The sequence below is a fragment of the Cryptomeria japonica genome, chromosome 9 (genome assembly GCF_030272615.1).
Source record: "Cryptomeria japonica chromosome 9, Sugi_1.0, whole genome shotgun sequence".
In the NCBI taxonomy this organism is placed as follows: domain Eukaryota; kingdom Viridiplantae; phylum Streptophyta; class Pinopsida; order Cupressales; family Cupressaceae; genus Cryptomeria; species Cryptomeria japonica.
The window spans coordinates 4,277,586-4,349,674 of NC_081413.1; the positions used below are offsets into that span (position 1 = coordinate 4,277,586).

The following is a 72,089-nucleotide window of genomic DNA, read 5'->3' on the forward strand; positions in this document are numbered from 1 at the left end:
TGTGCTCATAAGAAATGTTGGCATAATTAGTATTATTGTTGGGAATACTCTTGGAATAATTTCCCTTATCATGGTTGAGAAAAATATTCTTAAACACCACATGTTCCTCATTGGATGAATGGACTTCGAATTCAATGGTACCATTGTCAATTAGGACTTGGATAATGTTCTTAAGTTTATTGCACTTCCTAGTCTTATGCCCTTTGTTGTGATGATAGTTGCAATACTTGTTATCATTTCACCATGTTGGTTTAATCCTAAGATCAAAAGATCTCATTTTTGGTAATGTGATAAGCTTGCTTGTGATGAGATTTTGTAGTGCAGATTCCATAGGTTGACCCAAAGGTGTAGATTTCTTTTGTGGTTGAGTGGTAGGTTTGGGTGTTGTCCTTTGAGTGTTAACTTGATTGTTTGAGCTACTAGGCCCTAGAAAAATTATCAAAGGTTGGGTGGCCTTGAACCTATTTACATCTACAACCCCCTCATTAACTATATTTTTCTTCTTTGACTATTAGGGTTTTTCATTGGCACTTGAGCTAGGTACATCCTTAGTGTCCTTATAAATATTAAAGGTTCCTTTCTCAAGAAGAAGTCTCTCAATGGAAAAACCTTTCTCTATGACTTCTTTGAATGTGGTCAAAAATTGTGATCAAAGTTAAAATCCTATCTCATGAATTAAGTTTTCATAAACATTTCGATGATTTTTTTTGCGAGATATGACAAGGACACCTACTAGCTAGGCTTCTCCACCTTTGTAAAAAACATGAAAAAGATTCTCCCATTTGTTGTTTGGTCTTAAACAAGGTGATCATGTTAACCTCATGCTCAAAATTGTAGTGGAAATGTGAGATGAATTGCTCATCTAGGTCACCAAAAGATCTAATCCCAGGGAGTAATCTTGAGAACACTCCATGGCTTGTCCACCTAGACTATGTGGAAAGAGGCACATTAGGTAAGTGTCATTGTGGACCACCTTTATGCAAGTTGTCAAGAATTTCATCATTTGATTTTAGGGTCACCTTTTCCCTTATATTTGTCAAATTTAGGCACGTGAAGTTTGGGGGAAAAGCTGGCATGGCTAAATTCCTATCAAAAGGGTAACAAAAAATGTCCGCAATCATGTACCTCCTAGTAGAAGCCCCTAGTTGCATATTGTCTATTTTTTGTTGTATGAGTTGAACTTGTTGAGTCAAATCCTTGATAAGTTGTAACATGTTTCCTTGAGTCATCCCTATGTTTGGATCGATGGGTGTCCAGGGGGAATATAGTTTTTGTATTGTTGTTCGTAGTTATGTTGCTAATTGGGGATATGGTAAGTTTTTTTGTGGTTTTGGTATTGATGGTTATGAGTGTGACCGGAATTATGAACTTGACCATGGCTATGACCATACTTGTGATTGGTATTATGAGCTTAATTATGTCCTTGACTACCCATATTAAGGTTATTGACATGTTGTTGACCTTGGCCTTGTTGATTATGTGCTTATGTCATTTGAATGGGGATGACTGGCGTTTGCGAAAGGGACGAGGGTGACTCAAGTATGGGGATGGCTCCAAATCCTTGTCCACTATGACTAGCATCACTAAGTTATGTTCTTTTACTTGTGACACATCAAAATCAATGGGTAGTTTGGCACTGTGTTGCACAACCATTACAAAATAATGATGTATATCCCAGTTTAGTATTGCATTGAGCATTTGGTTGAAATAATGATCATTCATATAGTCTTGGATTTCCTCTTGGGAGGGTTATTCATCATCATTGTAATTATATGTGGGCACATGATTCCTAAAGGGTACTTGATTGAAAATGTCATCCTGGTCTGAGTCCATTTGTTGAGATTGTTGAATCAGTCTTTTTAGTTTTTGAGCTCTAGTTTCAACCATACAAAAAAGGTTTGACCAAGGGAACAATGTGGAAAAGGATAATGATGACTAAAATCAAGACTCAAATGAGATGATAACTAAGACTATGACTAGGATGAAGAAAAGTCAAAAAGGTTGTCCTTAGGATCCTAAAATTGTATTCCAATGATGACAAAATTTGATTAAGACTATGATATATAGCCACAAATTGATGACTTAATATGAATATAAATTTATAGGAGATGATTGATTCCAAGCTAAGGTGATCCAACACAAGGAACTAAAATGGTCTCCTACTCAAGGAACTAAAATGGTCTCCTACTCAAGAATATAAATTTCTAGGAGATGTAAGATTGAAGGACAAGGACTAATTTTGACTTGGGAAAATTAATTGGACAAGATATATAATATGATCAAAAAAATGAAAAGGAGACTCTATGGGTGACTTAAATGGAATGAAGAACTGAGATGGACTGAAACTAATTAGTCCAAAACTCTATGGACTTGGATAAAGTGATTGAATGACTCAAAACCTCTTGAATTTTGACTAGGGACAAAACATAGGAACAGAGGTCGGATATGCAATAAGAAGCTACAAAAGTGCAATAAAAAGCCGCAAAAATGTAGCTTCCTCAAGCAAAAATATAGCAAAAAGTGATATAAATGCAAAAGGCTAGAAAACAACATTAATATTCATTTAGATTTCATTTATGTTAATAATAATTAAATTTTACTTTTGTAGTTGAAATTCTTTAATTAAATTCATCATTTTAAGATTTTTATTATAAGTTTTTTTAGAAAAAAAATATTAAAGTGATAAATATTATTCCTTCACTGTGCTTTAGAACAAATTTTAATGGTGTGTGCATTCGAAACACCTTCTCTTATATAATATTGAGATAATAAAAAAATCATATATTCTAAATATTTAAAAATAAAAAAATTAAATAAAAATACTCATAAAAGCCTTCACCTATTTAACATTTATAGGTGAACAAGAGTGGCTTGAATTAGGTTAATCTAGAGTATATTGTCTACAAGCTCCGCAAGCCCAAAAGTAATGCAATTCATCATTTCCCTCATATTAATAATCATTAGTGTATTGTCTACTCAAAAACTTTCTTAATGGAGAAAAAAAGAAAGAGAGTTCAAAAAAAATCTTGAAGATTTGAATTATGTCTAAAGTGATGGATATAATTCAGAACAATCACCATAATATAATGACTATTCATTGATATCTATTCTAATTGGATTAAAAACTATATAAATCAAGTTTCATAAACTAAAAAATAAAAAATCTATAATATGAATAATTAATTAGATGTATTAATTTTTCACAATCTATAATTATTCTTGATATTGTTTCTAATTTTGATTATGTGTAATTTTCAAATTACATACTGATGCTCTACAAAATGGAAGGATTAGAAAAACCTGTTTGATAGCTAAACAGACAAAAGAAAGCACAAGAAATAAGAGTTAGTCATTAGTGTTAGCAAATCAAAGATTAAATACTATCCTAAGCAAGCATATCAAGAAAGACACTACTAAACAAATAGAAAGCTTAATGAATCTACAAAATGTAACTAAACATCTCCATATGCTCTCTACCATGTTGGTAGCTTCTCCTTCCTTGTTTCTCTCCTCTCCAAGTTCCAAATAATTGTAGCTCTCAGTAGCTTTTTGCACTATGGATGTCTTATGGAGGTTCAAGATTGAATATGATTTAATATTATGCAATGCAAGTGTAAACAAAAGCTAATATTAGATGATATGGAATGAAAATAATTTATTTTAATCCAAAATAATAATATATTGATGATTTATGCTAAATGGTCTCTCTAAAAATGACTATAATGTAAATGCATACAAGTTTTCAGGATCTGGATTATGAAGAAATGGGCTTTATTTATAGGAAAAATGGAGCAATGGATGGTTGAGATTGAGTAATCTTAGCAAGGGTCGGGATTGAAAGGTTTGAGATCCATGTGAGGACTTTCAACCCAATCCCAGGATGACAAGTGTCAACATGAGATGGGTTGAGAGGGGAGGGAAGAAGCATTAAATGCTTGACATGACGTGAGAGTTAACTTGGGAGGTAAGGTTAATGTTGAGTTGAATGGATAAATTCTTTATTCAAGGCATAATATTTTTATCCAATTGATAAACTCTTGTGCAAGAGTTAGTGAGGATAACCATGGTCAAAGCAATAAATGCTTGAGGAGACACATGGGTTACATGAGGGTTGAGTTAGGGGTCAAAGTCTCTACCCATGGGTGCAAGTGGATTTAACCATAAATGGTTATGTAAGAGCCTTTAATGGTTTAGAAGACTTTAGAGGTTAACCATTTGAAGACTTAAAGCCTTAAATTTTTTTCAAAGACTGTGGAGTCTTTGAGAAGTGACTCCAAGTTGCTTAGGAATGTGACGATATTTAGGGGATGGATTAGACTAATTAGGAAGGGGTTAGAAGAGTCTAGAAGGGGATTTAGGATTACAAGTGGGTTTGGTGGGTGAGGGAAAATAGAATTTTTATTAAAATAAAATTCGTTTAATTCAATAAATAGGTGCAACTTGCATTTTTAGGAGAATGCAAGTGGGGGGGATTTTAATGATTTAAATAAATATTTTATTTAATTTATTTAAAAGAGGAAAGGGGGATTTAAATGAAATAAATAAGATTTATTCATTTAATTGATTGTGAATTTAGTTTAATGAATTAATTAAAATAAATTGAATAATTTATTTAATTAATAGGAGAATGTTTGAAGATGAATTAAATAAATGTTAATTTAATTAAATGATGGCTAGTGGATTTTCAATCAAATAAATATCAAATATTCGTTTAATTAAACTGGACAGATTTATGTGACTACACATACAATCAAAATTAGAAAGAATAATTAATTGTTATCGCTCTTTATTATTCAAATAAAAATATCTTTTATATAATCTTTAGAATATCAATATTCATCATTACAAAAATATTAGAAACATAGAAAGAAAAAATTGAAATATAACCTTGTAACTTTTTTCTTCATAACAATCTAATCTCTCAGTTCTAAAAGATTTCCACAATCCATCATATAATCAAGAGAGCATTTCTGGATTCGATTGTGTGAAAGATTTTGCATCTAATCTCTTACGTTGAACCAATTTGCATACAAAGGATTTTTGACTCTTTTGTTCAAAGGATTGGGAGGAGTTTAGGTTCCTACATGAATTATAGGTTCCTTCACAACCATAATGTCTCCAAAATTTTAATTTATTTATTACTAAGGTAAAATAATCAATCTAAATTTTTATCATATCATTCATATTGAATTATTGTTTTTTAATTAATCATTTTTTTTGGAAGGATTAACGAGGGGCTCAATACAAGCCTTAAGGAATTGATTGGGAAATATTTACAACATATTTGAAGAATTATATTTTTTTATATTTATCAAATTTATAGAGAACTTTACACTTTTGTCTATGCAACATACAAGATGCACCTTTGATTGTGACTATTAATTAATTAAAAATTAAAATACAATGAATTTTATATTTTTGAGTAATTATTTATCATGGTCAAAGGTGCATCCTATATGTTGCATAAACGTTTATGAACTTTACGTGCATTATAAGAAAGAGAAGATAATAAAAAATTAAACAAAATTTATTTCTAGAAAAAAAATAATAATATGACAATTTTCTTTATATGCAAGTAAAACTAGAAAAGAGCATATTGTCTGACAACAAAAAATCTTACAATTAGCTTCTCCTTGAGCTCTTCATGTCATTATGTGGCCTTTTAAAGAGAGTTCGTGTAATAAAATTCTTTTTAAAGTGATCTAAAATTTCAAGTGTTATAGTCATATTTCTCTAGTTTAGATTCATTGTCTTATGCCTACATCATCATGATTGAGATTCAATATTATCATCATCTATTAATAATGTGTTAAACCTTGTATGTCCAAACTAGAACATAGATATATTGTGGCATTGGTATTGGAATAAATTGTGCAATGGGTAGAATTTGTTGTAAGGAAGTGTTTAACCATAGTTTTTATAACCAATGCAACATCTCAAGGAAACCCCCCTTAGTCTTGTAGAGGCAAAAGAGGAGGTCTACCCCACCTCAACAATTGGTCTTAAGTCATCTAGCCTGAATTTAGGTTTGTTGTAATCTTCCTAAGTTTAACACCCCTAGTTGTTGGGAGGTTGTCAAACCTTAAATTTTTTGGGTCTATAGCTCATATCACCAACACAATCAACTCATAATTGGGAATCTAAAATTCATATGCATTGAAAAAAGAAGAGTTATAGGAACACTTCATCATGGAGCACTAAAACAAACCTAATCTACCTCAATTTCATCAAGGATACGTGCATAGTTGAGTTTATCGTCTTCAATCTTTTTCTATGATATTAAAGTTGGTCTAATAAAAGGGCTTAACCTAGGAGAACAAGATCCTTACAAAATGATTATATTTCTCCAAGGCATTTTTAATATTATTGGTCCTTACATGTCAGCAAGTAATAGCGATAGGAGAAAAACAAGTTGTAGGAGTACAAAAATGGCAAGTTCAATCCCACAAATTCTGAAGCACTAGCATGCATGAAGACAGTTTTGCAAAGGATGAGATCTATCATACACAACACAAATTCAATCTACACAAAATTTTGAACCTGACTCAATTTCTAAATAAGAAATACATCAAAATAATTGCTTTCTTAACATAAACAATCAAATTCTAAACATCAAACTATTATTCTTATCATAATTATTCATTACTAAATACTTATCCTTTTCCATTTAATTTTTAAAATATTTTTTATTATATTTAGCCATTCCTATATATATATATAGGAATTAATCTAAATTAATTTATACTTCTTTGTATACATTCATTTAATTAACCTAAAATAAGTGAAGCGAAATTTTTCCTCTACGACCATAATATCAGCATTGAAAAAGGCGAAAGCAGTCCGTACGCATGGTGGTGTTTGTATATCGAACATTTCAGAGGGGATCTTCAGCGAGAATCTTTATAAATATGGTTTTATTATTTTGAATATATTGTCCTTTTGTATGGACTTTCATCGACAAACCAAAAGAGCATCAAAATGATAATATTAAACTAATTATATCCTAGCCGACCATTATTATTATATTATTTGTTAATAATAATAATAATAATGGTGTAGACAACAAAAGAGCCGGCTGGGGAATACATCTCTACGTTTAGTTTTCACATTGAGAGGGAATTTAGGTATTTAATATTTATATCGGAATTTCCAACTAACTTATGTGATAATATTATAATAATTTATTATTTACAATTAGTTAGACTAGGTAGAAATTTATTTATTATTTATTATTTATTATTTACAATTAGTTAGTCTAGGTAGAAATTTATTTATTATTTATTATTTACAAATAGTTAGCCTAGGTAGAAATTTATGTAGCATGTTGTTATTTCATTAAATAAATTTGTTTGATCTTACAACACCTGACCCTACGATTGATTTTTCTTTTAGATATCATCAATTTTCTTATTTTAGTTTTAGATTGGATTTTAAATTTCATATTAATGGATCTCTTTATGCTATTTAGTGATAGTTACTCTTCTTTGTATCAAAATGTATGAATGGTGTTTCCTCATACAATATCATGTTTTCTTATTGTGTGATGCATATATATTTTAAAAACTTAACTAGGATGAGCTTTATAATGATTTCACATTTACATTCTTTTATTTGTGTGTACATGTTACATTATTTTTTTATGTATAATGATTTATTCTTCATAATCTCATGATATCTTCCTACATATATTTATTCATTATATCATTATGTATGGCCTAGAGCATTGCCCCCTCTTGTACTACACTGACTTATCTTTCTAGTGATGATTCCTTACAAATATTTATAAGACCATCCATGGAGTTTAGTGACACCACACTTTTTTACGCTCCTCCCTCTTCACTTGATGTTCATAATATCTTTGACTCTATATCTAAACCACTTATTTTCAACCACACAACCTACAAGATGTGTTGTTCAGTCCATGAATTCATCCCTTTTCCCTCTTCTAGTGTATGGTACACCTAATTAACTCATAAGTCTAACCCTCGTGATATTATGGCAACACTTACTTTAGAGGGTAATCATTTAGTTGGGCATAATTATCAAATAATATCTAGGAGAGAAAAAGGCTATAATAAATTAGTCAATGTTATCATTTGTTGATCTATTATTACCTCTACCTAAATTGGTAGCAATAGCATGTAAAAAGTTTGATTTAATTTATCAACTTAACAACATTCAAGTAATGATTTCTAGTTTGGACCTCTTTTAACAACATCAATTTTAAATATTATTTAGGAACATCAATTATTATTATCAAATATGAAGAGCATATCATTAGAATGAATTTGGTAAATATTGGTATAGGTTTGAATATTTAAAAATAAGAATTTTGAGATAATATCAATGTCAATAATGATAAATTTATAAAAAATTATCCTATGTTGCCTCTCCTTATTCACCTTCAATGCCTTTTATATCGTAAGTTTGAAGTTTTTGAGATTTCTATATTGCATATTTGACCTGCACCAATTCACATTCCCCCTATTCAATCACCTCTTTCAATCAAATCATATGCAGATGTCTTTTTACATTCTTTCTTCTATTTCATGGGTTGATAATTCCCTTACAATGCAGCCTCTATCTTTTCCTACTCCCATGCAGTCTTTCTCTTGGTTGATTCCATTGCTAATGCTCCGTCTGTCATTTAATCATTGTTTCACTTCTTTCCTTGATGCATTTTCCTCCCTTCACATGGCATAGAAATTGAATGGACTTTGCACTTGCGAATATCATTTGTTTGAATATTTTCAAAAGTGTGGTCAATTTTTTCAAGCACTGACTAGGAACTACTTAACTCACACACACTAAGATTATACTTCTAGGCTTAAAAGTGTTAAATACTTAGAGTTGACTGACATTTTCTAGGCTTAATATGTTGCTTAATGTATATTGTCACACTAAGAATACACTTGTAGACTTAAAAGTGTTAAACACTAAGAGTTGACCAACATCCTCTAAACTAAATGTAGACTAAATATATTGCTTAGTGTGTGTGGTTTAAGATTGGCCCACTTAGTGCCTTGTTTATGCTTCCCTATTTTGTATACATATCAACCAGAGCATTACCTCCTTCTGCTACGCTTTGATGGATGTCCATACTCTATTTCAAGGTTCTCATTTTGGCTAATGTTAGAGAGATGTTGGCAACATTGCGGAGTTTGGTTATGCAATCATTGCATTTCATGAAATGTTATCTCTTTGAGGCATTTGTAACAATTAAGGTACATTGTGTAAAAAAAAAAATTTAAGTTGCTAGATGCCCATGCTCGTTCACTAAAATTTTTATTATAAGTTGATGGATGTTCGTGCTCCTGTTTAACAGACCAACCACTAGAGTGTATGGACTAGAGCTAGATTTTAACTTGCTTATCACGAGCAATAGAACAAAAAGATGTCAAACAAAACCAAAGTAGCAATTAAACCATTGATGCAATCCTAGTTTTTGAGAGAAGAGACATTCAACTTAAAAGACATATCCTTAGAGAGGTGGGTGGGATTGGAGATGGGAAGGTGGTTAGAAAGAGTGATTAGGAGATCTAAAGAAATAAGGCAACCATTATGAGGTAAAATTGGGCAATTAGGAGAGATATAGAAATAGTTCAGATAGCTCACATTCCTCAAGAAACCTTCATGACAACTGTTCCAATTGAGCCAACAAAGCATATGGATGTTAGCTTTATCAAGAATGGGATCATGAATTCTAAGGGTGTTTTGGGTTAAGGTGCAAAATTCAAATTTAGAGTGGGATAGGTGAGAAGTTATTTTAACTACAATCAAATGGGTGTTCAATCATGTTAAAATCATCCCCCAAGATTCAATGAGCATTACGAAGGTGTAGATGAAGCCATTCCCATAATAATATTCTCTCAATGGGAGAATTAGGAGCATAGATGGAACATAATCCAATAAGATTATCATTAATGTTAACTTAGCCCAAACACAATGATTATTGGGATTAATTCAAGTAGGCACAACCTTGTTAGCTAACCCTAAATCCATTTTCTTTTTAGTCAAAGTAACACAACTATCTACTAATATAATTAGAGTAGGGTAGTGCTCAAATTGGAGGGAATTGGAATAAAATCTCGAGATTGAAATATTAGGGATTCAAGTTGGGGTCCCATGTGAGATGCTTCAAGAACTATTTTGAAGGATTGGGGGATCTCATGAAGCAAAAAAAAAGAATGTTGCAAGATTAATTAGAATCTTTCCTTCAATAATAGCAATCTCTACATTTTAGTTTGAAGATTTAAGTGGGTGTATTTGGGGTGGGGCTAGCAATTGCCCAACTAGCTCAAACTTTTTTTTCAACCACTTGTCAATCATATGAAGATTTTAAATTCCTACTAATTAATTTTTTATTATTTTATATTTATTTAATTTGTTGAATAGAATATACAAAATTATAAAACTCATGAGACCACCAGCCCCAATAAATTTAGGAACTTCAAATTTTTTTATATTAGACAAGTCAATGAAATTAAATTACAAGAATGAATCTATAGAACATAACTAAACTATATAGAATAACTAAACCACTCAAAATCGAGTCACAAGAGCAACACATAAGACAAAATTGCATAGACTATATAACAATTTTACAATTTTATAACTCTACCCATAACTTTAAAATTACAAAAACCCTTAAACTACAATACAAAATTCAATACACCATCCACTTTAAAATATTCCAAAAACAAATTCAACAAACATCCATTCAATAATTTATTTATTTCCCCCTAACCTCAATAAGACCGCCCCCTAAGTTCAAAACAAGGGCCGATTTGATAGCCAAACCAATCAAGTTTAGCTGCACTACGATACATCGTTGGTCCGTCCTCAACTTTTCTCTTGTCACGCAGACGCAGACCTGAATTTTATCCTCATCTCCACCCTTCAACGGTATAATTCACTTTGTGATAATTCCATACGCTTTGGCTACAATGGCTTCCGATTTGGTCCCTTCAAGCGGCTACTCCATAGCCACCGGAACCTATTACAGTAAAAGAGATCCCATCACTCTTCCTCCGCCGCATCGGCACTTAGATCTCACCACATATGTCTTCTCCCACCAACACAACACAGAAACAGCCTTCATTGACGCTCAATCCGGTGCGCAGCTCTCCTACAGAACACTACGCCACAACGTCAGAGCCCTGGCCACGGGTCTGCAGCGCCTGGGGATTCGAAAGCGCGACGTGGTGCTCGTTATCTTGCCCAACACCATAGACGTCCCTTGCATATACTTGGCCATAGTCTCCATCGGAGCCATTATAACCACCGCCAATCCACTCAACACAGAGGCCGAGATACGAAAGCAGGTCGCGGATTCGAATCCCGTCCTCGCCTTCGCAGCCCCAGAACTCGCTCACAAGGCCCGTGCGGCCCAATTGCCTGTCATTCTAACACAGAAAACAAGCCCAATCGCAAATGACTCTGAATATGTAGCTACGCTAAATGAGCTCTTTCAGTCTAATGTCGATGACTTCCGGTCAATTGATATTCAACAGGAGGACACCGCCACGCTTTTGTACTCGTCGGGGACAACAGGGAAGAACAAAGGAGTTGTTTCCACTCACAGAAATCACATTGCTATGGTGACGGGGTTTATACAGAGGAGTGATCCAGAAAAGGATATTGCTTTGTGCATTGTGCCATTGTTTCATGTCTATGGATTTTTCTACGCAGTTAGTGCCATTGCCAAGGGTTCGACTCTCATTTTGATGGCCAAATTTGAGTTTGCGCAGATGCTGGCAAACGTGGAGCGCTACAGAATGAATACTCTGGCTATTGCTCCGCCGATTTTTGTGGCCTTGACTAAATCGCCGCTTGTTGCGAAGTATGATTTGTCGTCGCTCAAACGCATAAGCTGTGGCGGAGCCTCGCTGGGAAAGGAGTCTATTGACGAGCTCATTGCATTGTTCCCCGATATGGAGATATCACAGGTAACCCAATTTCAGTCTCTTTATGTTTAGCTTAAGTGCATAAATTTATGTTTGATTTAAGAGCGTAAAAAAAAGACCAGATGGGCTGCCAGGCATAGCATGTACATCTGCGTATTTAAATGCATGTTTGAGGCTGATGAGCTTATGCGCATGAAGATTTTTCATAATTTCAAGGATTAACTGCATAAAATCATTGTTATTTGAGTCATTCCTTATAATTGATGCACACAACTTCTGTTGCTGCAAGTCAGATACTCCGTTCTACTAGTTAATGTGTAAAAACACAATCGATATTAGATTTTGAAAGTGATTCCATGCACACATATCGCATCAATTTCAAACAAGAATGTCAATTATGTAAATTTAGCTTTCTATATTTCGCCATCAATTGAGGCATGATCATTTCTTTAACAATGTTCAACACACCTTCAACAAGGTCCAACGCACCTCTATTCTAAATTGTAAAATAGTAAAGGTTAAATTACACTACATGTAACTACATAGTGTCACATTTGAGACATCAATAAATGTAGTCAACACAACAATCTAGGTTATTCCACCTAGATTGTGTTATGTTGGGTCATCTACCTACACATTATACACCCACATACAAATAGTTCAACACCACAATTGTCAAGAGATGAGAAGTTACACTTAGAAATTGTTCCCCTTTGATAAGGAAATGGTTTGACTTAGCATTATAGTATATAATTAAAAAAGGTACATTGATAAGGAAGTGGTTTGACTTAGCATTATAGCATGTAATATAAATGTACATTGATAAGGAAATCATTATAGCATGTAATTTATAAATGTATATAATTGTAGCATTAGTAAAAGATAAATATAGATGTAGGTAGATAGTGACACCAAATTAGAAAATAACAATCATATATCTTTAATAACAATATATCTTTATCAAGAGTATGGCATGCAAATGCAAACAAAGTAAATAAAATAGATTTACTATTTTAGTTCTATTCTCTAAGCTTTTGTACTATCCCACTTTGACACATTCACTTGACTTCATCTAAATCTTCAACTAAAGCATTGTCCACTAGAATTCAACTTGGGTCATAGATCAACTAATGGACCGCCAATAGTTTGACTTGCTTAAAAGTAATATTTGAAGAACATATTTAATCCAATGACTTGCTTAAAAATTATATTTGGATATAGTGAACTAGTACACACAATTTGATAGTCTCGTCTACTTTACTTTGTTGTGCTTAAATGATTGCAACTTTTGAGTCATCTCCTTTTTCATTTGGAGTTCAATAGATTCAAAGAATGCATCATGATAAAATATCTCATCATCATCGACACACACAAAAGAAGTCAAGTTTTCAATAATGGAAGCATATGAGTGGTCCATCAATATGGAAGTATTATGTCTATGGTTGTGCCTAATAAAAATAGGGACCTTTGAAGCTTCTTTGACATTCAACTTTAAGAAGTAATGGATAAAAATTCAAAATGAAATAATAAATTTAAAATGAATTCATTTTTATTTTTTTTAAATGAAAGAAAAAAAACTCAAAGATAAATTCTAAGTAGTATAAAATAAATTGAAATTCATCAAAATATATGAAAATCAAAATATTTAAATAAAAATTTTATTATTAATTTAAATCTAATCTAACAATCAATTAATAAACAAAATTAGATCAAAAATAATAAAATTAAGATTAATAAATTAAAAAGATATAATAAATCATAAAAACTCATTGATATAAATCAAACCCCTTTATCAATATTAAGCAATGAATACAAAGACTGAGATGTAATAATGCTTTAATGCTTTTGTAAGTGATAAATAACCTAACTATCTAGGTATTGATGTATTTAGAGTAGGATAATGCTCAAATCAGAGGGAAATCGACTAAAAGTTTGAGCTTGGGCTCTCTATTATTATCTTGATTGATGCAAAACATTGTTTAAAAGAATCTCTAATCTGTCTAATTAAAAAACATTTGTATTATTCACTATTGTGGAAACCAGAATTCATTAGGAATAAGTTCAAAATAAGAGCCGACTTGATAGCCAAACAAACCAAGTTTAGCTGTCTGCAATACATTGGTACCTAGTGTAAGACGAACGAGGCCGTCCTCAACTTATCTGTTGGTACGCTGACGTAGACGTAAATTTCATCGCTCATCTCCGCCATTCAACAATATCGTTCACTCCGGGATATTCTACACGCGTTGGGCACAATAATGGCTTCCGATTTAGTACCTTCAAGCGGCTACTCCAGAGCTACCGGAACCTATTACAGTAAAAGAGATCCCGTCCCTCTTCCTCTACCAAATCAGCACTTAGATCTCACCACTTATGTCTTCTCCCACAAACACAACACAGAAACAGCCTTCATTGATGCTGAATCCGGTGCGCAGCTCTCCTACAGAGCACTACGCCACAACATCAGAGCCCTGGCCACGGGCCTGCAGCGGCTGGGGATTCGAAAGCGCGACGTGGTGCTCGTTATTTCGCCCAACACCATACATGTCCCCTGCATATACTTGGCCATAGTCTCCATCGGAGCCATTGTAACCACCGCCAATCCACTCAACACAGAGGCCGAGATACGAAGGCAGGTCGCGGATTCGAATCCCGTCCTGGCCTTCGCAGCTCCAGAATCCGCTCACAAGGCCCGTGCGGCCCAACTGCCTGTCGTTCTCACACAGAAAACGAACCCAATCGCAAATGATTCTGGATATGTGGCTACGCTTCACGAGCTCTTTCAGTCCGATGTCGATGACTTCCAGTCAGTCGACATACAACAGGAGGACAACGCCACGTTTCTGTACTCGTCAGGGACAACAGGGAAGAATAAAGGAGTGATTGCCACTCATAGAAATCACATTGCTATGGTGGCGGGGATTCTACAGAGGACTGAACCAGAAAAGAATGTCGTTTTGTGCATTGTGCCATTGTTTCATGTCTATGGATTTTTCTACTCGATTTGTACCGTTGCCAGGGGTACAACTCTGGTTTTGATGGCCAAATTTGACTTTGCCCAGATGCTTGCTAACGTCGAGCGCTACAGAATAATTAGTCTGGCTGTTGCTCCGCCGATTTTTGTGGCCTTAACGAAATCGCCGATTGTTGCGAAATAGGATTTGTCGTCGCTTAAACGCGTCGGCTCGGGCGGAGCTCCGCTGGGAAAGGAGACTATTGACGAGTTCATGATATTGTTCCCTAATATTGAAGTTTCACAGGTAACCCAATTTCCGCCTCTCTTTACATTTAAGAGCATAAATTTAAAGCTTAAGAAAAAGAGCAGATGGGCTACCGTATATAGTGGGTACATCTTTCAATTAGATGCATGTTTGAGGCTAATAATGATGCACTTATGCGCAAGAAGATTTTTCATAATTTCAGGGATTAAATGCATAAAATATTTGAATTCTTGATACTTTAAGTCATTCATTTAATAATCGATGCAGACAATCTCTGTCTCTGAAATTTAGATGCTCTGTTCTAATGATTAATGGGTTAAAAAAAAAAACAGCCTTTGATAGAACCAGCCAAGATCTTTTCAAGGCTGAAAACTACTCCTAAGTGGAACCAACCATTCAAAACCAAAATATTGATAGAAAAACAAAACATACGAATCGGAAAAATCAGGTAGTCCCTCCATGAGACAGTTGCCCTAATTATTATCCATTAACAGAGACTACTTGTGGTAATTGCATTCATATAGGTTACCTGACAGGATACTTTACCGGACCATTGAGAGTGAAATTTTTATCTGTGTTGAAATTATTGAGGAGTCATCACAAATAATTAATCATAGCTCATCGTTCATGCAGTTAAAAGTTTTAGCAAGAGTCAGTCCGCTTTAAAGCTTCATAAAGTATTGAATCACGTACTGCACATTCAATGATTGGCTTCCTCTTACTGGAGCTAAAAGGTTTTTGTACCTTAAGTTCAACGAACAGCTGTATACATGTTTACACATCTGTATTATTTCAGTGATGAAACAAGCTCTAGAAGAGCACGGAAAAAGAACAGTTGTCTGCATCTGTTCAATACCCTGAACTTTTGAGCCGACTTAATTTAATCTCTTTAATGGAGATTGTTATATGTAGTCCTAAATCTGTGAAACCGCTACCTATCAAAAATTAAAAAACAAACCCGAATATCATGCCTCCGTATGCTATAATAAATGTCGGGAAGCAAAAGGACAATCGAATGTCCAAAAGTGCTCGGGAAGGTATCATAAGTGTTGCATCCTATTTTTACGCCGAAGGCGTTCCCTACATGAGATGAACAAGGTGATCTTTAAAATCTATGGCTGAAAGTTAGCCAAAACGAATGCAAGACCATTGGAGATGTTTCCACCGTTGATTATTATTTTCCCTATTTCGCCGTCTGCGTACGGTGTCGGTGCATGAAAGGACTGCCTTCCTTCCTTTCACACCTTTCACGACTATTTAACCGTTAGCTATGATTTCCGCCGGTCGTTTTTCCCTTCCGTTTGACTGTTTTCTCCCGTCTCCATTTTCCTGCTGCCATTTCCCATCCACCATAATGCTGTTGCCATTTCCCGTTCGCCATAATTCTTTTTGTAAATCGTATCTGTTCTTTTTTCTGCGACTTCATACTTTATCTGTTTATACACTCCCATAGTACCGCTAGGTGCAGGAAATTAAAGTTTTGAGGACACGTTCCCAGGCGCCCTCTACTCCCAACAATCTCTTGCAGTTATTTCCTTCCAAATATTAATGCCCCTTTTACCTATAAAAGCTTACATAATATAAAATAGATTTTTTTTTTAAAAACAATTAGAATATGAAGATCATTAGATGTATTTTAATAATAATGTTAGATCCTTTTTATTATAAAATTATTAGTTTTTACAAATTAAATTTTTTATATAATTTGAATTATTTATTAAACTAATTCATTTAAAAATAAAATATTTATAAAATATTCAATTCTAACATTGAAATATATTCTTATTTTAATTTTTTTTAAATAATTATTAAATTTACATTCATTTTTATTATATTTATTAATTTTTTTATATAATTTGGAAAAAAGTATTATACTAATTTATTTTTAAAAATATTAAAATAAAGTATTTAATTTTAAAATTGAAAAATATTTTTATTTTAATTTTTTTTAAATTATCATTTTTATTAATATTTTGATTTTGATACATTTTGACTTTACATTTAATTTTTCTTCATTTTATTATTTAATTTAGATTCAAGCTTGCAAATAAAACACATGCTTTTAATTATTATACAAAACTTATTATTTTTATTTTGTTAAAATAAATAGTTGAAAATAAATTAAGATAAATAATTAACAAGAAATTTGAAATATGTTTTGAAATCTCTCTCTTCTTTATCTATTTATCTCTATCTCTCCTCTCTCCTTATTGCTCCCTCTTTTTATATTGCGCTACTTCTCTTCTATCCTCTATATTTCTCTCCCACTCTCTCTCCCTCCCTCTCTATCTTCCTATCTCTCCCTCTCCCTTCCAAACCATATCTTATTATCTGTATCTCTCTCTTATTCACTCCATGTCTCCTACTCTCTCTATATCCCTCTCTTTACCTCTGATATTGTCCACTAGGCAAAATAAATTAGTAGAGGGTTAAAAATTTGATAAAAATTTAATGGAGAATAATAGTTATAAAAAAAATGAAATTTAAAAATTTATATATATCTAAACCATCGTTGAGAGAGCCCATTGGATTATTAGACAATTCTTTTATGGCAATAAACATTTTATAAATTTAAAATTTAAAATTTATGTATAAATTATTTAGCTCTTTGGTTTATTGATAGCATGAATTCATGTTTTATGCTTATCATTTAAAGTTATAATAACAATAATAAGTACATGGCCTTAAACACAACTACCTTCCTATACATCCTGGTAAATATTTACAGACAAATCCACTCATTCTTTAATGGGATTGAAGTTTGTTGAACAAGTTTAATAATTCATCATATAGCGATAATTCATTTATGACCAATAGAATGTCATTGAAATGAAGGATATGAAGATTCATATGTTAGAGTTTGTACTATATATAAATCTGAAAAAGGATCAATCGTTAATGGTGTTTCAAACAAGTATGTAGAATATGTACAATATAATAACAAACAATATGGAATTGACCACATGGTTTACATTATCTGTGTTTGAATATAAGAATTTGAAATGTTCTTGGAACCTCTCAACCCAATACAAAATCAACATGTATAGACAAGATCCTAATTTTTTTTGCATATCTTCCCTATTAGGTTTTGGTTCAATTGATTTTTGATCCTTCTAAGAGGATACATAATTGCATAGTTGTTTTCTAACTATAAAGAAGAATAGTGGTCAAAACAATAATTGATACAGTGACATAATGCAAAATTTAACTTTTTGATAAGTTTAACGAGTTTAATATTTAAACCTATAGAGATCATTCATTAATCACCAATATCAATTCCTTGAAATTAAGGATAGGAACCTACTAATCATTATCAAACTCCATTGCCCTACCATGTAATAAATTTCCTGGTACACATTTAATCTTTTAAGAATGTTTAGATGGAAATAAAACTTTATATGGTCTCTACTCCAAAATTCTTGGAAGCATCTTACACCTTTTTAATTAAAATAAAATAAATTTCCTAAAATAAAAATTGATGGTAGGTTTTAGACTACTTTATTTTTTGTAAATATTGGGAAAAGTCTCTGAGATTCTTAATAAATGAGAGTTGTGGTAAAAAAATTATCACAAAGAATTATGTCATAGCCATTTGCTAAATCATCCCCAGTCATTCCTATTGCAAATGTTTATCAAAACAATGCTCCATTTGTAATTGTTTTAATTTTTTTAATTTTTTTTCTTCATTGAAACATTATTTTGTTCTATTAATAAAGGCGTATTAGTGCATTTGATAGTTTAGGTAGCTCTTAAATTAGCTTGCCTCTTAATGATCATTTCCGTGCACATCTAAACTTTTCTCTACAAATGACAAATTTACAATAGAAGATATTTCATCTGACATTGATTATTTTAGTCCCTTTAAATGTTACAATCATAACCAAGAAATTGGGTATGCATTTTTTTAATTGATCAAATAAATTGATTTTTCCTATTTTTTTGAAAAATTATTTTTTTAAATTTATTTCATTTAATATTTTTACAATTAGATCATTAACACAATTGATAAGATACATATTGTACATACTACAAATTCTAACATATAATATTCCTATCCTTGATTTCAAGGACTTGATATTGATGATTAATGAATGTATCCTCTTACAAGGATCAAAAATCAATTGAAGCAAAACCTAATGGGGAAGATATAAAAAAAAATTAGGATCTTGTCTATACATGTTGATTTTGTATTGGGTTGACAGGTTCCAAGAACATTTCAAGTTCTTATATTCAAACATAGGTAATGTAAACCATGTGGTCAATTCCATATTGTTTGTTATTATATTGTACATATTCTACATACTTGTTTGAAACACCATTAACCATTGATCCTTTTTTTCAGATTTATATATAGCACAAATTCTAACATATGAATCTTCATATCCTTCATTTCAATGACATTCTATTGGTCATAAATGAATTATCTTTATATGATGAATTATTAAATTTGTTCAACCTATTTTAAAAAAATGATTTACAATATGTCACTTTATCAATTCTTTTTTTTTACAAATATTCTTCTATTTTTAATGTTTATTGTTTTGATCAATAATCTTGTTTTCGGCGTACCCATTGCACACCAAGGTGCAATTGCTAGTTATTCTTATTTTGTTCGGAAAGAGGATGTCTTATTATTGAGGCGATGGAAGTAAAGTCGTGGGAGAGAATTTTTAAGAATATCTAATGTTATTATGTTGTGTAAAAGTATCTTATGATATTGTAAGATATAAAGTTGTCTAATGGATTTAATGGTGTGAGAAAAAGTAAGAAAAGAGATACAATAAAATTTGGACTAACTTTATGACAATCTTTATGCAAGACATAAAGCATTTTTGAAGAGATAGTGGAGACAAAATGAGGGGTCTAATTTAGGTGGTCAACTACATGACATAGACAAGTTGTAAGAGAATCTTCTAAATATAGTTGAAGATCCATTTTGGACTATAGTATTACAATTTGTATTTTGAGCTTTTAGATGTCATACCTCTTGCACTTTAGTACATGGTTTTCTACATATTAGGGTAAGAAGCATTTACGTACTTTATTTTCATTTCATTTGGTATTAGAGCCTAATCAGCTCAAGTCTTAGGTGGTAGGTAAAAGATTTCCTAGAATAATTTTGTTTAGGTGAGAGCATGCATGGAGGAGATATTGTTTTAGGGAAGATAACAAGCATATCTAGACTAGAGACAAAAAGATGTAATTGCACTAACTTTGAGTTGTGGAAGCTCAAAAGATGAGGTATATGCTAATAGATCGAGACCTATGCACTATAATAATCAAAACCAAACCAATTCCAATGTCATTGAAAGATTATGTCGTGTTGGATTAACGTCAAGAAGCTTTATCAAAGTTTTTTTGGTAGATTCTCTATTACTGAATGTTTTTTCAAGAATCCACTAGAAATCCCCTAGAAGAAGTTGGGGGACTTACAACAAGATGAGTATATAGTTAACAAGACTTGCAAGGAAGAAGTTGTACACCTCGATAATGGATGATATTGATTATGTGGTTGAGCATCTAAATGCATTTTCAACATGATTGTCATCTAGAGTTATAATTAGTTGGTGTGAAAATGCAAAGAAGAAGATTAATCCACAACCCTTCTATGCTCTTTCCTAAACTCATGGGACAACTTGATGATAAATATCAAAAGAACTACTTTAAATCTTGTGCTTGATGAGGTAGTGATTACTTTATTATTAAAGAAGATGGGGTGATTTGGCTTCTAAATCCATTAAGGAAGATTTAACTATTCATGTATTGTTGAAGGAGAAATGCAAGAAGGATAAAAATATAAATCTCAAGAGAGATTTAAGTATTAAATTGGTAAAACAATTGAAGGTGAAATGTTGGAACTATTCCAATATTGGTCATTTTTAAAGAGATTGTAAAGAGAATAAAAACAAAGGTGAATCTAATGATGATTCAAATAAATATTCTCAAGAGGGTGTAGGAGATGCCTTTATTGGAGACTTGGTTATGTATGTGTCTATAAAAATGCATGGACAAGTGATTTGGAGCATCTTTCCACATGACTCGCTATTGAGAGTGACATCCAAACTATGAGATATTTTATGATAGGAAGACATATCTTAGCAAAAACTCTCACTTCAATATTATTGAGTGTAGGATAGTCAAGATTTGATTCTCTAATAAGAAAATCAAAGGTACTTTTGGAATTCTATACATCCCTAGTTTGGCACAAAATCTATTATATATTAGTAAAATTAATGATGCAGGAATGTAAGTTATCTTTTGGCTTCATGCATGCACAAAAAATTTGTGCAATAGTTCATTTGTACTCGTAGAACTTGGATAGAAGTTACAAGTTGCAAAAAGGTCTACAATATCTACATCCTTGGCTTCATAAATTGTAAAGAGGTTGTAGGTTGAACTTGTGAAAATGTTATGGATTGTTGATGATTATGCATTTTGGGTACTTAAGCATGCTCTTACCTCAAAGAGCTAGTTACCCACAAATAAGATAGTGTCATGTCACTAGTTTTCAAGGGACCCATATAGCTAAGAAAGGACTACGAACCTTGAAAAATAAAACCTTGTAAATAAGTTTACTATTTTTTCTCTTGAAATTGATTTTTGTGATCATTGTATATATGGAAAGCATAACTATGTTCAATTTTTATTCCAATTCTCATAAACCTTTTTGGTTATTAGATCTAATTCATTCTAATATATTTGGTTCTATAAATGTTCCTTTTGTTGTTCATTATATTATGTTACTGATAATTATTCTAGAAGGACATGGGTGTGTTTTCTTAAAAAATTCAAAGGTCTTTAATTGATTTAGGGATTTTAAGGCTCTCGTACAAAACTAGACTAGTAGTTATATTAAGATGATGAGGACTAATAATATAGTGGTGGGTTCTATTTTATAAAATTTGAAATATTTTATGAGGAGAATGATAGTGAGTGACATAGGAAATCTATGCATCCCTCAATACAATGGAGTTGTTGAGCATATGAATATGATGATTATGGAGAGATTTAGGAGTATACTTAGTGAGGGTAATGTGGAATAGAAGTTCTTGGCAGAAGTGATTGGTACTACATGTTACCTAATCAATAGATCTCCTATATAAGCTATTGTAGATAGAATCCATGACTATTCATGTAGACAAAATTATCCCGCATCAACATCTTATATTTTGTTGTGAGAGATATGCTCATGTGCCTAGGGCGTACCAAAGTTGGATAATAAGGTAATACAATGTATCTTCATTAACTAGGGTGTAAATGTGAAGGGGTACAAGATTTGGGATCGTGTGGTTGAAATATTTTGTATAGTTAATGTAGCATTGTAAATTGTAACCTTGTACAATTTATACCACTTTTTATGCCCCTGCCTTAGTGGATTCCCTCTTAGCTCTTATCCAAGCATATTTCTAGCCTCAACTTTTTAGCCACCAAAATGTGTGGGTTTTTCCTCAGTATCAATCCTCAACATCCTCTAAACAATGTGGATAGACCCTCTTGATTAGAGAAAAATCTCTTGGCTAGCGCTTGCTTTTTCTCCACCAAGGTTTATTTAAAATCAAGCCTAAGAGGATATTAATGCTAGTGACAATGTTGCTCATAATGGATAAAATACTATAAATGATGAGAAGAATTTGCTAGATGGCAAATAGAATGATGCTAAATGATTATGAAGTACAAGATCCACTCCTAATATTGATGTTACCCTTCCAACTTAATTGTTTGATTTCTATTTTATAATACTATTATCATAATTGATAATTGTTATTTCCTATCAAGGCATGAATACTTATGCATTCATTGCATCCAATTTCTTTCAATAATTTAACCAATCACAAAATATGAAATTATAAAATCTAAACAAAATTCTTATTATATTTAATTATTTATTTTTAATGAATGTAAAAATTTCATTTATTTATATTTCTATTGATTTATATTAGAAATAGTCAAGGGAAAAAACAAAATTTTCTCTTTTTTTTTTAAATGGCATCTTAAAGCATTTAATTCATCCATCAAATGTCAATTGTATTAATGGCTTGAATGACATATCACTATCATATATGTCATATCTTGACTTTATTGTATATTTTTTATTGGTTGATTTTAGAAAGGGTCGTTGCAAACCTAATTTGTCATTAAATTTTTTATTAAAAAGTTGTAATGCTTTAAATTTTGTGCTCAAATTGTTGGCCATGTTAGTTTTTTGAATGATAGTGAATAGTGTTATAGAGATGACATGGTGCAAAATAATTAACTTAAAAGTTATTTCTATCTACAATTTGTAATTATTTTGTTGATTTCAAATCATCCACCTTCTGCATATGAATTTTTTCATTATATTTTTTAATATATTAAATTATTTTTGTTTATTTGTATTCTATTTTTTTTCATATTTATATATCTTTGTTGGTGTATCATCTTTTGAGATTTTGATCCCCAAAAGTCAAAATCTCTGAAAAAGAAATATTTGTTAATCTTTAGACTATTTGAAAAAGGTAGTGATTTCTAACAAATTAGTAAACAAATCCTTCATTGCAGTCTTAAACCAATTCTCTATGTTTCGTTTTAGTACAGTTAAGTGCCTCCCACAAAAAACACAGGGTAGTCCCATAAATATTGCTATAAACCATCTCTAGATCCATATACAGATAGCCCACATTGTGAAGTATAAAAAAATCTTTCTTTATTTTCTTTTCTTTCTTTTGAGACTAACACAAACAATCATTATTGATATAAACTTGACATAATGATCTCTTGTTTGCCTTGTGAAACCATAAACATATTCAATTCATAGTTTTCTTTTCTTTTTAATGCCACATTTGTTTTTGACCCTACTCTACTAGCATTATAATTTGGCAATATAATCTCATGCCACTTGCCTCAAAAAAGAGAGAATTAAATTTACCATTATAATGTGAGACGTATGACTCCGATACCCACCAAATCGTGTACAGCGTTTCAACACTCCTTTTAATATATTATCTTTCCATTAAAAAATCAAAGTCGATTTCAGCCAAATCGCTATCTTGTCAGTAATACAATCGCAAATGAACATGGCCGTCTTTAAATTTTCTGTTAATACAGTGGGGCACACGTAAAATCCGTCCTGTACGCCCTTGCGCAGAATCCTTCCAGTCTGGTATACACCTACGGTCTGCGTACAATGGCTTCCGATTTGAACCCTTCAAGCGGCTTCTCCATGGCCACCGGAATCTATTACAGTAAAAGAGATCCTATCCCTATTCCTCCGCCACATCAGCACTTGGATCTCACCACCTATGTGTTCTCCCACCCACACAACACCGAAATAGCAATCATTGATGCGCAATCTAACGCGCAGCTCTCCTACAGAACGCTACGCCACAATGTCAGAGCCCTGGCCACTGGTTTGCAGCGTCTCGGGATTCGAAAGCGCGACGTGGTGCTCATCATCTTGCCCAACATCATACACGTCCCCAGTATATACCTAGCCATAGTCTCCATAGGAGCCATATTAACCACCGCTAATCCGCTCAACACAGAGATCGAGATACGAAAGCAAGTCGCGGATTCGAATCCCGTCCTGGCCTTCGCAGCCCCAGAATTCGCTCACAAGGCCCGTGCGGCCAAACTGCCTGTCGTTCTCACACAGTCAACGAACCTAACTGCAAATGACTCTGAATATGTTGCTACGCTTCACGAGCTCTTTCAGTCCGATGTTAATAACTTCCAGCCAGTTGACATACAACAGGAGGACACCGCCACGCTTCTCTACTCCTCGGGGACAACAGGAAAGAGCAAAGGAGTGGTTGCGACTCACAGAAATCATATTGCTATGGTGGCGGGGTTTGTAAACAGTATCGATACACAAAACATAATTACTCTATGCACCATGCCATTGTTTCACGTCTATGGGTTTTTCTACTCGGTTAGCTCCGTTGCAACGGGTACGAAGCTGGTTTTGATGGCCAAATTTGACTTTGCCCAGATGCTTGCCAATGTTGAGCGCTATAAAGTAACAAGTCTGCCTGTTGCTCCACCGATTTTTGTGGCCTTAACCAAATCGCCAATTGTTACGAAGTATGATTTGTCTTCGCTTAAACGCATTGGCTCAGGCGGAGCCCCGCTGGGAAAAGAGACTATTGACGAGTTCATGGCATTGTTCCCTAATATTGAAGTTTCACAGGTAATCCAATTTCTGTCTCTTCAAATTCATTTGAAGAGCACAAATTTCTGTTTGGTTTAGGAGCACAAAAAAAAAGAGAAAGATGGGCTGACACAAATCAAGCACATCTTTCTACTTAAATGCGTGTACGAGATAGAGGAGCTAATGCGCATGAAGATTTTCGGCGGTTCAACATTTTTAGGCTTTATAATTTATGAATTCTCGATGCTTAAGTGATACCATTTGATTACGCGTGAGAAATGATCCACGAGAATCTCTCTCTGATGGGCTGGAATGGTACACAGTATATGAATACTGGCAAGAGGTTGGCTTGAGTACCACAGCTTCATAGACTATTGAATCAGGTGCTGCAAATTCAATTTTGAAATTGTCACAGCAATATAATTATTGCAGAATGTAATCCCACGAATGGGGAAAACTCCAGCAAGAGTGAGGTCTAATGGCCTCCTCACCCATTATCTCCATAACTGAAATTACATCTTAGGCCTCATAAGGGGCACGCACCGAGCCTAGATAACAATAGGTTCATTCCCCAAAACCTCTGCTGGCTCCCAAAGACACTCTCTTCTGCTTACTATGGTTTGTACAAAACTGAAAACATATTCAAAAGATCACAACTAAGCATCTCATACAAATGGGCTCTAAAACAGGTTTTTAATGGATCTTCCAGGATTATGGGGCTTCTTGGACCTTCCCAGATCGTTCCTTGGGCTCACATAGGAGTCTCGTCGACCTCTATGATTTTTGGGCCTTCCACAAACCTCTAGTGACCTTGGATGCACAACTATCTTCCTCTAATGCTCGCCCTTGTCTATTTTCTCCTCCTTTATGCTTCATGACATTTGAAACAAATATACAGATTTAAAATAACCCAGAACGAAACTGAATGGTCGAAGGAAATGGTTGAACTTAGGTATTTGAACTGCTAACAATTGTTTTTTGTTGCATGACAAAACTATTTTTTGAAACTCTGATGTCAAATCATACAGTTCAGAGTCAGCTAAAAATAGTGTATTGCCATCTTTCAGCAGTTAAGACTATTCATTCCAGATTTAATGCAGCAACCAAAGAATTATTCTTTAGAAGAATTTATACTCAGTTTTGAAGTGCCAAACTGGAGTCTAATTTAGGAGTTTTAAGTCGGTTTAGGGTTGCTGAGTTTAGAGACTATTTTTAGGTTGTCATGTTGTTTAAGTTTGTTGCTGATTTAAGGAATAAGTAGTCGCTAATTTTTAATGCAGTTTTTTTTATAGTTTACTGTCTGATATTTTTATAAGTCTTTGTCCTGTTTTTGCCTTTTGGTGCTGTCCATTTTTTAGTTTTAAACTTTTTATGGACCAGCTAGGAGTCGAACCTAGGACCTCCCACTTGCAACACCACTGAGTGATTGGCCCTCTTGGTGGCTGGTCCATATTTGGTTCCAGTGTTATTCACTTTCCAACACCCTCCCTTGAGCCACACTACAAGACCTTAAGGATCCTAGCTTAACTTACTTGGCTCTGCTGACCTGGCCTCAATACCATGTTAAATTTTTCATGGACCAGCTAAGAGCTGAACATGGGATCTCCCATTTACTTATGGGGTGCTCTACCATTGAGCTACCGGTCTTTTTGATGACTGGTCGATCTTTGGTTTGCGTGTGGCTCATTTCCAACAGTCAAGACTGCTGCTCCACTCACATGAAACTCCCACTTACTAGGATGAAATTACCCTGGTGGTTGCCAAACTGCCACTGGTGTATGACCTGTTGTTTTGTACAAAAAATGGACTAAGATTTTTCAAGATTTCTCAACTGCCAAGGCTGGTTGAGAGATGTTCCATACCATCTTGACCTCCAACAACCTTAGCCTCAGATTCTGTCAAACAACTTCCTTCACCTAGAATGTCTTCGAAACAATGTTCTCCTTCAGCCACAATAGTTGGGCAACTAGAACTGTTTTTTTGTGGACTCTGTTTTTGGATCATTAGTCTGCTTGGCACTTTAGAGTTGAACAGGCAGCTAGGCAACTCAACACTTAACCCATTCATATTTGTTTGGATAAACTCACTCATGCTAAACTGTTTTTCTTTTCATATTTTCAATGGCTATCTCTTCCATTCTTTCATTCCAATCCACTATTTTCTCATTCTAGAAGTATCTGATACTCAACAATCCAATCAACAATGTGTAGATTTACATTCATTTTGAAGTCCACAAGAGAAATTGGTGCAACTTGCTGAACATCTTTAGCATTACAATCATTTTTTTGTTCTCCAAGGACTTCTTCACCTCCAAGGTAGTAATCTATTCACCTTCAATGTAGTATATAATGCCCTCTACTTATTCTTCTCCCAAAATATTTTTGGCTTCTTAGTATCGAAATACTCTCCTTGGACAAGAGATTCTTTCATCTTTTGCAAGGTCTTCTTGCTCCAAGAAATCTTCTCTCTTCATCCTAGCTATGCATGGTATGATCCTTGCTATTTTTCTCCCCTGCTTTTTTTTTTTTTTTTAAAACCTACGCCTAGTAAAAATTTACGTGACCAATGACGCTGACACAGCACGCCCTCCGGCTCTACGTGAAACGCTTTTGACCCAGAGCTATGAACCGGTGAGGCCACAAATAGGGGACCTCATCCGCAAACTTCACTAGATCAAACCCACGAGCCCAACAGCCCAGCGAAAGCACAAGGCATGCGAGCACAATGGCCCAGCATGGATTTGAACCTTGGTGGCTGCTTCACCAACAAAGTGTCTTAACCGCGACACTACACGTCCAAAGACATTTTTCTCCCTTCCTCATCTATATGATATTGAGGAATTTCTTCCTTATTTGCCTTCATTCAAGTCTTTAATGCTCTCTATAATTTTTCTCCTTAGTTTCTTCATTTTTTTGCTTTTCTATTTCTCTTTCTTCCTTTCCTATGTGTAAAAACCTCCATTTTGAATCTTTCGTTACTTGAAGGTACCTTTTCACCCTTTGATCAATTTCTTGAATCATCTTAATGCACCTTTGTGCAAATTAATGTTTATTCAAGCATACAAATGGTCCTTTGCTTGAACAAATTCTTCATTTTCCCTCAGGTGTATAAATATTCAGCTTTAAAATCACAGATATCAACACTAAAAAAAATATTTGTTTACCTTTACATGCAAGGAGCAACCATAGTTTTACTCAGTAAATTCTGTCAACTAAGTTTGTTCTCACAGCATCTTTGAATGCTCTGATACCAAAAATGATGCAGCAACTCTGATACAAATTGATCCAACAGCTCTGTTGTAGGACCAAGTTTTTGTATAATCTTTGTTTTTCCCAGCACTAGGGCATCTCAAACAATACAACAAAAATGTACTTATCTGTGTGCTACTTTCTGCTCCTTGCCTATGCCCTGCTTTCTTTCTCCTCCGAGATGTGCTCTGGTTGTGATTAGGGATTAGTGATGCTTTTGTTTCATTTTATTCGTTAGCTGGGTGAGTGGGGCTGTTTCCTCTCTTTGAAAGATTACATCAAAACTTATACCAAAAATTGGCTTCTAAAGCCATATAAATAAAATAGATTTATTCTTACTTAAATCTATTTAGCTAGACTCAAAACTAAAAATATAACTGGATATATCACGCTTACTCTTTTCCTTATCCACCAAGAAACCTCCTTTATTTCCCCTTTATTTTACTTCCTCAAAACCTATTTTATGCTTTAATCGTTAAGCATTAAAATTTTAAAAATTCATCTTATAGTTTGTTGAAGTGCTCCTGCATCAATATCTGCAACATAAGTTTGCAATCTTCTTTTTGTCATTTACAAAAAACGAATCTCTGGCCCTCGAGGCAATTCACAGTGGATCTGAAAAGACTCATAGATTTGAAAAAGAATTCACAATTGCACTTCTAGCGAGTACATAAAATGACAAGATACTTTCTTAAGAAGGTATGGTGCTGATTCAGGCCAAATCTAAGAGCAATATGGCTGCTGCACTTGGCCACAGAGCTTTCACAGGCGCCTGATCTGCCATATTCCAGCTCAAAACACACCATTTAATTTGAGCCTTAAAGGATTATTATAGCTTCTGTAAAATTAAAGCCTTATTGTACTTGTCTGAAGAGTCCTTTTGTGACATTTAGGGTTATTTTGTCATAACTAATGTATTCTGAATTATCACTGTATAATTGATGGCAGCTGACTGCATAACTTATGACTCGCCTGAAACCGATGTTTAAACAAATGATTGCATCAAGATAAGACCAAACTATCCTAGGGGTCTGCACAATTTATTGATTCCTATGCATCTCTGTCAATTTTCTATACAACTAAAAGATTCATGCGTAGCTGATTTGCCCCACCACAACTACATAGGAATACTAATGTTCAACTCTAGGTTATATCTTTCAGAGTTCATATCAGAGATTAGGTATCCAAATATTACACTGTGATAAGAATACTCTACACAGTGGTGGTATGCTATGATATAGTACAAATTTTCCCCTAGAGTCTCCACCAAAGTCTAAGGCTATCTATTATGCCAAAGTCTTTTTTAACTTGCATACTGTCTCATCCCTCTCTCATACACGTAAAACCTTCTGATCCAAGATGCTCCACTGAACTTGCCAACAGAACAACACTGCTTTGTTGCTCGGTTTCCATTATTGGCTTTTCTCTCTTCATTTATGAATCACAAATTAATAAATGAAGATTTTTTAATAAAAAATTTAACCTGGTTTTGGACTTATTGCTTGAACAAAAGGCTGATTGAATATTCTGGATACTGTATAGGGTTATGGATTGACAGAGTCTAGTGGAGCAGTAACGTTCACATCAACTGGTGAAGAAAAGAAAAAGTATGGGACAGCAGGGTTGCTGGCAGCAAATGTGGAAGCCAAGATAGTGGACGTTGTTAGTAAAAAAGCTTTGCCTCCGAATCAACGAGGTGAACTCTGGTTGAGAGGGCCTACAATTATGAAAGGTATTCCTACCACCTATCAGCATTAGACTGTATGTTGAATTAATTTCTTTCCTTTGTGATCTATGCTGAAAATCAATTTCAATCATGGTTCCAATACTGTTTTGAAGTGGCCCAATACGTACATGTTTTCTTTGATTGGTAAGTTCCCCTTGCAGATAGATCCTACGAGTAAGAGGTATGTTCATGTGATTATATTACTGATTGTGTGTTTTCATGTTTTTCATTGTATAAGAGAAGCGTATGTATGTATAGGCAAAATGTCTTACAATGTCATTTAGTCTTCCTACCTGTTTACTTTTATTTGGTGTTAGCTATGATTTACTCAATTAGTTTTTGCTTTTATCTTTCCATATACCTTTAAATTGATTGCTATCTACTCTATAGTTGCATTTCTCCAGATCAAGTTAGACTCAGAAAACCAAAAGCATAAATGAAATGCAATTTTTTGGGACTTAATTGAGAAAAACTCAGTAAACTAAGAAGTGCTGAATAATTCATTAAAAAAGGGAAATCATGCTGGTTTTTGTTATTTCAAGCCAACCAAAGGGAATAAAATGCTATTTTTGTTATTTCTAGCCAAATAAAGGGAAAAAATGCTGCTAGGAACACTAAATAACATTGTGAGATTTTATACATATATGCACAGTATGTGCTTCTCTTATGCAATGAAAACAATAACATGTAGAAACACATTCAACAATATGGCCATGTTGTATCTTGTCCATCAAATTCACCCAGGGCTTGCACTTGGATTCATTTGTTTGGGTTTCTCACACCCATAATTAGATGTATCTGATTCAACATTCAACATTTGTATGCATGAGCATGGAATATGTCTCTTGGTGATTTTAACATGATACTCCACAACAGAAATTAGGATGATTTACTGCTTGAGCTCGTCTTATTTAACCCAATATCTACATGTTTTAGCACTTTGTACTCTTGGTGAAAAGGGACAGATTCAACTCCTTAAATAGTTATTAACAAGTCTCAGTAATTTTAAAATAATCAACAAAATTGGCTCTTGCAAGAAACATGTACTTTCTTAGATGTTACAGTTCTCTTCTTTCTCAAGTCTTTTGACAAAATCATCACATGCCAGTCACAAAACGTGCCTCGGTTATGTGGTTTGAATCAGCATTGAGGCAACTTAAGTTATTGTGGAGGTTTTGGACTAACTATAATTTGACATCAAAGGTAATAATGAGTTTTCAATATTTTGTAAGTGGTTTGAATTTGATTATTTGACTCAGCCTTAAAATCGACTCATGTTGAGTTACTTATTTCCATTTCAAAAGTGACCAAATGACAAAATGGGATGGCCTATGGTATTTCATTCAACCTTGCTTAGGACTATTTCATCAAACTTGTGTTTTCAAGAGAATGCTAATGCAAGGGAACAAGATATTTTAAACGAATTGTTCACTTGGTCTCTGGTTTTACTTGTTTACAGTTATATGGATTTTTTACTCAATCCTCTATATATTATTGACATACAATAAACACTAATAGATTAGGCTTTCCGATTCATTTATACTCTGCTGGGACTTTAAATGAAATGATTCCTTTCCATACTGATTCATACCAAAAGTTTATAGTTCACTCATGCTAACATATTGTTTTGGATGCATTTAAGGGAAAAGCTTAAAGAGTCGGTGTGTTGTAATCAACACAGCCTATTTAAATGGGAGTATGGGTCTCTTTTGGAATGATAAACTTTATTCATCACAATCCTGTGTGTCTACTCAAAAAGACGGGTCTGTATTTATTTTTCTTTTTGTTGAGGATCTTTGGGTCTCTAAATAAATGTATAAAAGTATCTAGAAACTTTCTTTACATTTTCAGATATGCCTAATGTTTCGAAACATTTCTGATATGCTTAGGGGGCATTTCCATTTCAGAAGTGAAAAAACAAAAAAAGGGCCAGCCTATGGTACTTCATTCAACTTTTCTGAGGACTGTTTGATCAAACTTGTGTTTTTAGAAGAATTCTAATGCCAGGGAACATAGTCTTTAAACAACTTGTTCACTTGGTATCTGTTTTACTCGTTTACAGTTACATAATTTCTAGCATCATCCTCTATATTGACATGCAATCAGAAATGATGGATTAGGCTTTCCAATTCATTGATACTCTGCCTGGATTTGAATGAGTTAATTCCTTTCCATACTGATTCGTCCCAAAAGTTTCTAGTTCAGCAATGCAAACATATTGTTTTGGGTGCATTTAAGGGAGTAGCTTAACATGCCTGTGTGTTGTAATCAACTTACTGCCCATTTAAATGAGAACCTGGGTCTCTATGGAACCATTAATATTCATCGCAACTCCTATGCGTCTACTAATAGAGAATGTCTCTGTATGTATTTTTCCTTATTTTAAGGATCATTGGATCTTTAAATAAAATAGAGAATATAGAGAGTGCTCTTCAAGTTTAACAATTGATATTAGAGCAAGGTTGTAGCATTGATTGTAGACATCATTGTTAAAATCTAAAAGGCTGTGAGAATTTCATTTTTTACAATAGATTTGTATTGTAGTAAGTAGCATGAAGAAATTTGTAATTCTGAATAAAAAGAGGTCTTGGATTAAAATATAAGTCTTTGGTATTAATAAATATTAAAGCAAGGAGCTACAAAAAAAGGCAAGAAATCTTGTGAATTATTTTGATTGTAACTAGGTAGAATGCGGATTCCAATTGCCTTAAGGCAACATTGGAATCCGCCAAGGGCTGGGCCCTTCTCCTCTCACATGCTTCTCTTAGGGCTGGGCCCTTCTCATCCCACACGCCACTCTTAGGGCTGGGCCCTATACATCATGCACTCCTTAACACCACGCTACTCCTCAATACCACGCTACATGCAAGATAACATGCTTACATGAATAGGGCCGACCCTATCTAATAAAGGGTTTCGGTTAAAGTGATGCAAATAAATTAAAGGTTATTAATTCATCATAAGCCGACTTGATTAGGAGTGGTTGCTCTCCTATAAATAAGACATATACCTCTCACAATATTATTAATGCAGTTTCAAGTAAATGCGAAATATATCCTTCTTGGGTAGCGAACTCCTTTGCAAGCAGCAGATCACAGCGAACTTCATTCATAGGCAGCAGATTATCAGTTAGGTCACAGCGAACTCCATGTATGTGCTGATCTAATTGGTGATCACAGCGAGCTCCATGTCGTGCAGATCTAATTGGTGATCACAGAGAACTCCATGTATGTGCAGATCTAATTGGTGATCACAGTGAACTCCATGTATGTGCAGCAGATCTAATTGGTGATCACAAGTTATCATCAAAGACAAGGATCTCCATTGAAGGCTCAAGCAAAGGACTGTGAACTAGTTAAAAGGTGCATGCACAGCAAGACAAGTTAGAAGGACTGTAAATCATGATCACTGTCAACAAACTAGCTGTGTAATCTTCTATATCATCTTCCTTGTGACTGCAACTTCTATACTCCAGATAAGTGTGTAATTGTCAATTGAATCTAAAACCATAATCAGATCTGAGGATCTTTTCTGGCTGGGTTTTTCCTCCTAGGAGGTTTTCCCAGGGTAACTTTGTCTTGTCTCTTCTGCATTCATTTCTTACTATGCTTAAATCTGAAAACCAATAAATCTAATTAACCTAGTTAGAAACAAATTCTGATTTTCTGAGTTTCATCTAATCTGAAAGTACTAAAATCAACAAATTAAACACATTGATGGATACTTATTAAAATAGTGCCTTCTTGCTAAAACTAAAGGCATCGCCATATTAAAACAGATGGGAGCTCATATTATATATAATTGGGAATAATTTTTGATGTGCTAGCAATTTTTTAGAATTTTTCTAGAATAAAAAATCATACATTGGGTGCCATCTCCATAAAGTTAGTCGATGTTTACAACTTTGGAGAATGGCATCAACAAATGAAAAGCTTTTAGCTGTTGTCAAACTTTACCTCCATCGTTGATTATACTAGAACAAGACTATAATGTCCTCTTTTTGTGATTACCCTAGAATTTGCCTTAGAATCACAAATTCCATTCAAATAAGAGATATAAGATAGTTAGGGTTATAACTTTATCTTTAGAAATGTCTTTTAACAGGATAAACCCTGCTTTGAGTCCTACAACCTGTTGACGTGTATTTTATACACAATCATACACAGAATAAAATACCAATAGGTATCTTATCCTCTCTTGAGAAAATAGTCTCTAACTGCTGAAGATCTGCAAAAAGGATCAGTTAGATGGACTCCAAGGTTCCTTTAGTGGGGTCTCCACGTGTGGACAAGCTCCAGTGGTATGATGTGATTTGCTGGAATCACAAGGGGACTTACATTGAACTTCCGATCTGCTTTGCTGGACACAGGCTCTGACTAACTTAGATTAAAAAAAAAAAAATGGAAAAAGGATAAGGGCGAAGAGAGGATCTAATCCTAATACTAAGAATGTAGGAGCAATGATTAATTTTTGATGAAACTCTAACTAGGTCTTGTTTTGACATCAATGGAACATCTACACAAGACTAGTGCGATCTTCTATGGGAAGCTTTATGATGTTCAAATCATCACCGCAGGCATAGATACCATCCAAGTTGATGCATATCAATGAAGAGGCGACAAATTGAAATTGAGCTTAGGCTGAACGATTCCAGTTGACTACGCAAGGCAAGTCTGCAATCAACAAACTGCTAGTAGTATGGATATACGAATTTCACCATCAATCAAGCACATTTCCTCCATTCATCTAATTATCTACCATCTAAGATTGAAGACTCAACAAGAAACCATGCAAATTGCAAGAAAACGACATATTTCACCATTACTTCAATGAAAATGGAGTTTGTTTACAATCAATGGCAACAATTTCTTGCCTTGTCCTCCTATTCTACTCTAATTGCTATTCTATCAACTATATTCTAACTCTTCCAACTATTTACAACTCTCTCTAATCATCCTTTACAAATGAAATGTTTGGGCTTATATAGTGCCCACAATACAATTTGATGGCTTAGATCAATTCAAGATCAATGGCCAAGATTTTACAATGAAAACCCTAATTAGGGTTTGTTACAACCATTACATAACATTCAATGTTTGACCAATGATAAAATTGTATTGCTTGGACACATGTCCCTTCTAGAAAAATCGACCAATGGACCGCCAGGGTAGGTACATCGGAGTTTGTGCCACCTTCCATGAGTTAAGTACATTGAATCTGGTCATGCTGAGGTGGAACACACTGACTGGAGAAATGATGACTAGGACGCCACCTCATCTAACACTTGTAACTTGGTAGATATTCATCTTGATGTTGTTGAGAAACTTGCTTTAATTAATTCCTCTGGATCTATTTTGCTTCTTCAACGAGCCCTTGTTCTAACTCCTTGCGTCCTTGATGTGCAGGAAGATGATGTACCTCGCCTTGGAACGCTGGATTGAAAGAGGTCGCCCATGTCCTGGCTAAGACCGTCCCGACGAAGACCGTCCTGGCTAAGACCGTCCTGGATCCGGCTTGATTTTCCTTGATGAGACCTCCATTTGATGCCTACACAACATTTCAAAATTAGTACCATGATTTTGCAATACATAACATAAATTAGAGAGCAATTTTTTAGGAAACTTAATGATAAGTCCTTTATTAATCATTTCCTAAAAACGACTCTTGAGCTAGGAATTCAAAATTTCAAAATTTCAAAATCTAAGCTATGACGATCAACAATCAAAATCAAAACAATAAATCCATATCGCCATACCTCACTAGAGAGCTAACTCTAGAATGCAAAATGAGGAATTTGCCTAGGCAAAATTTGAAATAAGATGGTCTTGATGTGATCTTCAAAAGAACGTTCCTCTTATCAACTTCGCCACCCTTGGAATCTTTGATGTGTTCTTCAATGTCCTTGGCAAGTTCGCCTAACTTGAAACTTCAAGTTCGCCTCTCCTTTGGATAGTAGTTTCGCACCACCTTTGATTGAATTCGCTCCTCTTCTTGAATGATAATTTCGCCCTTCCTTTGTATGAAATTCGCTCCTCTTTTGCCTTCTCCAAGTTGCATATGAGAGATGATAAATGATGATGTGAAAATGAAATAAACACCTTCCTTTATAGGCGCTCACCTTCATATTGACCTTAGGCCGACTTTTTGCAAAATATAGCAATTAAAACGATTTTTAAATAAATAATAAAGGCCGACCTTGACAAAATAAACCCAAGCGCTCCCTTTTGATTTTTATTAAATTAATAATTAATTATTAAATGCCTTTATTTTTAATTAATAAATTTTGATTTTTTACAAAGGCAAAAAATAATTAATAAATACATACCATGCGCTATTTAAATGCTTTTAATTAAATATCGATTTTTTTCTAGCATTTAAATAAATTTAAAAAATGTGTTTTAAGCGCCAAAATGAAAAAGTGAGAAGATACGTACCTCATCGCCCTGGTCCCTGACTGAGGGACAGGAGCGATCCATCAATTTGGTCATGATTCTTGCAATTTTTACGTCCAAGGTCTTCATCCTTACGTCCAAATCGCCATTTTAGCTGGGTCCTTTGAGTTAGATTGACTTGCATGTGTGAATGAGTGCCTTTGGATGTAATATCGCCCTGGTCCCTTCCTGAGGGACAGGAGCGATCCTAGTGTCCTGGCTCAAATTTGCAAACTTTTGATCTTTGTTCTTCATTCATTGTCTTCCAAAGGACGTCCTTGACCATGCCTATCTTTGCCTTGTCTTGGTTTTGACGGAACATGAGTGTTTTAGTAAAAATCGCTTTGGTCCTTGTCCAAAGGACAGGAGCGATATAGGCTCTTTGTGCAAATTGGTAGCATTTTAACGTTCAACACTTTGGTATATCACCTTCAAAAGACGCCTTAGACCTTTTACCATCTTGCAAAACCTTGGCTTGACGTAAATTTTGAGAGACTTGGCCAATATAATCAATATCGCTCTGGTCCCTTCCTGAGGGACAGGAGCGAACTTCAAGTTTTTAAGCTTGTCCTTGCGTTCTTCAACTTGCCATTACCTTCAATGCGTGAAATGACGTCCCTTGATTCCTCTTGGTGGCTTGATACTTGTTAAACTTTCAAAATCTTGGTCTTTATGGAAATTTCGCTCTGGTCCCTTCCTGAGGGACAGGAGCGAATTAGGATATTTTAGAGCAAATCCCTCAATGTGGCGATCCTTGTAACTTTGTGCTTGATGGAGATGTTTCGAAACGTCCTTGGTACCTTGTTCTTCGCCTTGGAGTGTCCTGATCTTGGAGGGACGGCAATATAATCATCATATCGCCCTGGTCCCTTGGAGAGGGACAGGAGCGATTTTGCTCTTGTGGGCCTCATTTCACTTCATCACCTTCGAAAATTATATTCAACGGATTCGCAATGCCTCCTTTCATTCATTCATGCCTTGAGATCGGTTGAAATTTGGCGAGAAAATCATCTACAACAAAAATCGCTCTGGTCCCTTCCTGAGGGACAGGAGCGAACTTAAGCATTTTATTGTTTTGATCAAGTCTGGATGCTCTATCATGCTCATTTCGTCCTTCACCATGCCTTTGATGTCTCGATTCGTCCAAACAAGGTCAGGAATGGCTCAACTAAGCATTTTCGCTCTGGTCCCTTGGTGAGGGACACGAGCGCAATTTGACATTTCGCACTCTCGATCAGGACAATTTTAATGGAATATAACATTTAAGTATAAGAAAGAAGAAACATATTCTTATACTTTAAGTTATATTCCATATATACTTTCAGGATGTTTGAGAGTGGTTTCAGACCTCCAGGAGTTATATTGCAAAATCTAGTTTTTGGAGGTTTTTTCAGTTTCTAGACTTAGTCAAATTTCAGGATCAGGGCATTCCAAACTTAGCCAAATTTCAAGATCAGGACCTCACTCAAGCCGGACTTGGTTATCCATGTGATCTCCCCGACAGCACTTCAAGTTATATTCATTTGATAAAATGTACCTCTTTGGACCTTTTCACATCGTCAAGACGTTAAAATCTTGCAAGGACAAAGCAAAATTGGATTTGTAGCTCCGGTCCTTCACTGAGGGACAGGAGCGATTTTTCCCCTGGAGGCATTTCTGTGCTCATGAAAATCTTCAATTTATATTCAATGGAAAGATCTCGCCTTTCTCCATCACTTCCAATTCGTAATTCATCTTGACCCTGCAGGAATAGTAAAATATTTGAAAACGAGCTCCCGTCCTTCACTGAGGGACAGGAGCGATTTTGCTCCTACAGGCCAAAATAACATGATTTTACACATTTTAACACTTCACAAGGCGAAAACAAATCATTTGAGATGCCTAGGATCAAAATTCAAAAAAGTCAAAATTTGGTCAAAAATATTCAATTGGACAAAAATTCACATTTCATCTTCAACACTTAGACAAATTTAAGCTCTGCATCAACATTCCAATTGAAAATTAGACCATTCTGGCAAATTCATTGCATTCAAAATTTGCATTCCAGAAAAGGAAGCTCAAAAGCTCTCAAAAAACGACTGGATTTTGGCTTGAAAAGGCAAAATTTAAAACCCTAAGGCTTGGCCCTAAATCCAGACAACTAACAAACTAACAAAACCCTAGAAAAAAGCAAAGCGAAAACGAGCAAAACGAGCAAAAAAACAGGGGTCCCCATTTGCAATGGGGCGATGTGTGAAAACGTCACAACACAACCCTATTAAACAATAGAAAATATATAATTCATAAATCTCAATTATTTCCATTAGGGTTAGTAATCACAAATATAAGTATAAACACATATAACTATCATAATTCATTAGAGAGGTCTAATCATGATAGAGCTTTGAATGAAGGAACATGATAGGATCGGCCCGAAGCAATCTTCACACTAAGCCCAAGAGCGGACACTCACCCTCTTGGCTCCAAGTGGTAGGCACATTGGACATTCAGCATGGAGTGGTCTACCTAGTGGAATGCTTGTATCTGCACCCCTATCCATTTTTCCTTATGCATTCTCTTATGATCAAGAGCGTGAGGGATTCAATAATACTTTCCCTGACAAACCATCCTCATTATGGAGCCCCTTGGGAGATCATACAAGGTGCCTCGAGCCATTCCCAAGAGCATAGAATGACACCTGCCATTTGGCCTCCCAGCCCCATTGGGGTGTCTCTACCTGAATGGATCCCTAGCTACTTGCATCCCTCATATGTACCTTCTCCCCTCCATAATGGGATAGTTTGTTTTTTTAAGTATTAAATAATCACACATTTATATACTCTATTATGCATATCATAATGGCAAGGATAGGATTATATAAATATATATTAATAATATGTTCATTACATTCATTCCTACATGGAAGACAATATAACAAATCAATCAAATCATAGTCTATGCCTTATGCATCATAACCAATATTTGTAAATATATCTGAACTTGCCAATTATTATTATTAAATCTAAAGCATGTGCTTCTTCTTGCTCGATTGCTCTTCTTATTGTCTGCTGTTCCATTCCTTCATTTGCAATCTCCATATATATGTCTTTACATCAAAGAGTCATACCCTTTGAATAGATGTTTCATTGAGGAGACATAACTTCTTATTTCACCCCTTTACTTATATTTTTTTCTCTAAACTGCACCTTATTAAGAAGCATTATTAATTATGGTCAAATCGCAGCTTTGATAAATATTAGTCAAAGCAATAAAATCACACCTTTTGCTTAATAACATTGCACTTTAACATTCCTTTGTAAATTGCTGTTTTGTTCTAATTAGAGTAGCCAGAAACTCCTGTGTCCCTCCTTGGGCGTGTGTATCCCTGTATCCGAAACAGATATGTATCCGATACAGCCCGGATACACGTCAGATTCTGTACTTACGCATACCCAAAAAACCTTGATTTTCAACCAAACCAAATACTATGTTATGCTATTTTTGCATACTGTAAATTGTTAAATCAACTTATAACTATTTCTGTAGCAATTATGTGTCTATATTGCTTTTGAAGTAACAAAAATCCTCCTCTAACAACTTAGAAAATTGTGTTAAATATATGTGTATGTGTTTTTTATGAATGTCATATCCAGCAGTATCCATATTGGGGGTCTTAAAAAATGGCTGTATCCATATCTGATACCGTATCCGTATTTGTATCCATATCCGTGTCCATGCAACTTTGGTTCTAATCAACCAGTTGTAATCAGATCACATCATTTGGTAAACATAATGAAATCACTCCAACTTAGTAAGATGGCACCTCTTCTTAATAGTCAAATGCTGTATTATAATCGCTGCAAGACTAATAAGGTGATGCACCAAATTGATTTCAGGACCTATAATGTTGTTCATTAGCACACAATATGTTTAATCAGCAAGCTATAAGCAAAACTTGGGTTTTCTTTCCATATTCACGCATAAGTGTCCAATAAGAAGGTTGGAACTCAAACAACATTATGAAGGAAATCAGATGTTCTCACAACAAAAGGGCTGTTTGAACCAATGACATAACTCATAAGCTACACAAAATATGTATATTTCTATATGGAGGTGCCAGAGAATGAGACATGAATTTCAAGGACATATAACATCTTAAAAACCATATCTATCATTCATATTTGCACACAAACTACAGATTAGAGAAGACAAAACTACTACTATATTGATAAAAAGTGATTGCAAACTGCATACAAGTCTAAAAATGCTTGTTTCTCAATCTGCAACTGAGTTACAATACATAATTAGACAAATAAAAACCTTGTTTCAGGTTACAATGTTCAGTCTAGACAGCAAGAACTGACCGAAAATCTGCCCTTAGGCCTCCTAATATGCTGTCTAAAAGCTTGCTAAACAATAGGAACGTGTCATTGAGAAAAGATGACAACTGCTACATTAGTTTTGCCGGGTCAAACCTTCATAGGCATCATTCTGAGTTGTCCCTTCAGATACTTAAAGTGCTCCATGATGCTGGTTGAATGAAGAAATCTCACCTGCTTTGACCCTTTCATTAATGATACCCCATTGGAGACTCTTAGATGCTCTTAACAGGTTCAAACTGGGTCAAAACTGCCTCCTTAATCCTCTCAATCTGTTGGACAAGTCATCAAATTGTCCTAAATTCTCTCCACTTGCCCACAACTGTCTTTTACTTCTTCAAACTGTTGTCAGCTCCTTTCCACATGCTTTTAGGCATTTGAGAAAACAAGTTTAATGTGATTGAAAGCCCTCCTAGGCGTGGGAGAAGTTCTAGGACGGTTTTTGTCATGTGTCATACATGAATACCTTCTATATTCCATGTTTTCTCCATCCCCTTTTCTCAGCAACAGCAATAGGTAAGTTAGAATAGGTGACCTTTAAAGGAATCAGCCCGCTCTGGAGGTTGATCTCAATGTACCAAAGCCCACACTCTAAGAGATCATACCATGTTTAAGGGGGTTACCAAGTTGTTATTCAATAAGGGTGAAATATCAAGGTGAGACTAAAACAGGTTTCAAGAAAATTATAAAAAATTATCATAAAGCAAGTTTGGACAAAAAAGTGAGAAAGATGGAGAGGAAAATGATAGGTGGGTACCATAGGAAGGAAATGGAAAAAAAATAGAGTACAGACCTTTTAAATGGGGTAGAAAAGAAAAGAACTAAAAATATAATAAACAAAGGCCTATATTTTCTTTTTATATGACTCCTCCATAATGTGATTAAAATTAATAATACTCAAACTCCTCTTTACTATATCATATGACAGTTAAGGGAGCGGTATATTAAAATTTATTATGATAAAATCCCTCCCTTTTTACCTATACAACAACCTTGGGACAAAATAATGGAAAGAGGGTCGGAAATCTAAGTTACCGGTTTGGGTTCGGATTCGGGTACGGATTCGCGGATTCGGCAAAAAAAAAAAAATCTTGGGTACGGGTACGGGTTCGTCTGTACATATATATATATATATATATATTTTTTAATTATATATATATATACCCATATACTATATATATGATCAATATATACAATCCATACAAAAATAATTTATACAATGTGACTTTCCATACATAAATCATAAATCCATAATTATTAATTGCCAATGCCAATAAATATTCATATATCGCAAATGTAATCAGTAAACTAATAACTAAAGTCTAATATCATATTCATAATTTGCAAAAAAGATAATATTCAAGTTTCAAGTCTTTTTTAAAAAGTCATAAAGGGGCGAATTAGAGTTTTATTATAAAAAAACTATTTTTTAAAGTCTTTTTTTATTGTTTTTTATTGTTTTTTTGACCCGTGGGCCCCGTTTTTTAGAAACCACAGGCCTGGGTTCATGCGGGTCCTCCTGGGTTCACCCGGGTCCTCCTGGGTTCGACCTGGGTTCCACCCGGGTCCTTCCCAGGTGGCCGGGTTCCCTGTGGGTCCTACAGGGAACCCGGCCACCTCGGAAGGACCCGGGAGGAACCCAAGGAGAACCCGGGGAGAACCAGGACAGGGCAAGAACCAGAACTGGAACCCAAGCCAAAAGGGGAAGAACCGGTAACTTAGTCGGAAATTAAAAATAATGACAATCAATTTCCTCTCTCATCTCGTATGGCCACCTATTGAGGGAAAAATTTTAAGGCAAAAAGAATTGAAATATTATAAAGTTTCCACTGTACAACTGTTGACAAAGACTCCATTGACAGAATTTTAGAATGCAACATATTAAAAATGACATATTATATTTAACCATAAAACGATTGATTATTATCCTGGCTCAAAACTAGTTTCATTTGTATAGTCATTGTTTGCTGCTAATGATGTCTGGTCTATTCTTTTTCATCTTCCTAGTGATGGTGTATGATTTTCTCAAGGAAATTGTATTGTACAATTTCCCATGGACAACCTCAATATTACTGTCTACAACACTCATCCTACTCGTCTTTTTTTGTCAAAATGCTCAAGAATCAATTATATGATCTAATCAATCTATAGTTGTACAACTTTTGTGCTTGCCGCTCACTCTACTGTATGGTTCAGTGATTTCTTGCCATTTTCTCGTGTTGGTTTTGTACAACCATTGATTGCTTCTTCTTTTGTTATACAACCTTTAAGGAATGTTGAAACAATAGAATCTGTGCCTTCCCCTTTTGCTGCATATTCTGGCACCGCTGCTACTATCTAGTCCTTGTCTATGTATCCTATTTAAGTAGCTAGTGATTCTTTTGCTGCATTTGGTTCTTTCTCAAACTCTAGAATTGGTAGGAAAAGGAATGATTCCTACAGGTTGGTGAATTGGGAGAAAGTAAATTCATGGGATATGGGAATATTGAATAAAGTTTTTTTGATGAGAATATCTCTATAGTGCCTATGGTACTAGCTGGGTTCAAAGATCAATTGGGTAAAGCATTTTCAAACTCGTTTATAGTTATAAACTGGCTTCCTTGCTTGTTTGGTCCTTTGCCACAGTACATTGAATTATATGGCAGTTGGCGAATGCTTTCTTGCTGCATTGGCATGCATTTTGGATATGTTGGTTTTACAAATGCTCTTTGTATACTTTGAGATTTCCTCCATCAATTCTCCTTTCTACTGCCAGCTACCATAGTCACTCCATATCTTCATATTTTGTCATGGAATGATCACTAGTTGTGAAACAAGTGGGCTGTTTTAGTTTCCAGTGGGAACTGTCAACCCAAAAGTTCTCTTTCCTCTATAGTGTCGTTGCAAGATTGGAAAACCTTACTAGATGTTACTTGATTACTTGTTTTCTTTGTTGTCCAAAAGACAACTTTTATTTTTTGGGGGGCTGATGTAGCAACATACAATGCCCTTATTATGTTTTGTCAATATGGTTGTATTTGACCATGTATTAATTGTTTGTTGGCTTTTATGCAATTATAGGACTCAGTTGATAGACAGTTGTGTTTTGTTTGGCAACCGTCCGACTCTTTAAATAAAATTTCGTAGTCAAGGAAAGGAGTCTGATCCTTGATCATCTTTGGTCTACTTATGTAAGAACTTCATGTGTTCAAATAAAAATATATTTTACTACTATATCTATTCATTATTTCAAGTGTTAGTTTTAGTAGAAAGAAGAGTAAACAACGAACACTTGGAAAAATGTTCCTCTTAAATGAAGTACATCAAAGAAATTTCCACATAGTTAATAATGCAATATTCAAATCTTCACCAACACCAATGGAGAATGGAACCAAGATGACTGAAGACCTAGACAGTAAAGTAGTCAATGAAAAATCTTATAGGAGTTTGGTATAAAATTTGATCTACTTGACTACGACTCATCCAAACATCTTGTGCAGTTAGAATCTTGTCCCGATTTACAACCCATCCAAATTAGTCATTGGTTAGCTGCAAAGCGAATTTTAAGATATCTTCTAGAAACACAAAGCTTTGATTGGAATATTCAAAGAATGAAGATTTCAAACTTGTTGGGCTTTCAAATTCAGATTGGGCAAGCTGCAAAGACTAAGAATTCAACTTTTGGTTGCTACTCAAGTCTTGGATTAGCTATTGTTTCATGGAGTTCTAAGAAGCAAACTAAAGTTGCATTATCAGCCATTAAAGTAGAGTACAAGGGAGTTGTTGCAACATGTGAAGCAATATGCTAAGACATCTTCTTGAGGATCTTTGAGACCTAGAAGTTGATCCCACAGTTATGCATTGTGATAATCGAAGTGTGTTGAAGATATCCAAGAATCTAGTGTTCCATGCTTGCACAAAGCATATTGAAGTACATCATCACTTCATTCACGAGTGTGTCCCCAACAAGGAAATTGAATTTATATACAAATCCATTGAACAGCTTGCAGATGTCTTGACTAAGCCTTTGAGCAGAGATTAATTTTGTATACTTTCAAGAAGGCATTGGTGTTAAATGTTTTTCATTTGTACAGGAGTAGATAACAAGCCTATTTGTTATAGGTGCCCCTCATCATATAGTTGTTTTGTGTAATGAAATAAAGTTAATGAGCGAGTGTCGAATCATGAACTTTATTCATCACCATCCGTGTGTCTATGCATAGAGACATGTCTATGTATATTTTCTATTTAAAAGATCCTTGGATCTCCAAATAAAATAGAGGAAATATAAAGATTGCTCTCCAATTTCAAGACTATAACACGCCAGCTGTTTCCGGCTATCAGTATTTAAGTATGTTCCATAATTTAGCACTCAAGCTAGTGAATAAGAGATTTTAAAGGGCTTGTCCACTCGATGTCTGTTATTAGTAACTACTTGTTTATGTGATAATTTTGTAGTCCTATTCTTGAACTGGCACTCCTTCAGCAGTAATGGATTGGGCTTTCTGATTCTTCACTGTTAGAATGAAAGATGGTGTGCCTAAAATTTTAAGTTTTCATATATTTAATGAAGATTTTCCATCTCACTGCTGTCATGCAGGTTATTTTTCTAATGACGAGGCAACTGCAACAACCTTGGACTCAGAAGGGTGGCTTAAAACAGGAGATCTGTGTTACTTTGATGAAGAAGGGTTCCTTTTTGTTGTGGACAGAATAAAGGAATTGATCAAATATAAAGGATATCAGGTATTTTGTTATTAATTTTCCTAATTTGAGTTATACTTAGAATTCTATCTTCTCAATAAAATATCAACTATTTTCTATGGCAGGTTGCTCCAGCAGAGTTAGAGGAACTCCTCCTCTCAAATCCAGAGATATCAGATGCTGCAGTTATCCCGTGAGTAGATTTATCACTTCTCTTTTAGAGCTTTCCATCTTTAAAGAAATAGCTGATAGATAGGATCAAAGGTGCATCCTAGGTACTAGACATTTTGATAGATTAGGGCTATGCTAGACATTTTGATAGATTAGGGCTACCCATTATACCAAAGTGGCTGCTTTCCCTGTTCTTGCATACATTAATTGGCCCTGTTTTTGTGTCTCAATTCATATATTGACAGGTATCCTGATAAGGAAGCCGGTCAAATACCAATGTCATTTATTGTTAGAAAGGCTGGTAGCAAACTAAACGAAGAAGATGTTAAAAGTTTTGTGTCAAAACAGGTACTAAGTAACACAAAATTTCGAATGCTCTATCTTATGCCTTCCTAAACCTAAATATGTAAACCCTTCTGATGAAGAAATTAAGACCATTCATATCTGAGAGAGAAATTACTTGTTATGACTGATTGCAGGTTGCACCTTACAAAAAGATACGCCGAGTGGCATTTGTGACATCAATTCCCAAGTCTGCATCCGGCAAAATTTTAAGAAAGGATTTGATCCAGCAGACCGTCACCTCCTCCAACTTGTGATTGTCATCTAATGAGCGCGTGGAAGAATATTCAAACTTCTATTTATTTATCATGTATAATATATATTTTTAAGAAAAATCAGAACAGCTTTGTTTTAAGGGGGTTAGCGAGCACCTTGTAAATATCTACAGGTCTGTGCAAAAATGTGTACATGCTGCTCCATTTATTTTAATTCTGAAGAAGAACTTGCCGGAAAGAATATCAATATGAAATCCCAAGCCTCTAAAATGTACAAAAGCTCTAAATCTTAAAATTTATAATTTATTAGTTACGAAAAAAAATTTAAATTGTATATAGATATGCATCTATTATTTTATTTTATTTATATTATTGACTTTATTTTTATTTAAATAACAATTATATTTTTATTTCTTTTATTTTCATTTACTTTATAATTATTTTTTATTTTACTTTAATGTACAATTTTTGTTAACATATTCAACCTAAAAAACTTTCAAGGACATGACAATAATTCAAAATGTTATTTTAACTAGAATTTATATTATGAAGAAGTTTTTTATTTAGTTAAAATTGTTTGTATTTTTCTAATTTATTATTTGAATCATGATAATTAATTTCAAGATGGTTAATTTGTGTGAAAATTTAACAATAATATTTTTTTAAATGATTTTATATATTTTAAAATTATAATGATTTTAGATATCTTAAATATGTAGATTTATTGAATTTATTTTTACTATCTAATTAAATAATCTCAAGAGCTCATATCTTCGTGTGCATGTAGTAGTTAAGATTTTTATGTTGGTATGCTTTATTTATTTTTTATATTTTTTGTTTTATTTTAATGAAAAATGATATATATACTATATATTAATTGTTTACTCTTTTGAAATACATAAAATATGTTCAAAATATCTAAAATTTTACTTATTATTTCATTTTTATTTAAATCATAAATTATTTAGTGTTTTTTAAAAAAAAAAGTGGATAAAAATGTGCCCTGACCATTTCGTGTTTGTTTCTACATTATATGCAACAAAATGTGTCTTAAATGCTCTCTTTAAATGAGTTTGTTGCAGACTAAGGAGCAGGACAAATTGGTTCTAACGGGTACACTCAAACCCTGTAAGTCAAATGTCTTAGTTATAAAGCAAGGCACAAAAGAACATAAAGGGTCTAGCAAGCAAGATAAGAAACAAAAGAACCAAGGAAAGAAGAAGGAGGATCAAAATTTTGCTACTTCAAAAGCGGATAACCAGACCTCTTCATCAAAAGGTGAACAACCTAAGAAGGATAAGGTCAAGTGTTCTTATTGCAATAGGCTTGGCCATGATGAACATAAGTGTTTAAAGAAACAAATTGATCACCTTTCGCATCTTTTAGAAAAGAACAATATCAAAGTGTATGATTCAATCAAACAAAGTTCATTAGAAGGATCTTCTAAAAACATAGATAAGAGTAAGGGGAAAGGAAAGGGTAAGGCCCTAATTGTTGTTGCTTCACAACCAAATTCTTGGATCATTGACTCGGGTGCTTCGCACCACATGGTTTCTTCAAAAGATGATTTCATCTCTTTAGAGCCATGTTCTATGCCTACCATACTAATGGGTGATGACACTCTCATTGAAGTGCACAAGAGAGGGTTTGTTGATGTGGGTGAAGGAACATTTGAGGATGTTATTTTTGTTTCATCTTTATCAACTAATCTCTTGTTTGTTTATCAAATCACTTATACTGATTTTGGATTTAATCAAGTTGAGTTCACGCCAAATACAGTGGTAATCAGTAAAATGCATAATGGGTCTATTGTTGTTCTGAGAAAAGAAGATCATCAATCCAAATTGTATCATTTTTTTTCACTTTGTTCCTAACTCTCCTTTTACAATCTTACTCACTCATGTGGATGTGGTGAGTTATTTGTGGCATTAATAGTTTAGCCACTTGAACTGTCATTAGTTACTACAACTTAGTCAACAAAACATGGTTTTAAGGTTGCCTTCTATTCGATTTTCTGATGGAGTTTTTCAAGGATGCATTCTTAGTAAGCATACTAAGGAGAAGTATGATAAAGGAAAATTGTGGAGAGCCACACTACTATTGGAGTTGGTACATAGTGACTTGGCATGACCATTTCCAAAACCAACTTTTAGCAAGGCTTGATATGTATTGACATTCATTGATGACTTCTACAGATATACATGGGTTTACTTTCTCAAACAAAAGTCTGAAGTCTGAGTATTATCTAAATTTCAAATCTTTTGTAGAAAAACGATCTGGGAAATTCATCAAGATTTTGCAAATAGATAATAGAGTTGATTATGTTTTAATAATCAGTTTGAATAGTTTTGTGCTTTAGAAGGTATCAACGTGTAGCACACAGTTTCATATAGTCTTCAACAGAATGGTGACGCAGATTCAAGAAGGCATCATTGATCTTAAGAATTGTTCTACATTAGAGTAGACTGTGAACATCATTACCTAACCCTTCACCAAAAGAAACCTCCTTCATTTGCGAGATTTTATTGGGATACAACAAGTGTCTACTTCAAGAGGGACTTATTAGTCCTTCATTCTCTCTCTACTCTAGCGGGCTTTTTCCTTTGTATATTTGGGGGGCTACTCCTCTTATGGGGGCTCCTTCTTTTGGGGGGGATCTCTATGTACATGGGTACCTAATATGGTCTCATTTGTCAAGACCCATCTTTCCACTCACCTAAGCTACGCTTAAGGGGGTGCACGTTAGTGTAGGTCTTTATTTTTCCTTATGTTATGGGGTATTTATTTTTCTTACGCATATTATTTAAGCTTGCTTAGATTTTAGGAGTGGTTAATATGAGAACACGTGTCTAGATACTTCGGCTATATGTGTAACTCTCTCCCTCACATGAGTAGTTGAGTTACATACCCTCTTTTGGCTTGTTGTGCCACCTCACATAACCAATATTTTATCATTTTCTAAGCGAGTTATGGGGTAGTTGGGATTCTCATCCTCTTTTGGTTTTATGTGCCACCTTCCATAACTCCTTGACTTAATGTAAGAGGTTGTGCCATATGTTTGGCATTTTACTAGTAGGTAAAACCTCTCACTTTTTATGGGGAGTAGCAGTTAATGCACCTCTTGGATGTACATTCCATTATTGTTCTATATAATCATCACTTTCCTCTCACCTTCACTTGTTTAGTGATAGCTTGGTGAGAGTATTGAAAGTCTTCTCAAAATTCACTTTCTTTGTCTTTATTTTTTTCTCATTTCATATTTATCTTCATTCAACTATTTTGTTCTTTGATCATTTATTGCTTGGAGTTGCATGCATCTACAACCGACATCAGATGCTAGCTTGCTTCTCACTTCTCGCAGAATCTAACAAAGACTTGTTGTTTAGTTTTCTTACACGGATAAGAAAGCTCGTTGCCATTATAGAGTTATTCCAATGGTGTAAGTAAACTAAATATTAACAAGGTGTATTCCATTGTCGATGATCATCCAAACAAAGCATAATTTAGATTTTTTGCATTTAATGTTTGGGTTGTAAATAATTTTATCTAAGTAAATTTAGTACTTAGATAAAAAAAAGTCACGACAAATTCAATGGAATAAAAAAATCACTTTATCAATTCAAAAATACCACCCCAGTGAGGTTTGAACCTTGATGGTATAAATAACAAAACCACAATTTAACCATCACTATATCAAGTTATCAACATATTTCCAAAATTTTGACTTGCCAATACAAAGTTATCACAATTGTCTTTTTGTTATCTAGATTCAACTTCGTAATATAATTTTTAGAAAGCATTCAAACTAAATTTGGAGGAAAAAAAAGAAAGGGCGTTGAGTTTAATCCCTCACTAGTAGGAATCACGTGTTTAAGTGCAAATACTTTGAGCATTTACATGTTGAATGAAAAATTTCATATGCCTACTGTATACGGGAGAATGTGGTGATCAAAATGAATAAATCGAGATCAAATGACCTACATACCAATGAGACTCTTAGTGCATGTATAAACTAATTTAAACTAGTTTAACCTCCCAAGGGGTGTCCCATTGTTCTCTATCTCACAGGATCCCTAAAGCCAATGTTTTGCTCTGAAATCATTGAGCAAATGACTTAGGAATGACAACTCCAAGAATGAGTGATATTGTGATCTATATGCATGAATGCATTCTAAGATCTATATGATATGTTAAAAGCTATGATGATTAAGCTTAAAATGAAGATAGTGATACAATAAAGATATTGCTAAATTATCCTAACATGATATACTAGCATGGACATATTATTGATATGAAAATGCTTCTAAATGCTATGATGATATTCTAAAAAAGAGAGGCTAAAATGCTTAATACAATTAGACTATAATGTAGATGCATGAAACTTTAATATAGAGAATGAGGAATGAGAGCTCTATTTATAGGGAAAATAGGGTAATGGAGGGTTAAGATTGAATAATCTTAACAATGGTTAGGATTGAAAGTTACTCAATCCATGTTTACAATTTTCACCAATGAAATGGTGACAATTGTCAACAAGAGGTGGCTTGAGAGGAGATGCCAGAGGCATTAAATGTCTGAGAAGACATGAAGGTTACCTTAGGAGGTAAGGTTATTGTTAGGTTAGGGTCATCCATTGGATAAAGCTTTTACCCAAGGGGTAAACTCTTGTGCAAGGGTTAATAGGATAACCAAGGTTAAAGCCATGGGTGCTTGATAAGACCCTTGGGTTAGATGAGGGTTAAGTTAGAGAGAAAGTCTCTAACCATGAGGGGAAGGTTGAGTTAACCATTAATGGTTTAGAAGACTTTGGGGACAAATTTGTAAGAGTCCTTCCAAATTTGGGGAACTCAACAAGTTAACTTGTTAAAGAAATATAGCCTTAAATGCATTTAGAAGACTTTCCTCCATATTTGAGAAGTGACCTCCTCAAACTTAGGGAAATGACAAGATTAGAGGGATTAAAGCTAATTGATTAGGATTAGATGGGTTCTAGAAGAATGATTAGGATACAAGTGGGAAATGTAGGAGAGGGCAAGTGGGAGAAAAAGAATTTTACTTAAAATAAAATGTTTTATTTCAACTAAAATAGATGCAACTTGCATAAATACAAGTGGGGGTTTTTTATAAATAAATCAGATTTATTTATATGCAAAGGTCAATTTAATTTATTGTAAATTTAATTAAAAAGAAGAAAGGGGAATTAATTAAATAAAGTGATTTATTTAATTAAAGGCTAGAAAAGGTTTAGATGAATTTAATTAAATAAATTGAGTAATTCATTTAATCAAATAGATGAAAACGAAGAAATTAATTAAATAAGATTTAATTAATAGGGGGGATGGGGTTTAAATAAATATTAAATATTTATTTAATAAGGTGGTCAGAGTTATACGTCTACATTTTGCCCCTCTTTGAAGTGACGTGTGTGCACATGTTAATTCAAAGAAAATCATTGGATATGCTTGACAAAATGTTCGATATGATGCACCAGATGTAGATTTGATGAACGATGTTGATGATGCCCCCTCGGGAGATAAACCAAGGGTTTGGGTGAAAATTTGTAAAATTTGTCAATTTTGTGATCGTTTTGAATTGATTGCGATATGAGAATATTGACTGCGTTGGATACACATTATTGATTCATCTCCCGAAAACAGATGTTGATAGGATTAATAATGAAAAAGTGGGAGTAAAATACATGCCCCACTTATTAGCCCTTTGATTTACCCTATGAAAAGGTAAAAAGTGATTTTGAACAATCATTTGCACAATTGTCTTCTTGTGATTGTGACATTTGGAGCTCTGCCCATGATGTCGATTTCGTACTCATCGATTCGATTCGAGCGCGTCAGGCGATACTGGAGACCCTCCACATATGGCCCACCAGTAAGTGGCCAAAATCCCTGTCTTTTTTTTTTATTAATGATTTTGTCACGTTTTTAGTTTTTTGGATCGAATTTGTTGTTTTAGCGTGTAGGGTCGATCGCCTAGCGCATACGAAATGAATTCTAGTGCGTAGAAACCCCTAGGTTAGGTTTAGCATTTGGGTGCCAAATGTTAGCGCTTCTAGGGGTTAGAATAGTGTGTCAGCTTGTTTTAGTGCATAGGGTAGGCTAGATAGTGTGTAGGATAGGTTTAGCACATAGGGTGGCCAGTCTAGCGCATAGAAGCTCCGTTTTAGCGCGTGATGAGAAAACAATGTGTAGAGATTGTTTTGTAGTGCATAAGTTACAGTTTAGCGCTTTGAAGCTCTATTTTAGCACGTAGGTCAAAAAAGTTGGAAAAAATTGTGTTTGAAAATGTGTCATGAGTCCAATGGATTAGATAGCTTGTGTAGATGTCGATATGGGTCTGTCGGTTGTCTGATATGGGTCATGATTCGATGTGAGTCATGTTTTCGTTATGATGCCCGATTCTGATATGTTGCTAATTTTTTATATGATTTTGTGTTCAATATGAGTCATTTGTTGATATGGGTCAAGTTTTGCGATATGGGTCAAGTTGTCGATATGAGTCGCTTCAATATGAGTCGTTTGTCGATATGAGTCTTGTTTTCTCTATGAGTCGCTTGCCGATATGAGTCCTATTTTTTATATGAGTCGCTTGTCGATATGGGTCTAATTGTGTTATGATGCTTGATGTCGGTATGCTTCTGTATTCCAATGTGATTATCGATTAATTGAATGATCTTTGATATGATACTGATATGGAATTCTGCGATATGGCACTTTGATTGATTTTGTTGATATAATATTGTGTTTTGATATGGTTCTTGATGCCCTAATATGGTTCATTGATTGATTGATGAGTCCTAATATGATGCACTGATATGGTTCATAGATATTTTGTTGATATGATACTTGCTGATAAGATTCACATTTGAATTGATTTGGTTTTGATAAATTTGATTAATCAAGAACTGATGATGGATATGTTTTTTATTTGCAAGCAGATCTTGGTGTGTTATAGTCTTGGGAGAGATTCCCGAAGCCGTGGACACTTATCTTGCGCTTATCACAGGCTAATCAAGATGTGTTTGAGAGAGGTGGTTTATCATCCTTACTAGACATGCCCCGGTATACCATTAACCGGGTCAGTTGACAGCATTGGCAGAGAAGTGGCATAGTGATACGAACACCTTTCATTTGGCGACCGGTGAGATGACAGTTACACCAGAGGACTGTTATCGGATTTTGCGGATTCCTATGGTAGGAGATTTTCTACCATATGAGCATACCAAGGAGGGTGGCACAGAATATCTTCAATGGGTATTGCATGATGATCAGATCAGTGGCTATGAGATCCCTTGGCAGGAGTTTTTGGATTTGGGTTACGCTCCTCTACCGTCAGTACTAGTAGCTTTCATCGGTGGTTTCCTTTGTCCTGACCGTAGGTTGAAGGGGTTGGTCGTTGGATGGGGATCGGTCCTAGAGGAGATGGTGACACAGGGACGTAGGTTTGCATGGGGGTCTTGCATGTTGGCCCACCTATACAAAGAGCTCCACCAGGTAGTATATCTGGGATACACTTGTCTATCACTCGGGGTGACTTTATTACAGGTGTGGGCCTGGGAGCATATTCTAGTGTCGAGACCGCTTGCGGACAAAGATAGGCCAGTTTGTCATGCATATGCATATGGTTATACAGGTGTAGTTGTCTAGCGTAAGCTGGGCAAACTAGAGCACTGGCACAGGGATTTAGATGACATTGATACGGTCATCTGGAGACCATATATAGATTGTGAGGTGTGGGCTAAGGATAGGCTAGAGATGCCCTATGTATATATGTCTAGGTACCTGATTGGGTGGACGTCCTTTATCATCGAGATATTCTTGCATAGTCACATTCATCGACAATACAGTAGACAGCAGGGGATGCCACAAGGAGCCTGTTTGTATGCTCGTCAACAATAGGATGTGCTAGAGTGGGGACCTACCCTAGATAGTGCAGCAGTCATGGATGAGTACATGACCCTGGCAAGAGAGATCTAGGATTATGGGGACAGGGTAGTGGATGTTGGGATGACAAAGGATTTCTCAGCTTACTTCGTGGCACATGCAGTTGCTCATATATCTGATCTGGCAGAGCTATTGCCAGCTTTTGATGATGATGAAGAGGAGTGGCCACAAAGGCGAAGGGGTCCTAGGTGGAGAGAGGAGGATGAGGGAGAGGAGGGGGGAGATGGAGGTGGAGGGGGTGGTGGAGGTGGTAGCGGTAGAGGTGGTGGCAACAGAGCTGGTCTCATGCTTGGTGCGAGTGGGGGTGTGGGGATGGGTGTGGTGTTAGATATTGTGGGAGGGATGGAGGGTGATACGGAGGGTGGCAAGCGGCCCACTCAGAGGAGGAGATCTGGCTTTCTGCCTCCACCAGCGCCTCGGATAGGGACATGTGTAGCTAGGACTACAACACAAGTACCTATTCAGATTAGGGTGTTGACCCACCAGTAGGATGCTCATATTAGGGTGCCACAGGTCTCGGTTCAGCAACTACAGGCATAGGTGCTAGCACAACAACGACATATTGCGCAGCTGGAGGCAAAGAGGGACACGACAGTAGAGCGTTAGGGCCAAGCAGAGGGCCTTGCTGATAGGTTAGATAGAGCCACTGCAGGTGCTCCGCTCTGGGACACATTGAGGGAGATACAGGACTCGACCAAGGAGCTCGAGTATTACAGGCGTTTGTACGAGGATATGGTCCCTTGAGAGCATAGAGCTCCTAGCTACATTGTAGTGGCGTCCACCTGATCTGGACGTAGTCATTCAAGGATGGAGAGTAGAGGAGTTATGGGGCCGACACAACGTGATCCATCTGGTGGAGATCCAAGAGCTGTGACATCTGTCGCCAGACCCTCTGCCTCAGGAGATAGTCACACCTGAGAGACCTGCTCTATTGTATTGATCACCTTTGTTGTACTGATATAGACATGATACTCATTTGTACATTTTGACAGTTTTGTGAGATATATATGATATATGGCATTGATTGTCTTTGATCCACATGTGATGTGTTATTGATGATGATTGATTTATGATGCACATGATTTGATATGATGATACTATGAGGATGATTAGATGCTTAGATAATAATGATGTTTTTGATCTTTTAATGTTCATTATTACATGATGATGTGAATGCATGGTTCATGATGGAATGGTTGATAATGTGATGATGCATTGCTATGTTATTGATATGTATGGTGTTTACTTTGATATGAGGTGATGTTATCTGAATGGTATGATGTGAGATGTATCTTGAAAATGAGATGTATAAATGCAGCTAAATGAATGCAACTGATTATGAAATGCCACTAATAATCATTGTAATCTTGTCATTGTCATTCACGCTAGTTACTTGTTTGTTCTCTTTTTGTCATCATTGAGCTTTTGATATGTTGTAAGTTAATACAAGCATCGTAGTATAATTAAACCATGATGACCTGAGTATAACTTACATGATTTTTTATATTGCAAGATGATACAAGCGTCGAGGTATAATTGAACCAAGACAACCTAAGTGTTGCTTGCGTAAAACAGACAAGAGTTAACCATTTTTATGTGCAAAATGGAAAATGTCTTCAATGATATGTTTCCAATCATGTCTCGAGACAAATTTGCATCATACAAATGATCGCCTCACAGACAGAAAACCAAAGAAAATATCAAATTCCTTCGTTGCTTCTCTAGCTCAATGCATCCTTGAGTAGCTCAGGAGATCTAATGATTCAGAAATCAAGATACAAATAGTCAAAACTTTATGCTAAATGTAAACAAATCATAATTCAGAATATATCATCCATCGTGTGTGTGTTACAGTTGTAGTTGGACAATGATCATGTTTTCTATACCGATGAGTAGTTTTGACATGGGCTTCCTTAGTATGTTGTGATCCTTGTTTGTTGTCTGAATGTTAATGCGAGATGAGTGTTGCCCCTAGTTATGGACACTTGTCGATGTGGAATATACATTGATCACCAAGCCATGGTGGGATATGATATGGATAACTCTTTAGATAATCAAGGATAGTGACTACGCTAAGTATGTCTAGAATAATGTTGTGTGTATAAGTGTTCTGCGATGGCTATGGGCTTAGATCATATGGATTAAAGATATGATGTGAGTTCTAATAGATAGAGGAGTTGTTCTCTCAGAAATAGCATTTGTTGCCAGGTTTTCACCACTTGTTTTTATTGCACTTTTTGATTTGTTTCTCATTTTTTTGTATTTTTCTGATTTTTTAATTTTTTTGTGTCACAAGGTGCCTGTTTGCCAGGTTTTCACCATAGTGACGATTTTTTATACTTTTTTTCGCTTTTTTTGCTTGATTCGTGCATTGGACGACTCAAGTGTAGAATTTATTCAGATGGATATTATTGGTTGGTTCATCGATAACGTCCCCTTCTGAATTGGACAACTGATATGCTCATGATCCGTAGGCTGATATGATGACAAAGGGTCCCGACCAATTACGTTCAAATTTCCCCTTCTTTTCCCAAGCTTGTTGATTTACGGGATTTTCTTTTAGAACCAGATCACCAATTTTGAAAGCCCTTGGGATGACCTTATGATTATAGCTTCTGCACATTCTTTGTTGATATGCCTTGAGATGATCGAAGGCATGTTGGCGATGTTCATCAAGCAACTCTAGCTCTTGTAACCTGTTGACTCGATATTCCTCATCTAGAATGAGGCCTTTCAAGGATACTCGGAGTGACGGAATCTCTACCTCAATAGGTAAAATAGCTTTTGTTCCATACACCAATGAATATGGTGTAGCTCCTCTAGGTGTGCGGATACTTGTTCTGTAGGCCCAAAGTGCAGGATTGAGTTGTACATGCCAATCTTTGCTAGCATTCACGGTTTTCTTGAGGATTTTCAAAATTGTTTTGTTTGAGACCTCTACTTGACCATTCCCTTGCGGATATAATAAGGTGTCGAAAAGTGATGTTGGATATGGAATTGCTCACAAAGCTCTTGGACATCTTGATTTTTAAAGGGTCTTCCTTTATCTATGATAATGGAGCTAGGGATGACGTACCGATAGATGAGGTTATTCAAAATAAAGGAAGCAATTTGTTTGCAAGTCACTGTAGTCAGTGAAACTACTTCAATCCATTTGGTGAAGTACTCAGTGATCGTGATGATGAACTTGTGCCCATTCGATGAGGAAGGATGGATTTTTCCCACTAGATCAAGTCTCCATTGACAGAAAGGCCATGATATGGGGAATGGTTGCAACTCTTGCGTTGGTGCATGTATGAGGTTGCCATGAATTTGGCACTTAGGACATTTCCTAGAAAACTAATAAGACTCTCTCTCCATTTTCATCCAGCAATATCCCATCCTTAGGAGTTTCTTAGCAAGAGTAGGACCACTTGAATGTGTACCACAAATACCTTCGTGAAGCTCATGTAAGGCGGAGTCAAATTCGTTACAATTGATCCATCGAAGAAGAGTACCATCAAGACCTCAACGATAAAGTGTGTCATCGGTTAAGGTGTAGCGGGCTGCTTGTCGGATAAAGATTCTTTTTTTAGTTGCGAGATAAGCTGGGTGGGAGAGTATTGTCTTTGAGATAGTCATGTCTTTTTTTGTATAAAGGGGAATCATAACCAATCAGGGCACATATAACTTGGGATTCTGAATTGTCATAGGCTGGGGAAAATAATTGTTCCACTAGGAATTCATAACGATTCTTTTTATCTGGAAGTTGTAGGAATGAGGCAATAGTGGCCATTGCATCAGCTTCTCTATTATCCAACGTTGGAATCTGCTTGAAGGTGGCATTCACAAAATACTTCTTGAAATCATCCACCATGCTTTTGTAGGGCATCAACTTGTCATCCTTTGTTTGATATCATTGTTGACCTGATTGATGACTAATTGAGAATCTCCATAGACTTTCGATTATGTGATTCTCCATTCCACAACTATTTTGATACCATTGACCAAGGCTTCATACTCGGCAATGTTATTGGTGCAAGAGAACATTAATTTGTAGGATCTTAGAAGTGTGTGTCCCTTCGAAGTGATGAACAAGATGTTGGCACCTGATCCATGTTGGGTATAGGATCCATCAAATTATAGGGTCCATTGTTTGGGTGTGATAGTGAGCACATCTGTATCTGGAAATTCCACCTGTAGTGGATTTTTGTCTGGTAAAGGTGCTTTTGTCAGTTGATTTGCAATCACTTGTCCTTTGATGGCTCGTCATTATGTGTATTGAATATAAAACTCACTTAGGATCATAACCCATTTAGCTAACCTCCCTGTGAGAGCGGCTTTGCTAAGTAGATACTTTAGTGGGTCAATCTTTGCTACTAGCTTGATTGTATGGGCTAGCATGTAGTGGAGAAACTTTTGAGAGGCAAACACCACAGATAAACAAGCTTTTTCAATGAATGTATAGTTGAGTTCATATCCATTAAAAGTCCTACTAATGTAGTAGATAGCCCTTTCCTTTCTTGTTGGATCTTCTTGTGATAATAGTGCCCCCAATGACACTTTTGTTGTTGATATATAGAGGATGAGTGGTTTTCCTGCTATTGGTGGTACCAAAATTGGTGGATTCATTAGATATTGTTTGAGCTAGTGGAATGATTCTGCACATTTGTCTTCCCATCTGAAATGTACATTCTTATGAAGCAGATGGTTGAATGGAAGACATTTATCTGCTAACTGAGCAATGAATCGTCAGATGGATTCTAGCCATCCCTGTAGAGATCTCAATTGACAAATATTTTTAGGAGGTGGCATTTCCATGATAGCTTGAACCTTTGTTGGATCCACCTCAATGCCCTTTTCTGATACTATGTACCCCAAAAGTTTGTCGGATGTTACCTTGAAGATGCGCTTCTTAGGGTTCAATCTGACATTGAATTGTTCCAATCTTTGAAAGATTTTATCCAAGATGTCCAAGTGTTCTGATCTTGTGAATGATTTGACTAGCAAATCATCCACGTAATCTTCCATAAAAGTGTGCATCATGTCGTGGAAGATTGTTCTCATGGCCCTTTGATAAGTTTCCCCAGCATTTTTCAAGCCAAAAGGCATGACATTCTAGCAGTATGTACCCCACGGACACGTGAATGTAGTTTTATCTTGATCTTCAGGAGCTATCTTGATTTGGTTATAGCCAGAGAAGCCATCCATTAGGGATAACATAGCATGTCCCGTTGTTAGATTGACAATGGTGTCGATGCTTGGCAAAGGAAAGTCATCCTTTGGACAAGCTTTGTTGAGATCTCTAGAGTTTGTACAGATTGTAATGCCCCGCCAGGAAACCTCGAAGGGATAAGCCAAAACACAAGAATAGAGTGCAATAATTTTATTTTTTTTAGTTACACCACATTAAGATACAACAAGATATCAAAGATTCAGATTACATAGCGGAAGACATCAACTAACACCTAAAGAGTTTCCCAACAAGATTACTTAAATTTCACAATTCGCTTAACTCACACAATTAATCCAATAAGCTGATTATCTTAATAACGAGATAATTCTTAATCAGGATAATTTCTTTCAGAAGATGGAAATATAAATCACAAGCAAAGATTCATCCATTAAGATCTATTTATAATCTTCATTCAAGCTTTTCATTAAAATACAAGCCATACATCTAATATTCTAACACACTAGAATTTCATCATAAACATATGAGATCTTTTCAAGCATACTTAATTTCCTTAACAACAACTAAATATATTCCATTACTCTAAGTTACATTCTTTCATATTCCAATTTATTGCATTTTAAAAGACGATAGCATACATGCATCTACGATAATTCTCATCTAAACCACTTATGCATTTGATCAAAATGGCATTCAAGAAAGGACTTCATATAAGCATCTAAAGTTAATTCCATCTTATCCACTTACACATTCTAACATAAGTTGTTCATACATGATAAAGTTGAATAAGGGAAACATAAGAGAATAACATCACATAACACCAAGATGATCTCGGAGTTCACCCCTAAAGGGCTACATCTCTGGGTCTGCTCAACTGCAAGACCCCTCTGATAATTAATAAAGTTAGGAATACAAGAGGTTACACCATTACAATCCAGCCATCAAGGCGAAACATAAACAATATACAAACGGCCACATCGGTCAATTAATACAAAAACGATCCCTGAAAAGAAAAGGATCCAGCTGAACATAATCAAAGCTAATACAAAGGTCCATCGGAGCATCCACAAAACTGAGTCATCACTACCCAAGGTCTAACCTGAAATCAAGTACTTACAAGGGCATAAACAAAAGGACGACCCACAACGGTACTCCTAACAGGACAAAACGACAACACACTAGTGAACGTAGGGACAAGTGTCATCACACAACCTGGTATGGTTACCATGGCAGGTCTTCATAGGTCCCGGCCCCATACACTGGGTTACCATGGCAACCTAATCTGAGCCTCCGGCCCATCCAAGCCTCATGTGGACCCACACATCCTCTCATGAAGACAAGGATGATGGTTTGCCATTTTAGGCCTTCTCACAGCATGTCGGGTCTATGTTAGCACTTGTCCCATGTGTGAGGCACATTTATCTTACTTAGAGATTACATCCTAATCTACTGTTAGGTTATCACTTATTAGACTCACTTTCGATGGGTTACCCAGCAACCACTTTGGGCGCAACCCCCAATCGAAAGCCACTTTCCCATACGACACTAGACTAAACTCGGACGAACTCAAAAACCAAGGAATACACATGGTCAGACGAACGGGGTTCAAAATAGAGAAATCCACCATTTGGTCAAACATGACTTCATACGAGGTGCACTGACAGACAGTACTCTAACTAGAGACCTGACCGACTAAGGTCAACCATGAATCATCATTCGACACCCACACAAAGGATATGACCAACTACGACACCACCACAATACAACAGTCAACTCGGAACCGAGGACTGATACAGGTACCCCAAATCAATCCATACGACAGGGTCCTATCAAACAAAGCATGACTTGCCATTACATAAGCAAAAGAGAATACATAAATTAAACTCGCATAGATAATATTCAGTAGATACAATCTTTTCCGAATTGATCTAAACATTAAAAGTCGATCAAGTTTTCTACATGATCTATAATCGATTGCAGTTATCTACCTCATTTAGATATAGGTTGTCCTTGGTTTTCTAACTCTCTAAGGTTCATTGCATCGAACATACAAAAATACGCCATAACGAGTTCTTTAACCAATTTCACAAGAATATAATTTAAACAACCATTAACCAATTAATTAAGATATTTAATCTTCAATTAACATCATCATTGACGTACTGGTTCAAAATAAATCCTACACATTTGTCTTTTCCAGAACCAATTTACACTATATAGATCAAGGAAATATACATATTTAGGGAGGCCAAATAAAGAAAATCCATTCCCAGATTAACAGATAGTTTCCTTGAGCATAAAAGAAAATTACTCAAATAATTATTAATCAAAGTATATATTTATTAATCCAAGATTAATCAAAATATAACCAATTAATATTTAATTGCGAAATTAGCGATTCTAGAATTTAATTAGAAAAAGTGCGTTAATCATAAAATAAAATTGAATATTAATTAACGTATATATTCCATTATACGATTAATTAATATCAAATTTATCGTGAATTAAAAATTTATGCAACTTTAATCATAATTAAAAACTTAATTAAAATTTACCATTAAATAATATTAAAATATTATATGTATTTTTTTTTTGAATAATAAAAAAAAAATACATTAAAAAAAACATTTTTAAAAACTAACAAAAAAAAACATATTTAATTGGGGGCGGTGAAGGCCGGGCCCACCTCCCAACATGGGGGATTGGGCGACCCAAACCCTAGCCGCAGGGAAACCCACGCGGGCGGCGCCACTGTAATGTACGCAGGTTCTGTGGTGCCTTGCGGCCACCACGGCCCCTGCGGCCATCGCAGTGAGCCTGCGGCCACCGCGAGCTGCAACAATGCGCGGGGGAGGGGAGGAGGAGGTGGGTGGAGCTCTGCTCCCCGCCCTCCAACCCCAAACACAAATTTCTTGTTTAAAAATTTTGATTTAAATAAAAATTCGAAATGAACAAAAACTCTGTGTTTTTTTTTTTTAAAACCAAAAACTCTATTTTCCTTAAATTATAGGAATGGGTTTTTATAACTTTCTTTCTAAACAACAAAACCCCCCCCCCCATAATAAAAAAACATAGTCTCATAAAGAGACTTACAATATAATTTCTAGAATGATAAGGTTTCACAACCCCAAACCATATTCCAACAAAGATTCATAATGGGCTAAAAAGAACCATTTTAACACAATGATTCAACTATGTTTGCAAGAACACCAGTCATAAGCATAGTTCTAAACCCACAAATCCAAAATTAAATCTAAAATCAATTTTAAAAGATTGGATTTTTAACACAAACATTTTTCAATCAACCAACAAAACATTTCCAAGGCAACAAGGAGGACAAATAAGGTAATTCCTACCTCCATACGCATTCTTGGAAGAGCTTGAAGGAGAGCCCAACCTGCAAGATCCAGAAGAACTTCTTCCTCCCAAAACCCCCAAAACTCCTCTAAAAATATTTTTCCAACAAAACATTTTTCCAAAAATATCCCTCCTCCAAAATTTTCCAAAAGTCTAGGTTATAAGGAAGAGTTGACCAAAATTTCATTTTTTTTTTTTTTGGAATTAAAATTTTTATTTAAAATAATTCTCAAAAATAATTCTTTTCCAACTATATCAATAAATTGAATTGTTTTTCCCATTTAAAATTGATTTTCTCACTCAACTGAAATTTAACCTTTCTATTTCAAAAATGCCAAAAGATTAAATTAATTCTATTGCAATTAAATTTAAATCTTTCTTTTTTCAACAGCATATACAAAATGCATTTAATATTCAAAATCAACCATTTAATTGAACTTACTCCCAATTTAAGACGAGCAATCCAATATCAACGATAATCGCATAACGAAATCCTGATTAATTTAGTCCATTAATCTTTAATGCACAAACACATATATAATCAAATTAATTACTAAGGACTAATTAGCCAATTTAACCATACACACCAAGCATGCAAACCAAGAAAGTCAATCAGACAGACGACTCGCAAACCCAACCAAAAGGGAATACCGACGACGACTGACGATGCTCACTTGAGCACGACTATGGTCAACTAGGGTCCTACGACCACCTAATCCAACTCTGAGGATAAAAGAGGTACACTCAAACCTGCAAATCCAGGTGAAGATGAACCTCGCACTCATGCGGCATTGTACCTGAAATCTCCTGCAACCAAGAGTCATACATGCATACATATATAAACTTAATGAAAGCGTTAGCCCGATATTAATACCACGAAATAGGAACACTAAACAACTTGCATACAACTAGTGTGAAAACCACATCAACAACTATGCATTAAATCAAACATCTGACTATAACATTATATTAAGATAAACTGACCAAGATTAAACCGAGATTAGAAATTGATTAGGGCAGGGGTACTATGCAGATTCTGATGCTTTTGTCCGATTTAGACACTAGTACGATGTTAGAAATTCATTATGCATAATCAATGGGTCAGATGAATCCTACATCGAGTAATTTCTTTAGCTCTGCTTTTACCAAGATGGCCACATGCGGGTTCATCTTTCTCAATTTCTATTTTACAGGTATATCTCCAAGAGAAATGGACAAGTGATGCATGATAAGGTTTGGATCTACCCCTGGCATGTCTGCATAAGACCAAGCAAAATATATTTGCTTCTCCTTGAAGAACTGGATGTCGTTCAATCTTTCTCATTCTGTGAGTGATTTTGCCAAATGTATGATTTTGGTTGTTGCTTTAGTGTTGATGTTTATTGATTGAATTGGTTTGATCAAGATTGGTGAATGCTCTTGGTAATGTTCAGGAAGAGTGTCAAGCCGCCCATCCTCAGGTGCCTCAAAGAGGTTTTCACCATTATATGCATCCTTTATTTTTTATTTTTTTGCGATCTAATACTACCATTAAATGGTTTTCACCATTAGATTGATTTTTAATTTTGTTCCTTTGGCAACTGAGAGACTTGGCACTCCCTTGATTGCAGATATCATCACGTGGTTCGTTGGTGGATCAATTTTCCAGATTAACAGAGCAGAATTATTGAACAATGGCCTCATCAATTTGGAATATGGGTAAATTATGTTCAAGTTCCTCCCACTCTATGAGGTCAGGATATATGAGCGGTAGGGAGTCATTTGGTGGGTCAAGATCAGCCGTTGTGAGGGTCACGATAGAGACATTGTCATAGTTGTCTTTAGCAGGGTTAAGATCTATAACAATCTCAAGGTTTTCGATGGTACTCTCCTCGACATTGCCTCTTTCGTATCGAAGTTGTTCGTTCTCACTAGCCTCATAGATATGTTGCAGTCCAAATTCAAATGGTCTAGAGCTCGATTCTTGTTCCCCACAAGGAATGGGTGTGTATGTGTGGATTGTATCCACCTCAATATCCTTTGTAACATCAAAATAGGTGTCCCACTCATACTCATTGGAATCTATTTCAGAATGGCTATCCCAGGTGGCTTCACTAAATCTGACAGGTATGTTGTATGGTGAGAAAAGATCACTGATAATTGACACAAGTTTGGTAGCTTGTTCTGATTCAGGATCGATGCTTTCTTGTACTCTTTGAATTTGTTCATACACTGTTTCCTTTCTTTGAGTAGCAATTTCTTTAGGTCGTGGCTCGGACTCGGCTTGATCAGGTTCTTGTACATGATGTAATTTTTTATAAGAAGCTTCCTCCCTTTGGATAGCGAGTTCCTCTTGTTGCTTCTCTTTCTCTTCATGCTCTTGGTCTTTTCTTGTCTTTGTATCTGCTTCATGTAGTGCTTCTTGTCAAGAATCTTCATTATCTTTTATCTTTTCTTTTCATTGAGGTTTTTTATGGTGATCTCGCTTTTGCACAGGCGGAACATGTTGGCTATACCCAAGTCCTGTTTTGTCTTTTGCAAATTGTTAATGGGGTTGTATGGGTTCTACGATGCCTTCTTGACGCTTTCGAATGGGACCTTTCCTTTGTACCCCATGCGTTGCATGATTATGAACCCACTGCCATACTGTTATGTTGGAATGACCACTTCTAGGGCAGCAACTCTGATTTCTTCCTTGTCTTTGTATAGCCAACTAAGGATGTCTCTGTTTTCTGACTCTTCTGCTAGTGTGCCTATTTGTATAAATTTACCATCAAACTTCTTGATGGGTTGTGTCGCCCGATGTCTTGATGTAGAAGGTTGTCCATGAGACCTTGGTGAAGTTGGTAACTTAGATAGACATAGGGGTTCAAAAGAGTACTCCCCCATGCCTTGGTCTTTTATTTTCATCTTTTGCTCAAATTTTATGGACAATGATTTGAGTTTTTCTTGATCTTGAGATGATGAGGAAGCTTGGGCCTCCCTATTGTGTGGAACTAGGCTATCTTGATCTGCCCCCATAGCATTGCAGTATTGAAAAGGGTTAGTATCTGCAGATATTGAAATTGCATGAATCCATGGACGACCCAATAGTATGTTATTTGTCAAGTCTATGTCCAAGACTTGGCATAGTGTTTCTGTTTGCACAGGCCCTACCTGAATGGGTAGTACCACTGTTCCTTCAAATGACCTTTCTTCATCATCATAGGATTTGATGGTGATATTCTTTTTGGGATCAATAGCTTGCTCGAAGAAGCCCAATGCACAGATAAGCTTTAGGGTACATATATTGAGACAAGCTCCTCCATCTATGAGTACTCTTTTCACCCAACGTTTGTAGACTAGGACTTTGATATGGAGCAGGGTGTTATGTTGATGACTCAAAGAGACATCATCATGTTCAGAAAAGGATATGTTATGTGGCACCGTCATATGGACAACCATGGCTTGGAATAAATTGACATCCAGATCATCTGGAACGGTTGTTTCGACAAGAGCTTGCTCCAAAATACCTTTGTGTTTTGGTGAGAGTTTGAGAAACTCAAGTATTGATATCTGAGCGAGTGTTCTCCATAGTTGGTCTACTAAATTATATTGAGTCTTGGGAAGAGTTGTTGTTGATATGTTCCCCTTCAAGACATATTTATGATCCCTTGTTGTCACATTTATCAACGCATGTTATTGTTTATCTTTGATCTTTATGACATTTATTTGATTGTCATATACTGATATGTGATTGATGGTATTTTCGTATATGTGATTGATACGAGCTCCTTTGTTGTTGTTTGAAGTTGATACTCCTCCCTTGTCGTAATTAGGAGGAAGATTTTTGAAAGCTTCATGACCATCATTGGTTTTATGGCCATCTATCGTTATGTCACCATTATCGATTAGATCTTGAACCAAGTTCTTTAATCTTAGGCAATCATTTGTGTGATGCCCTTTGTTTCTATGATAATCACAATAGTGTGTATCGTTCCACCATGATGGTTTGATTTAAGGTTCAAAATCTCTTGCATTTGGTAATGTAATGAACTTATTTGCCAATAGCTCTTGAAACGCAAATTCAAGGGTTTGTCCCAAAGGTGTGAACTTTCATCGATATGGTGTTGGTTTCAGATTATCGTTATTGTTATTCCCTTGGTTGATATTGCCTTGATTGTTTGTTCCTGCATTGTTGGTTCTTTGTTTATTGTTTTGAGGATTTGTTGGTGAAGTAATGCCAGATAGGTTTAACATTGGTAGTTTTGTTTTAACGTTGTCTACCACACCATCATTAACAATGTTTTTATTCCTTGTCCAAAATTTGGACTTGTTTGAGTTGTTTTTGTTATTTTGGTTGTTGTGGGTGTTATTATTTGACGAACTAACACCTTCCTTGAAGAACTTCAAGGTCTCTTTCTTGATGGAGGATTCCTCTACTTGGATGACATTTTCGATCAACTTTGCAAAAGTAGGAAGACATTGTAGTTTGAGTTGATAACTCATTTCACTATTTAAGTTGTCTATGAAGATCTCCATCTTTTCTTTTTCAGGTATGTCGCATGGGTACCTTGAGACCACATGTCTCCATTGTTGCAAGAAGACCATAAACATTCCATTGTTCTATTGCTTTGTGTTGCAAATGTCAAGCATGGTGATTTCATGTTGGATGTTGTACGAGTATTGTGTAATGAATTTGTTTACCAACTCATCAAATGATCTGATGGGAGGTGTGAGTTTTGACAACAACTCCATTGTTTGCCCAACCAAACTTCTTGGGAATAGCCTCATCATGTATGTATCATTGTGAGAAAACTCCAAGCTCATAGTACAAAATTCCCTAACGTGACCACGAGGATCACTTTTACCATTATATTTATCAAACTTTGGTATATTTGAATTTGGTGGGAAATGTATCATGTTCGGCCTCTTGTCAAAAGGGTAAGGACAAATATCCTTCACAGAATACTTCGTTGTAGACCCTTCTCTCATATCTTGCATTTGTCGTTGGAGTGTTTGAAGTTGTTGTGTAAGAAGAGCCAGGGCCATGTTTCCTTCCCTAGACCTTCGGTGAGGAACATCCCCTTGTTCACTAAGGTTGTCATGATCATGGGTATTGTCTTGGTTGTGTGTATTGTCTTGATCATGTGTGTCTTCCTCTCTCAAATGCTCTTGATTTTGGGTATTGTACATGTTTATGATAAAAATAGAAACAACAATATTGAAAGACTAAATGAATTCAACCACAAAACCCTAGCCTAACAACAACAAAGATCCACCATAACGTATGAAGATTACCTTAGACAATCCAAATCAAATAAAATCACAAAGATTATACCATCACATGTCTAATAGGGTTTGGATCTCCATTCCTCCTATCTCCATTGATCTTGCTTGATATATTTTCTCTCAGATTTTATGTGTGCACAAGAGCTCAACAAAGAATGGAAATGTGGTTGCAAGTAGGCTTGATCGCATGTGAAAATTTGAAAGCATAGTTGGGGTTGTTAATGAAGGAAGCATCTCCTTATATAGAAGACACTATAATAAATGGAGGGATAAGATTGAGAGGTGTAAAAGATAATTGGTCGGCTAGGATTAGAGGGTAGGTAGAGGAAATAAGAAAATAATGAGAGGGTGGGTAGTGTAAGAATTAAGAGATGAATCACATGTGTCATAGGTAGAAAAGGCTAATGAATTAATTAAATAAATAAAGATTCATTTAATTAATAGAAGTGGGATCGATTAAATAAATAAAATATTTATTTAATTTAGGAAAAAGGATAATTTAAATAAATAAATGTATTTATTTAATTGAGAAATAAGGCTAGAAGAGGATAAATGAATTAATTAAATAAATAAAGATTTATTTAATTAATAGAAGAATTAGGCTAAAATAATTAAATAAATAAAATATTTATTTAATTCGACAGGACAATTTTAGGTGTCTACATTTTTCCCCTCTTCGAGACAATGCAGCTTGTCAGGTTGTTTCAAAGAAGATAAGATGAACTGATGCAAAGTTGCCCCAAGATGGGAATGATATGCCCCCTCGAGAGATTGGATGAAAATGTCTAAAAAGATCGCAGACAATCTCTCGATAACAAAGAAAGGCTAGAAAGGACTGACAAGATAGGATAGAGTGATAGAGTCACATGATAAAGAAGACTGACTCGAGAAACGAGGGCTAGGGTAGTCTATAAGATAGACTACGAGGGAAAACATCCTCATTGTCATCCACACACCTTAGAGATCAGAGTGCAGAGAGAGCAGAGAGCTATCAGCAGTCAACAACGATGGCATTGGTGCATAGATTCGATCGCGTTCACCGATATCAGAGGCCAGCAGACGCAGGAGAGCCGATAAGTACCACAAAACCTCCTTGTACCTTTGTTGCATTAATTGTTGTCATAAATGCACACCAAGTAGTGTAATAAATGTGCTTTAGAAAATGTCAAGCGGAGGGAAAAACACTAAGGCGCGTCTGTGTTGGTTCCAGGCGCGTCTGGGTAGGATAGGCACGTCTGTGTTGGTGCTAGGCGCGTCTAAGATTTTAAGCGTCTATGTCCAATGCGAGCACATCTGTGTATTTTAGATATGTTTATGCCAGACAGGCGCGTCTGTGCCGAACAGAGGCACGTCTGTGTGATTCAGGCATGCCTGTGTAGGGCAGGCGCATTTAGGAAGTATGCAAGAGCATTTGTGTCATGAATGCGCATTTATGTCTTCAAGGTCGAATCGACAGTTATGTGATACTCATACGCTGTCGATTGGATAAGCTGCTGATAGCATACACTCAAACAGGTCCTCTAGGGAAGACTAGGATAACCGATAGGGATAGGATTGACAATTTTGTGATAGAACATACATTGCCAATTAGGAAACTACTCAAGAGGATACACTCAAGCAGAGACCCTCGGATAGGATATAGCGAGGCACTTTTTGATAAACAGGGAGTACCAAAGAATTGACAATTTTGTGATAGAACATATGCTGCCAATTGGATTTGGCTGAAATTGAGAATTCTATGATAGAAAATATGTTGTCAATTGGATAAGCTACTCAAGAGGATACACTCAAGTAGGTGCCCTAAAAGATAAAAGAAACACTTTATGATAAACAAGGAATGCTACAAGGATAGAGTGTCATATGATAGATATAAGCACTAGGATAAAAAAAGCAGCACTTTATGATGAACAGAGAGTACTACTAGGATTGACATAGTTGATTTGCTTGACTGCAAGAGGACCTACCGATGTTGGAGTCACGAAAGAGATTCTCTTCGACTCAATGTTTGCGAGTAGAGCTGACATTCGAGGATAGAGAAGCAGTTGAGGCTATGGGCTTGTGATACATTATGTATGTGCCTAAGTTTCAGGCGAACATGGGATTGGTGACTGCTTTAGCTGAGAGATGGCACTCAGAGACATGCATGTTTCATTTGTCGATTGGTGAGATGACAGTCACCTTAGAGGATGTATATAGGATACTGAGTATACCGATCGATGGGGAGTTGGTTCCTTATAATCGATATGGAGATAGGTACAGGGACGGGGATAGGAGCAACCACAGGAGCAGCTATACAGAGGCTGAGACAACATCGAGGGCAGGAAGGTAGGCAACATAGGACACAGGGGCTGGATACGCCTATGTTTTGTGGGAAGGGGAGGAGATAGCCTACTAGAGAGACCTGTACTATGGAGTGGTGCCACTAGATCAGCGGGCGAGGAGCTTCCGAAGACCATCGTAGACTACGACGACCACTGGAGGGAGAGACATGAGACAGGCGTCTAGTGGTGGGATCATTGGTCCTCCACCACCACCAGATAGAGGGGGCAGGAGAGATGATCCTGGGGTGGGTCCTCCCAGGGCTCAGACTCAGTCGAGGCCAACTGGCTTTGAGGGAGGGAGTTCATCATAGCCTTAGAGGGCTCCCTATGTATCAGTTTTGTACCATTTTGTATGATGAAACATTCGGTTGATTGTAGCCATATGTATTTTGACATCATTGTATCATGACACTTATGATTTTTTGATATATATATATGAAATGATTCATCTTTGTGGTAGCTATATGCATGTGTACCTATGTGATGCTTCTAGATGTTTTATGTTGCATGTTTTTATATGATGCTTATGATATAAATGCAAATATGTACATGATGAAATGCAATATTTTTGTTCTTTTATGTTTTTTAATGTTATGCATATGTGAATGTATGAAATGCAGATGAGTATGATAATGCAAATGACTATTTACATGATGAGAATGTAAAATGTGCTAACATGTGTAGTGTGCAGGATGTGATGCAATTGTGATATCTATATGTATGTATGAAATGTTAATCATGTGATAATGCAGGTGCAAACTACATGAAATGCAAATGTTTTTGGCATATTATTATACTCAGTCATGTGATAGCGGGCTATGCAGACTCAAGAAGGATGATGGAGGTCAATCAAGAAAGGGGGATGGAAGGTAGAAGATATGGAAGTGAAAGAGCTTCTTATGCTATTATCATCATTGAGATTTATTATGGCAAATAGGTTATGACAATCCAGGTATATGTTCGACCCAGAAAGTCATTGTACCTGTTTGCATGGAGATCAGACAGTTGTAAACAAGGAATGCCCCTATTCATACTAGACTCACAGTGTTCTCATATCCTTGGACAAGTCATAGCATTACTAAGAGACAATCCACAAACGACAAAGAAAATAGGTGATGATACCCCATTCCCTTTCTAGTCAAAGACATCCCGGAGATAAAATCTCTAGTCAGAGACATCCTGGAAAAGCTAAAAGACATGTCACCAAAAGATAAAATCAAAAGAAAACCAAGACTCAACACCAAAATCTACTATAGTGCTCAAGTTTAGTGTCCTGTCACTTGTATAAGTCTATTTGATTGTGGTCACAATGTTTTCATTCACAAAAGGATAAATAGCAGTGAACCATAATGTTGTCTGAGTCTGTTGAAAGATTTGATTTGTTGAAGCCCATTGTTGTTGTTGTGTCTCATCTAAAACTGACTAAATCCATGAAACTAATACTTTATTGTGGAGAAGATAGAACTTTATTACAGATTGTGCATGGATAGACTGAAGAAAGCTAGAAGAAACTGTACTCCTTAGAACATGTGATGTTCTCAGTTCCACACCCATCACTAGACGTAGGATTTGCCTTAGCCACAGATAGGAGCTGATTTATTAT

The 72,089-nt window shown here is 35.4% G+C and overlaps 3 protein-coding genes across 3 annotated transcripts; all 3 read left to right on the top strand.

Annotated features, from left to right (window-relative positions):
• The first annotated feature begins 10,946 nt into the window (after positions 1-10,946).
• On the top strand, positions 10,947-11,978 carry LOC131050661 (probable CoA ligase CCL5). The gene has a single exon (XM_057984869.2). It carries the CDS (start codon positions 10,947-10,949, stop codon positions 11,976-11,978), a length of 1,032 nt encoding a protein of 343 aa, XP_057840852.2.
• A 2,186-nt stretch (positions 11,979-14,164) lies between these two features.
• On the top strand, positions 14,165-15,064 carry LOC131858108 (probable CoA ligase CCL5). The gene has a single exon (XM_059211101.1). It carries the CDS (start codon positions 14,165-14,167, stop codon positions 15,062-15,064), a length of 900 nt encoding a protein of 299 aa, XP_059067084.1.
• Positions 15,065-24,130: 9,066 nt separating this feature from the next.
• Positions 24,131-46,761, top strand: LOC131050656 (probable CoA ligase CCL5). The gene is made up of 6 exons (XM_057984864.2): positions 24,131-25,292; positions 30,044-30,233; positions 45,596-45,741; positions 45,825-45,892; positions 46,116-46,218; positions 46,350-46,761. The coding sequence occupies exons 1-6, from the start codon at positions 24,291-24,293 to the stop codon at positions 46,467-46,469; spliced, it is 1,629 nt and encodes a 542-aa protein (XP_057840847.2). The 5' UTR covers positions 24,131-24,290; the 3' UTR covers positions 46,470-46,761.
• Positions 46,762-72,089: the final 25,328 nt, after the last annotated feature.

Coding starts and splice junctions, on each gene's coding strand:
- LOC131858108 (XM_059211101.1), top strand. CDS start 14,165: ATGGCTTCCGATTTAGTACCTTCAAGCGGCTACTCCAGAGCTACCGGA.
- LOC131050661 (XM_057984869.2), top strand. CDS start 10,947: ATGGCTTCCGATTTGGTCCCTTCAAGCGGCTACTCCATAGCCACCGGA.
- LOC131050656 (XM_057984864.2), top strand. CDS start 24,291: ATGGCTTCCGATTTGAACCCTTCAAGCGGCTTCTCCATGGCCACCGGA. Junction 45,893..46,115: donor TCAGATGCTGCAGTTATCCC/GTGAGTAGATTT, acceptor ATATATTGACAG/GTATCCTGATAAGGAAGCCG. Junction 46,219..46,349: donor AAAGTTTTGTGTCAAAACAG/GTACTAAGTAAC, acceptor GACTGATTGCAG/GTTGCACCTTACAAAAAGAT.